The 72,089-nt window shown below is 35.0% G+C and overlaps 1 long non-coding RNA gene across 1 annotated transcript; it reads right to left on the bottom strand.

The window, feature by feature from the left end:
* Positions 1-36,419: 36,419 nt before the first annotated feature.
* Positions 36,420-46,978, bottom strand: LOC145663716 (uncharacterized). Its single transcript, XR_014127245.1, has 2 exons — positions 46,832-46,978; positions 36,420-36,977 (listed from the first exon to the last, which is right to left on the bottom strand). It is a non-coding gene; the product is annotated as an uncharacterized LOC145663716 (long non-coding RNA).
* Between the last annotated feature and the right edge of the window lie 25,111 nt (positions 46,979-72,089).

Here is a 72,089-nt window from a genome sequence, read left to right as displayed (position 1 = left end):
ATAAAACCACCCATATGCTCTTTCTTAATCTTTTTCATTTGTGTCGTAGTTAAAGTTAAATCCATTCCTTTGCCTTCTTTAATTTTCTTAGATTTATCACTAAGTTGTTTCTTTGTTAATACATGATCGATATTTAAATCCTTTAGTTCATTGTAAGGAACACTAAACATACAACCTTTAATAGAACACATCTTCCTATTTATTTAAGAGAAAATCATAGTTTGTAAAAATACAGATGTTGTTGCTCCACCAAAATCAATTAAGGAATCATTCTCATCTGTTATCCTTATCTCAAAATTGTCAACCTTGTCTTTGGATATAGGGAAAAATAATGGATAAGTAGGCTCGTAAATAATACTATGTTTGAACTCAGCATCTGTTTTAAATCATGCAATAATTCCTGTTTCTCTGTGTGTATTCTGTATCTTTAACAAACATACCATCTGCTATATTACAGTGAACATTTATAGTATCGAATGGGTGAAACTTTGGCAACTTACTTAAAATATGTGTTTTGTTTTTTTCTAAAACTTCAAGAACATTAAACCCGAGGACAGTACCTATATCCCCAATTGTAACATCACTACTATCAGTTTCTATTTTCACTCTGTTTTTTAAATGATCTTCTGATAATGTTATGTTGATGGATTGAGATTTTAAATACTCATTAAGACTGTTCAAGCTGTATTGTCCATTTGGTATATGAACAAATTCATCTCCATACTTAAACCACGCATTATGTGTAACGTTTGGTGTTAGATATGTACTGTAAAACCCAACTAGTCCTATACTTAAATACTTGCTAGTGTTGTCTAATTCGTAATGGAGTTTCTTCTTTAAAACAGAAGTATCACTCGTTAACTTAAATACCTTACCCATTTATTATATAATAAATGAATGAGTTTGATTTACCTAGAGATATTCCAAGAGAGAAAGTAATCAAGTTAATAGAAGATGTCATTCAAAAGTTAGAATACAGTTTAAAGAAGAAAAAGAGAAAAGTACGAATTGTTAAATATGCATACTACACTTTGATCACGTTGTCGGTTATACTTTCTGCAACAACTGGGTTTATTAATATTTTTATACCTGTAGCAATTTACTCGATATTAACAACGTCTCTTGCAACTCGAAGTGCTATAATAACAGGTTTGTCTTCTAAGTTAAACATAAGCAAAAGAAAAGATGAATATAAAACAATTGTCACTTGTATTAACTCATTTAAAGAACAGTTAGAAATGATAATAACATTAAATGGTGAAATGGATAACGAATATATAAAAGATACGTTGCTTAAGATCAGAGAACAACTTAAAGATATAAGATCATAGGTGGGCGTTTTGCTCACCTTCAGATTTTCTCTATAATAAATGAGTAAGAAAACTATTAATTGGGATGTACAAGAGATGATAAAAGAAACAACAGTTAAGAAAAGAAATGGAGAACTTATACCTGATGATATTCGATGCCTTATAGTGGGTCCATCTGGGTGTGGTAAAACATTTTTGTTATTTAACTTCTTATTACAGCCAGGTTGGTTAAACAATAATTACTTCTACATATATTCTAAAAGCATGAATCAGGCAAAGTATGAGCAGTTAAAATATCGATTTGAAAAGGCAGAACTAAAGTTTAAGAAGCAAATAGCAACGTTCTTAAGCGGTAATGATTCTATTGTACCTATTGATGAATGTGAAGAATACTCTGTTGTTGTGTTTGACGATTACATTTTAGGGAATCAAGATACTGTTAGAAATTACTTTACGAGAGGTAGGCATAGACATTTAGACTGTTTCTATCTCGCACAAACATATTCGAAACTACCTAAACAGCTTATAAGAGATAACGTCAACTTCCTATGTATATTCAGGCAAGATGATAATAATCTTAAACATGTGTATAATGAGTTTGTTGGAGGAGATATGTCTTATGATAAATTTAAAGAGATATGTTCAAAATGTTGTCAAGAAGATTATGGTTTTATAGTAATTGATATGACAAGGAAGGTAAACAATGGTAAGTATAGGAACAAGATAAAACACTTTATAAACGTTTGATGTTTTTTGATGTTTGACGTTTAAACGTTTGACGTTTTTTGACGTTTATTGACGTTCTTTGACGTTTATTGACGTTTGTTCGTTTTCTATACAATAAATGGATGAGAAAGAAATTGATAAGAATATTAAGTTGAAGGAGTTCTTGATAAAGGGTTTCAAATCTTGGAAGAAAGAAAGAGCAGGTATATATGATAAATTTAAGACACAAGAACAACCTGTAATTGATGCTATTCAAAACTTGGGAAGTGAGATCAAAGAAGTAGCAGAACAAAATAAAAATCTAATAACTGAACTTGTTCCAGTTGTACATAAGACGGCTTCAATAGATCCTAGTCTACTAGAAACACCTAAAAAGATAACTTATGATAGTTCCCCAAGTAGTAGTGATACACCTATAACGGGAGAAATAAAACAAATTAAAGACAAAGTGGAAGGAGTAGAACCTTTAACAACAGCACAGTCATTTGGTAAGATTGCAACGAAATATTATAGTAAAAGAAATGATAGTGTATTTGGAATAAGAACTGTAGAAGAAGATGGAAAAATCATAAATAAGATAGGAAATTCTGAAAGTAAAGTGAATGGTGATGATTTGATAATTAATGGTAAAACTTATAAAGGAACAGAAAGTCTATGGGAATTGTTAACGGCGAATACTAATAAAACCATCGAAGATTATGACGATGATGATTTTGAACAGTACAAGGAAATAATAATAGAATCAGATGCTGCCTTCCAAAAATATAATCAAGATAAAAAAGTAGCATCTAGTAGAGGTTCTAAGTACATTAATATTATCAAGCCTATTTGGGATAATTATATTAAACCATCTTTACCTCCAACACCGCCAAGAAAGAAAACACCAAAGTCTGGGGAAGGAATTAATCAATATACAGAGATACCTAATGAATATGTATGGATGGATGACGTGAGAAAGCTTATAGATAGGTTAATAGTTATAGATGGAGAAGAAAAGGCTGGAAATGATAACTTTTATAATGAGAAAGTAGGTATAGTGAGTATGATTAATAATAAGCTTTCACAATTTATTCCTAATGATCCAAAGGGTGATTCTGGAATGATGACAAGCTTGGAAAAGGGTTAGTAAATGATTTGATTAATAAACTTCCAGTTGAATTACATATACCAGGTTTTAGATTTTGCGGGCCTGGGACTAAGCTTCAAGAAAGGTTAGAAAGAGGTGATGAAGGTATTAACCCATTAGATGAGGCTTGTAAAGAACGCGATATATACTACAGAGACAATAAAGATACAGAGTCAAGACATATTGCAGATAAGGAACTAGAAACTAAAGCATGGAAAAGAGCATTTAGTAGTGATGCGTCAATTGGTGAACAATTAGCTGCTTTTGGGGTTGGTACTACTATGAATGCTAAGGCTAAGTTAGGATGGGGGTTATAAGCTTTTAAATGTTATTATGTATGATTCTTTTATGGGTATGTCCCATAAAAACGTTGTTTCAAGATTTTCTTTATAATAAATGGATAGTGTTGAGAGTTACGAGTTACAGAGTTTTAAAGCTAACACAAGAACATTTAATAAATTGAATGAAGCTAACAAAGATATTGAGTTTGATTTCGATGTGGGGGAAGGTTTCATACATCCACACAAAGCAGATTGTCATATGACTTTTGAAGTTGTTGGTGCATCAGTTGGAGGAACATTTGGTGCAAATGATACTATAAAACTTGTAGATAACTTCTTACCATTCTTCTTTTCTCAAATTGAGGTTAGAAAGCATGGAGTTGTTATAGATAAGATTGAACTACCAGGAATAACATCTACAGCTATTGGAACATTAAAGATTTCCAAACCAGAAGTTGAATATCTAAAACAAGCAGGATTTGAAATAGATGATAAACTTGGTCTAAGAAAGGACTTTAGTGTTTTGTACCCATTAAGATTAATTCCAGGCTTCTTAAGTGATTATAAAGAGGTTATGTGGAAAGGCGGATTGAGAATAACATTTACAAAAGCTAACAAGAATAACGATGTCTTGTACAAATGGACTGGATCAGGAGCAGCTCCTCATGATGGAAAAATAACAATAAAAAGTATGGAGATAAGAATGCCTATTGTTGAATACGAATCTAATTATGAAAACAAGTTATAATTAAATATTCTGAAGGAACCTAAAATCATGTTTTCATTCCATACTTATGAATGTATTCAGAAGACTGTTGCAGGTTCTTTCTTGGAGTTTGATGTTACTACTCAATTTTATTCTAGACAATTTGAATGCCTGATTTCGTAGTTGTAATGTTCCAAACTGAGAGAAGTGGCAAACAAACAGCAGATGCAAGTAAGTTCGATCATTGTAAGGTAAAGAATATCTACCTTAAGAATGGGAGGAATGAGGTATTTCCAAAAGAATCAAGAAACTTAGATATTGCTAACAAGGATTATTTTAAGATGTACGAAGATTATACTGCATTTAAGAGAATAACATGTGGCAATACCGAAATGTACTATGGCCCTAAAGAGTTTATAGATAACACACCAATGTATGTGATTAATTGTAGTAAGAGGAAAAATGTATCGGCAAATGAGAGAACAAACATAAAGATTGTGGTAGACTTTGCAGAAGCTCTGGCTGCTGATATTATATGTTATGCGATTTTAATTGGACGAAAGAACTTTACATATGACCCTAAGAATGAGAAAGTAGTAGAAGAGTTTTAGATAGTTAAAAGCATGTTTGTATTGTTTTATGGAAGTTTTTCCATAAAATGAAATTGATAAAAATGATTAAATATTTTTTGGTGAAGATAAAAATTGAAGAGTGTTAAATACGATGGCGAGCCATATTGAACTTTTAAATAAGCTTGGAAGTCTTGAACAAAAACAGGTTATTGGATTAAGAGAATTAGAATTAAATACAGAATATAAGATTGTGAAAATGGAAAAGATTAAAACTAAGTATGGAAAGAGCATTTTAGTTGAGTGTGAGGAGTTTAAGGCCTTTCTTCCACCTAGATTTACAAAACACTTAACAGATAAAATGATTGATGAGATCGTTAAAGATGGAATAAAAATCAAATACACCGGTTTAAAAGATAATTATCCAACTGTTAAGTTCTGTATGTGAATTTCAAATGAGGATCGGTTTTGTGAATCCAAAAAATAACAAAAATGAACAAAAATATGTTGTCAGAAGTAAAAAATGGAGTGGATAGAATGGATCCTCAAAAGAAATTTATACTTACTAATAATTTCAATGTAATTGTGAAAAATGTGCAAACCGAAGTTCAAGTAGTTTTTGATATTAACGGCTGTCTATTCAGCTTGAATTATGACCAGTGGACAGAGTTTAAGAAGTCATTGTTTCCTATAGAGAACGAGATTAACAGAAGATTCCATTATCAATATCCGAACTTGTAATTTTAAGTATGTTTTAAGTGTATAAGTGTTTTTATAGTATCAAGACTATAAAAACTATGACTTTTTGTAAGTATATCCCTAGAGTTATGCAATTTATAAAACATTCAATAGATAGGAAATTTATTTCTCTATTGAATGTCGTTTGAATTTTGAAAATCGGTTAATATTTGGTGATGTTATAGCAAATTCGAAATTTCGGGAATTTTTTACGGGTTTATTTTTGAGTTTTTGGGAAAATGTTATTCTTTAAAAAAGTCTTAGAGTTTTATTGTAATTATGGTAGTATTTTTTATTTTTCAAAACTAACAATAGTTAGTGAAGTTTAAAAAAAATAAAATCATATCCTTACAGTTAGGCAACCAGTTATACATGAATAAAATAGTACTTTTACGTCTCTATTAATTGTCGTTTGAATTTTGAAAATCATTTAATAAATAAGGATGGTATAAGCATTTTTCGTTTTTGCCCCTGAAATTTCAGAAGTTATGCAATCCCGGAACACTTGCCCCTGTATATATGCAACCAGCAATATATATATGGGCTATCCAAAAATGCAATCAGATTGCCAAAATATTCAATAGGAACCAAGATATAGATAATCTTATTGTTATATATTTTGAATTTACCGCTTCTATACTCATGCTCTCTCTAAAGGATTGTATGTTGGTAAGAGAACCAAGAGATTCAATGACATCATGTATGATGTATTCTCCTTCGAGGAGACTACGTCACATAGAGCGCCATCTCGACTGCTAGCTAGAACTTGTGTTGAATGAAGAGAGTTGCTAAGTGCATATATGTATGTTGGCATGAGGAGAAGGAAAGAGAATCGGATTGGACGGTCCTGTGCTGGTACTGAAATCGTTCAAATGAATCAGTGACAGATCACCTATTCCGGAGTTGTATGTATTCCTTCTCATTGAGTTTTTAAAGCTAATTATTAACGGAGTTTCATGATTCAAGTGTCAAATGAAAGCTTATAAACCGGAGATTAAGATGCAATAAATATATTTTGTGTAGGATTCCATTGTAATATTTTAGATGTAAGTTTTTATGATTTTAAATGTCATAAAAGCATATTCAATCTCATAAAATCACTTGACATTTTGGACCTCCGAATACAGAGGGGCTAAAAATTTTCTGAAATTTAGTACCATCACACAGTATAGAAGTAAATAAGTTAGCTTTAAGTTGTGTGGATGATAAGAGATGTGTTTTAAAGGATGGGGTCAATACCCTACCATGGGGTCATTATAAGTTAGAAGAGTTGTAATGTTAGATGTAAGATTTTAGATTGTAAGTTTTTTAGATGTAATTTTTTATGATTTTAAATGTCATAAAAGCATATTCAATCTCACTTTAACATTGTAGTTATGGGGATATTTTACGCATAACGCTACTTCATTCATTTTTATGTCTAAATAATCTGGTTCGAAAAAAAAGGGCCCAAATTGCGCCAGAAGTTAGGTCCCCATACTACTTATGAAGTAGTGAGAAGCGTTGCATTTTCAATATATTCCATGCTTTAAGAGAGCAACACCCTAATTTAACTGTTGAAGAATTCGCCGGCATGACTGGGAAACAGATAAGTGTAGGAAAGGCAACTGTTTATAAAAGTAGGCGGGAGGCTAAATTTAATGGAAATAAATTAAGTCCCAAAAATACGCGTACAAGTATTTCCCCTCTCGGAAAACTATGACGACTTCACGAAATCGGCAATTCGATCAAAGATACACCAGGTCTTTTCCCGTAATGAATTGTCAACGTTAAATAAAATTCTGATAGCTATAAATACCGATGATGAACTGTCCTGCTTTTCTCACTTAACTCTGCATAGACTGTTGAAAACAATGAAATTCAAGTATGTATAGCGCAATAAAAGGTCTGTTGTAGTTGATAGGGATGGCATAGTATTATGGAGGAGAAAATATCTCCGTTTAATTAAGAAGTACAGAGCAGCGGGTAGGAAAATCTACTATCTTGATGAGACACGGGTAAATGTTTCTCATACCGTGTCAAGGGTAATTGTAGATGAAAATGTGAATTCTAGTAAACAAGCCTTTCTTTCTGGACTCTCCACTGGACTTAAGAACCCAACCAGTAAAGGTAAAATGTTACCTTGGTTTCAAAACATACTTGCACATCTAGAACCGAACTGCGTGATAGTCATGGATAACGCATTTTATCACAGTGTAAAGGTAGATCGGGTTCCCACCATGTCTTGGGCAAAAAATAAAATAAAAGAATGGCTTCAAAATAAAGCATTTCTTATGACGACACGTTCGTTAAAACTGAGTTAATTAGTCTTATACCTTCTGCAGTCAAAATTGAATGCTGAAAGTATAAAGTGGACAAAATGGCGGCCTCTTCAGGTAGGGAAGTTTTCAGAATACCCCCTACTACTGTACATATAATCCAATTGAACTGATTGGAGTCAAGTAAAGGGCCATTTGGCACGAAACAATAAACGTTTTACACTTAGTGAAGTGAATACTCTTTTGGTGGAAGGGTTAGAAATGGTAACAAGTGAAAAGTGGAAAGATTGTGTGCAGGAGTGGAAAGATTGTGTACATGTAGTGGAGATGGAAGAAACGAAATACTGAAAACTCGACAGGATAACTGACGAAGTTACAGAAAAATCGTTATTAACCTTGGAGACAACAGTGACGACTCTGGCGAGAGTGACCAAAGTATGAATACAGAACCTCTGGAGAGCAGCAACTAATACTAATACATTTTACTCAGTATTATTTGTCCTTTCGTGTGTATTTATATATGTTGATTTTATAGAGGATTTGAAGTCAATGCAAGTCAGCACCCATTAATTGCATTGACCTCCAGACAACAGTTCTGTGAGAAGTAAAAACTTTTGTTGGGGTCGTGGTGGCTCCGTGGTAGAGCGTTCACCTCTGGGGCATAAGGCCCTGGTTCGATCCCAGCTCGTGCTTAGTGGGCTCCGTGGTGGACAAGCTTAACTGCGATACGTAGAACTCAAAGATTTAATTTCGTTTCCAAACTTCTGTTACTCTCAATCCCCCTCAATGGTCGTCAGCACTATTGACAACTCTGTTTTTATTAAAATAGTCAAGTAACAATTCAAAAGTCAATTTCCTCCATTATCAATTGGCTAAACTGAAGGCCAACGAAAGGGCCGGGTGAGGATTGCAACCGTACAAGGCGCCAAATTTTAGGGGATTTTAGGGGGGTCAAATTCACTACGATGGTTAACCTCCAGTAATTATAATTTTGCTTGCAAACGGCAGACTCAGACATGGGCCTGTTCAAATTACGTAGCATCTGTAGTTACTACTTCGTGTCAGGCTTCAATCAATCTGGGATTGTTTTTCTAAGTCCACCATAACAAATTTTCCCCCTTAATAAACTCAGAAGACTTCAGTGTTGATGAACCATGTATGTATGATGCTTTACCGTAAATTTATCGCCGCGTATTAATAAACAACAAACGAAAAAAGATACTTTGCCACCATCACATCAGGCTCACGTACGAAGAGAAAAACGTAGGAAAATGATTTCATTGAAATATAATCAATAGAAACCAGGGCATTAGCCTGAGTTGAGGCGCCCGGGGCGAGACGCATTTATTCACTATTATCAGTGTTTATACATATGGTTATTTTTCTTCTGGTTCTTTTTAATGTAAGAACACATGTATATAAGAGAGGACACAAGAAGTGTTTTATTATTATTATTATTATTATTATTATTATTATTATTATTATTATTATTATTATTATTATTATTATTATTATTATTATTATTATTTCAGGTTCTATTGTTATTATCTTAACGCATTGATAATTGACCCATACATATTGTACTTGGTTTCCGATTTTATATTATGAAATTAATGTATGAAAGCAGTAAATGCCAATTCAATTACTAACCCTGACATCCCTTGCCATTTCAACATTATGTTACAACCCTGACTGCCAAAAAAGAAGAAAATAAACAATACAACTGTTCAATAAAATTTCCATTAAAATGACACATGTGCTACTTACTCATTTATGCAGGTAATTGTAATTAAGTGTTTTAAAATACGCAGTGTTATTATGAAAGTTGTAATTTATTATTTAGGTCTAGACATATTTAGATACACTCTATACCTCCGTGTGCGGGGGCTGATCGTGGAAGACGGAACACCAACATTCACCTGTACTTGAGCGTGGTGGGGGAAAAAACTTCTTTTTCCTATCAGCTTATGTGGAACAGAGAATAGTTTCGGCCAAAGCAGTCTTCCACTTCATTGCGCTGGCAACATGCTGCAATCGGAATGGCCAACCTAAAAGCAGCCCTCAAGGTCATACGTCGGTTCACTTTCAAGCTATAGTTTCTCTTTCACGGCAATGAACTTAGTCACAAGATAAATGTGCCAATAGCCTACGCATTACCGTATTACCGTATATAATAAAGTATGGCGCTAACTTCGTTGTACAAAAGCAGAGGAGTGATTCCTGAGAGTAAAACAAACAAAATAGTTCCAATAAACATGGAGCGAAAACCCCATCGTTTACGTATTATAGGCTGCCAAAAACATGCAAAATGAATTTTAAAGGTCCCTCCAAAACTAGGGGACCTACCGTAGTCGGGTCAAGACTTCACTTAGGAACTAGTATGTGCCCTATCCAAAAATGCGTGTTTCAGAATCCTGAGGTACTTCCACAACAACTTTCATGGAGGGAGTTTGACTACGGGCTTATGATATTAAGTACTCTCCAACTACCTCCATGTTTTTGGCAGCCTATAAGACGTAAACGATGGGGTTTTCACCCTATGTTTATTGGAACTTTTTTGTTTGTTTTACTCTCAGAAATCACTCCTCTGCTTTTGTACAACGAATTTGGCGCCATACTGTAGGTAGGCGTAAATAATTCCGTACATAATTCCTTCATGTCTTATAATGTGTCGAATCATCCTATATATATTACTCTTGCCATTTCCGACACTGGTTCATACGATACCTCATCATGCACCCATTCAATTTTCCATACGCTTCTATACCATAACATTTCGAAAGTTTGTATTCTCTGTTATTCCTCTTCGTCTACATCCTATGCCTCACATCCATATTAGAAAGTCGCATTCCATTCGTATGATCTCATCAGCCATTTCTATAGTTACATGTCGATGCTCTTGGTTACGAGCTTTTGCTTTTCTTCGAATGCCTTCTTCGCTAAAACTATTCGGGGTTTTACATGTAGGTTTGCATATAACTAGGTATTATGAACAAAAGAGACAGCTTTTCCAGGAATCCGAGAGTTGTGTAATCAACTTTGGGAGGGGGCATATGTTGAAAAAAATCAACTTTGTAAGTTTTACGTTCCACGCATATGCCGGTTAGGCTAAAGGAGACAGTGATGATCAGAAATGAATGAAATGATGGAATGAAGAAAGTGGAAGGGAACAGAAGAACCCTGAGAAAATCCACGCACACGGTGTTTGTCCACCACAAAGTTCTCTTGGCGCGAGCTGGGATCGAACGAAGGACAAACTGCACATGAGGTGAACGCTCTATCACTGAGCCCCCACGGGTGGGGTCATTAAAAACTAAGGTAGAGTAAAGGTATTGTATTTGGCTCTTGTTCAACATTAATATTTTACATTGAAAATTATAAAAGTTTTAGAACCATTATATATTCACTTTTTGCAATAACGTCTTTCCCTAATTTAAAAGCTGGATTTGCAGAAATTGTCTGAATTGTGTTCAACACTTTTTTTTTTTTTTTTTTTTTTTGGCATTTAGTAGACATATACATAGATTTGCCTTTGAGTACTTTCGTGATCACTTGCAGTTTCAATATCTCTATCTCTTTTCAGCAACTGTTCTCAGAAAAATCAATGTGTCTATTAGAGAAATAGCTTCTAGTTCGAATACCTCCCCTTCTCCACATCCCATTTATATGAACGGGCAACCTGTTCGTCACACAAAAAAGAGAATAAATGGTGAAAGTGAATGGTTCAAGAAAAGAATATAAAAATGGTTTTAAAAAAGGGGAAAAATTGAAATCTATATTTTTGTGCTAAAAGCATTCGAGGAATAGCGATTCTTTTTTCTTTTATGGATGTCTAACACGGGACCTTGTGTTTCTCTTGGGGATGTTCTCAAGGTGAAATATATGTATATATATAGACACGTGTTCTCCGTTCTCGTGACAACAAGTATTTCCGACTCTATTCGCTTTCAAAAGCAAAACATAATGCTCACTACACGCAAACCAAGGCATGGACTGTTTTTTTTTTTTTTTTTTTTTTTAAATTCTAGTTATCGTACCGTCATTTGCAGTATAACTTGATATTTTCATTCATTTGCGTGTTTTAGAATATTCTTCACATACAAAGGAAACTAGTGGCAGTGCATTCATGACGAAACTTTTTTTTTAAAAAAAATGTTATTTTTCACGAAATTAGAAAGAATTGGTAACAACCTTACGAAAGAATTGTATACTTTTCTTTTAGTAGACAATTATTAGGTATTATTTTCTTTTATAAGGACTAATTCTAATTCCTACAATGAACTACATATATGAAAGACGACAACTTCTAAGCTCTAGAATTCCAAACTAAGTTACGCATAAGTAAGGAAAGTCTCAGAAAGCGGCTATGTTCTTCCGTCCGTCTATCTCTGGACATAGACGTGAACAGGTACAGAATTAGGAGCTGCGGATCCAATTGGGAACATTGTTGCGGGGCTCCAGGTACCCAATTAACTTATCAACTTGCGCGCGGGCCCGTTGCACACACATACACACACACACACACAGACATATATATATATATATATATATATATATATATATATATATATATATATATATATATATAGAGAGAGAGAGAGAGAGAGAGAGAGAGAGAAAGAGAGAGAGAGAGAGAGAGAGGAAGAGGTACAAATATGGAATACCTTTAACTTTTTCGAACAAACACTTTCAACAAGCAAAATTAGTGTGCTAAAAAAGTTGAAAATTAAACCAAGTTATAGGAACAAAGTAGAAACGAACACCACTGACATATTACGTCATTGTACAGTTCTCTTACATAACTCACAAACGTAATAACCATGTTCATAACCTACACAAGCAGTGTGAGCCCACTCAGTGCACATCTGGCACATAACCCATTCTTTCCCTTCCTTATCACATGAAAATTTGCCCGAGCAGAAGATGCATTCAGCGTCCTCGCTATAGGGTGTTCCACCTTCACCAATATCAATATCAGAAGAGTCGTCTCTCACACTAAATGAACTATCACTATCACTCGCAGTGTCGGCGTGTCTTGCTGGTCTTCGTTGTTTCTTGTTTCGTTTGGCACATTGCTTCCTCGCTCCAAGAGACATTTCAATGGACGCTTTATATGGTGATGAAGTCAGAATATTGGCAGTTCCTGATTTTCTTCCCCTGCTTCCCCTTTTCTTCCCTACGTTGGGCACAGGCGATATGTCCCATGGAGTAATCACTGTACTGCTGATAGATGCTCCTGCTTCATCGGCACAAGAAACACTCTCACTGCTTGGCCCAATTCCTTTCTGCTCAGCGTCACTGACACTGTCCGTTGTTCCACTAGATGCAATGAAATCTGCATCTGTGAAAACATTCCGATTTACTGGGTAGAGCCCTGTAATTCGAAAGCCATTTACGGCGATCTCACCAGTCTGGCATTTGAGATATTCCTTACCAAAGAGTTCAGCAATGTCCATGTTAGTCTGAGGCCTATCATGAAGCCTTAGCCACATCCGCACTTCCTAGCTACAGTAAGACTTCAGTGGACTCATGAACGTTCTGTCCAGTGGCTGTATTTTGTGAGTAGCATAAGAGGGGATGCACAAAATGCAGACATTATTCTCTCGACCCAAGTTAATGACATCTAAATTTCTGGAGTGGCTATAATGACCATCCAAAATCAAGAGAACAGGTGACTCAGGTGACGGTTTCGCTTTGTCGATAAAGTGAAGGAACCATTGGGTAAAGAGATCGTTCTGAATCCACCCTGAGGGATGACAAGCAGCGACAGACCCAGGCGGGGCACCTCTCATTAGCTGATTGTTCATGTTCTTGCGGAGGGAAATGAACATGGGTGGAACGAATATTCCACTAGCACTCATGCAAGTTACGACTGTCACCAGAGAACCTCTCACAGAAGACTTAGTGCTGCTACCTGCCGCTTACCCTTCATTGCAAGAACTCGTGATACGTTGGTCTGCACCACACTCAATCCAGTTTCGTCAACATTAAATATCCTGTCTGCTGGGTACTTTTTCTTCTCCATTTCTTCAGTTAGGAGGTCAAAAAATATGTTGACAATTTCCTTTGTGAAGCCGGTGGTCCGTTGGAAAGAACTTGCTGTTGGATATCGAAACGAGCATCTATCCTTATGCCTTTTCAAGAAGAGGCGGAGCCATCCTCTACCAGCTCTGTCTCCCAGAAATGGATTTGGAATCCCGTTTCTTTTGGCCATTGTTTGTAAGTCTGAAAGGCCATTGTTTGTAAGTCTCGTCTGGTTAGTCCAAAAAATTTGCTTTCCATTGTTAGAGCATATTGAAGTAGTTGTTCTTCATATTCTTGCGGCAAAACTGTCTTCCTCCCAAGCTTGGTTTTGGTGGCTTCATTCACTGGCCCGTCTGATTTAACCTGTCGGAAAAGAGTTGCGTGTGGAACATTAAATGTCTTGGTTGCCTTCAAGTAGCCCATATTTTTCTGTCGCACCGATTTTATTGCCTCCTGTATAGCAACCTCATCCCACACTTTTCTAGCAGGTGACAATTTCTACCTTTCGATGTTGTCGCCATATCTACAGTTGAAACACAGTTCTAGAATAAGGGTCTAAATATGGAATAATAGGTATTCCATATTCGAGCCACTACTGTCTTGCGAAACAAAACGTCAAAACACTCACAGTTCAAACAATAGAAAAAACTGGATATGTGGTAATGTCACTACAAATGTCCTCTTTCCAAACGAACAGAAGTGTATTTGAATAGACACGTGTATTAGAAATATACGACGAAATGCCTCTTACCCACAAAAAATTCACTTCACCGGGAAAACAATCAAAACAAACCGACGCGTTGCTTTCGGCTTTAAACTCAACAATGACTACTTTTGTTAACAAAGGAAGGAAGGAGGGATTGTTTCACAGTTTGTTCGCTAAAGTACTTACGTTACCTTACGAGATATTATAGTATTCCATATTAGTGCCCCTATTCCATATTTGTACATGTTCCTATATATATATATATATATATATATATATATATATATATATATATATATATATATATATATATATATATATATAATTGTATAAATTGGGGGTCCTCGTCTGGAGACTTGAATTCCATTATGTGGCAACGTCATACATAAAGAACAACGGAGAAGATCTACCAATCTTTCTAATAGTTACATCGATTCTTTCCAGGCTAAAGTTAAAGTAGACATACGTTGACATTAGCACCACTTATTGGCATAACAATCGATGTAACTACCTGAAGGATTTTTAAAGTACTGCTCTGGTTCCAAGTTAATCTCCGACGTTACCATATAATGAAATTTTGATTCCATATTGTGGTTGAACAAGACCCTGGAACATATACCATTATATGGAATTTTCGCTTTATTTTGACTTGTAGTATATCGTTCTGTTGTTCGCGGGCGCGAACCGACTTGAATCGACTATCTCAAGTAAGTTTTGGTCAGTTTCAAGTTAAAAAAAATAAACTTCTTTCTGCAGATATCACTACGATTGTCAAGAAAATCGTATACTGTTATGTGTTCTTGTGTGAATTGGCCAAGCCAAAAATATATTACGCTCCAGCACGGGGCAATTTGGCGCGGGGCCCGATTGAAAGTTTGGCCCTGGATGTCCAGAGTTACAATGGTTAAGATATAGTAAGAAATGGTTTTCCGTAATCAATTCAGTGTAAGAATAATATATTGTAAATGAAATTAAATCTTATTTTAACTTCCCAGGGTTCTGAACTTTAGATTTAAGGAGATGGACTGATATATTTCATCTCCACTAACTCTATATCGAAACAGAACATGACAGAATGAAACATATATATATATATATATATATATATATATATATATATATATATATATATATATATATATATATATATATATATGGACCAAATAACGGTAAGAGATACCAAGATATTGCTTTAGCACCTGAAGAAGAAGTTTTGTACCACCTTTTATCTCTGTATTCAAGCTTGAAGTGGTGGGAACTACAATTTCTGGTTTCAGCACTAACGTAACAGCAGTAATACAAGTTGTGAGAAGCAGTTCTTCTTATTATGATTCAGTACTCAAAGAGCAGGTTTCATTTCCTTATATATATCTTTATTGTGATTAGAGATCTAATATATATTACTATTTCTGGTTCTAATATTAACTCAAATATAATAATAATAATACATGTAAGAGGTAACGAGAAACTGTTTTGTAGGGATTAATCAGGTTTCATCTCTGAACCTACTTCCGTACTGCAAGCGGAAGTTATAGGTTTATTACTTCCGTCTTTTTTTTATTGCATTTGCATAATTTAGAAGTCTATTACTGTTTCACAACGTGTAAGGAAAATCATTAGTTATTTCTTTAACTGCATTTAATTTAGTGACATGAAACTGTAGCTAACTGTAAGGACAAGTCCCTAAATTTCGAGACATTTTTGCTAACCGAAGGGACGTAGGGATGGATTTCGTAAATTGATTGGAAACAGATATTTAAAAAAAAAAACTAATGAATCAAAGTAGAGTGCAATTAACCGACATATTCGTAATTTTAATTGGTCAATCACACCGTGCTTCATATTGGTTTGATAAATTGTAATTGTCGCTGATTTATTGAATTCGATCGATTCTGATTCTTATTTCTGAAAAGAAATAAACATCGTAGAATGTGAGTTGGCGTGGATTTCCTCTATTTTGGGTGACTTTAAAAGAACGAAAAATAAAATTTAGGACCTGAATTTTAAATTCATTTTTAGTTATAAATTTCTCTCTGAAGGTTCAAGAAAGAGACTGCAGAAATCTTGACATGGCGTATCAGCACACAAGCAAAGTATTATTCAAGTTGCTTGTTCTTCACGAGATTCGAACCCAGTGGCAAATGAAAAGAGTTTCATGTAAAAAGAGTTTCGTAGTGGGCATTATCGTGAAGAAGAAACCAGGTCGCTTGTGTCGAATTGTGTTTTCCTGAAGAAGAGTTCAGATTTGACATAAGCGATCTGGTTTCCTGTCCACTTGTGATCAAGCGGACTGTAAGGAGAGTGTTAAATAGGCAGAACCCAGATTTTTTTTACAAAGGGTTTGAACTAACTGGTTCAACGGTGAAACAAATGCCTGAATGTCAATGAGGAATATGTGGAGAGGTAAGGAAAGACCCACTTACACATGTACGTATAGTTAACAAATACATCTTAAAAAATATTTTTTACAGCTTAGGGATATTGAACGACCCACGTATATTTCATGGGTTCTTTAACTCTTCAGGTCGTAATAGATTATGAAATAGAGTAGCGAAACAAGAAACTATACCAACCTTTTTATTTGCGAACAAGAAGCAAACAAAACCTTTTTATTTCTAGATTTCTAACTTTCTTAAGGAATTTGGAACATTCCACTTCAATTAACCAAGTCCAATAGCGGCTCCAGAATCTTTAGATCAAATTTCATAATGCCCTCTAGATTCGAAAGTTTCAAATGTACAATTACGAGAAATCATTTTTTACTCGGACGTGTTATCGTTTGTGGATTCTAAATGTGGTCCGGGCAGGTGTTTAACAAAATGGGAAAGTGTCCTCTTGTTCGTAGTTACAAATAACTATTAGAATTGAAGATCGGTAAATAAAAGTTAATGTTAATGTTAATATTGTTACAATGTTAATTTCCAAGAAGATACAACACATCCAGTTATAAACGCGAAGGAAAAATTAATATTTGCTTAATCAGTGATGTAAACGCTTAGTTGTATAAATTATATTTTTCCGCTGTTGGTAAAAACTTAGGTGTAAGTGCTGATAAAACTAAATACGAGTAAATTTACCTTGACCGTAATACTGCAAATTATGGATACTTTGGAATATCATGCAATACTCTTCATAATCCATTAAGAAATTAAATGTCAACTGAAAGCAGAGAGTCCTTGTTATTATTCAATTCAAACTCTTGTCTTCGCAAATAATGTAGAAGAAGCTGAAAATATATAAAGCGATAATTATGCCTGTTATGTTGTATGATTGCAGAACATGTCACTTATTTTGAAGGAAAAACGCAGACTGGAAATATTTGGAAATAATATTCTGAGGCGAATAATCCGATCCAAGAGAGACGGAATTGGGTAACTGTCCAATACCAGGTACTGAATAATTTATTCCATTTTCATAAAATTGTTCTTGGAGTAGGGGTAAAAGTGGATCTGAAAAGGTAGGGGCACGCACGACGTCACACCGTCCCCTGTGCCAATCTTTGCCCATTATAATTTTGTTAGAAAGAGGGGGACGCCATGGATATTTCCTGGAAGCTGGGAAACGGCGTCTTCCCGCGTTCCAAACACCTTTACTCCTGTCTTGGAGACTAGCAGTCTAGGATGTTGAGGTGTTCAGGTAATGATTCCAGAATGGAAGAAAATAAGACCACTCTCAAAATTTTAACTGGAAACTCAATCTCAAAAATATCATTAAGTAGATGGAATTGCAAATAGGAAGACAATATTCAGACGAATCTCACAGAAGTAGAACTACAAAGTGAAAACTGGATCTAGATAGCTAAGGACAGAAGTCAGCTGAGAGCTTTAATGAATGCGGTATTGATCTTTCGAATTCCATGTACCATGGAGTAAGTGAATTATTTCATTAAAAAGTTTGCCGAATAATGTAAATATTTTTTATAAAATCTAAAAAAGTGTCATCTTTATAAAAGTTTGTCGAACCGTAAAAGCTTTTGATACTCAAATATCATTTTACACCCAAATAGAATGTTTAATTTGTAGGACCTAGGATGAAGGATTTAATCTGTGTAAAAAAAAAATCAATGTAGTCGGTAAATGGTAAAAGAAAAATGTACCACAACATCTAACTTTCAGAAAACGAGAAACAAAACCACTTATCGGAAATATCGCTGTTCATATAAAAATATAGCCTATGAGAAAAGAAAATTATGACGAATGAGATCTCAAAAGATGAGAACTAACTGTTAAGCAAAAAATGGAAAAAGTAACGAAGGGCTATATCGATCGTGTTCTCATGAAAACTGATGGTAAATTCACTTCCTTGCAAGATGCTGATTAAAATTTCGAATTCCTTCTGGATGTCAACTCGCTGTGCCACAGTCCTGATAATAAGACTCAGAAAACAATTTCACAGGTCTTGGCAAAACCTATAGCAATAATACTGATAAATAGCTTCTACATGAAGAAATTTTGAACTTCAGAATATTAGTCTCAATTCGCGCTGAAACAATCTCAAAGTCTGAAGTGCTGAGGGTACATTCCAAATTCTGCTGAACGTAACCAGGAAAATGTTAACCAATGCCGTTTCCCTTAGAAGCTATGGTAGACGATTCTCCTAGTTTAAACTAATTCTTTTATATTAGTTGAATTTATTTATGGAAGTGTGATCTTCCTCTACTAATTTCAAAGAAAATAAGTTGAAAAACGAAGTTCTGAGTACATTAACCAAGTACTCAATAGTTGGCTCAAGAGAAATGACAGTGTAATGTATATAAAACAATATGATAATCACACTGAAAAGTGAGACAATATTAATGTTTTATCTATTATTTTAAAACTTTTGAATCTTGTAAGTATTTGCGGTAAATGAACGAAATATATAGAAGAACATAGTTTCTTGTTTTCTCCAAAATCAGGTTAGAATTATATTTATAAGGAAGAAGAAATTAAAAGACAAAATTAACATAAGAGTTGAAATTAAGTAATTGATATGAATGTTTGGATAGAGGATGGGAAGGGGTAGGAAAAAATTGTCTGCTTGCAGTAGGCGCTGCTAACGCTAGATACTTCACTAGATTATAAATAATTTCTTTACGCTTCTGATCGACAGGTACAGACAACGTCACTCCTTCAGAGACTGGCCAATTTTGAGGAATTAAACCCCTCTTTAAAGCATAGGTTTCGGATAAGCAATAATAAAAGGAATTTACCTAAGTATTTTCCAACAACCGTTTTATTTTGGAGAGCTCGGGGAAAAGGTAAAAATCAAATATTACTGTTTTTTATCCTTTGTTTCATCCAAGGCACAGAAGAAAGAGGGAAAAAAAAACTTTTCTTCCTTTTCTTTCTGGGAATTGGCAAACTAATAACACTTCTGCGTCCTTTTCATGTAGACCTTTCCACAGTTGAAAAGTGATTTTCTTGGAAATCTAAAACTAGTCACGAACTTGAACTTTTCTATTCTGCCAATGCAGGAACTAAAATCACACAACAGCAGGAAAATTCTTATTTTATAATAGCATGCTTTACTTCTCTTATATTCAATTTTATTCTTTTATGTTTTGTTGTATGTACTACATCTGTTTTCCTACATCTTGCTCCATTTGGAAGCACTCCAAACTATTCAAAAAAGAAAAAGTAAGGAAAAACAGAAACAACTTAAAAACAAGAAAAGAAACAATGTTGCATGTGCTGACAAGATCGAAAGAAGGATGAGTGGAATTCGGTCAATGCAACTGCCCAGCCGTCTGGAAAGATTAGAGTCGAATTGAGAGAGGACAGGACGTCTCTAGCTGCAGGCTGCATTCTAAGTAGTGTTCAATAGACTTCAGGCATTTTGCTTTCATTTTCTTCTCTGTTCTTCTTAAAGTATTGACTTTACAGGATGCTCCAAATGTCGGTACACGCAGCCACGTTTCTCTCAATACCGTACTTACGTGGTTGTAAAACTCAGAGGAAAAACTGAAAATGACCTCTTTACTATCCCTCGCAGTGAACACGCTTGCACATCTTCAAAAGTACATGTGCAACATATGACAGGAGTGATTTCAACAATAAGTGACACAATTATTCTCTTTAAGGCTGTACGTTTCTTGGCATGTTACAATATGCTCAGGTCTTTAGAACTTCCAACAGAAAACGCTCACAGGCTGGATCATAAGGCGTTGGAAGACACAGTATCCATCATAATCTTTTATTCTGTCCTTCAAAATGGTAGACAAAGCTTTCATACTTGCAGCGGCAGTAAGCAATGACCTGTTCTACATTATATTGATAAAACGTCAGTCGTCACTATAATGCTGAAAAGATAGTACCTACATTTCGCCTGGACAAGGCACACCACATTCCTGTTTTGTCAGAACAGAATAGAATATCGTGGTTTGTGAGTTGTTGGTTTCCCATCGATTAGTGCAAATGTATCTATGATACATAAAAAAGAAAGTCAAAGAAAGTCGACTATTGCTCCGTCACGTCGTGTGCAATGCCTGAACCAAGCACAGATTTAAAGTTTTCCTGGTTGTCGTTGGTTGCAGTTCTTCACCTTTACTTCACTATCCTTGTTGTCAAACCATATGAGACTGCACCTCCTATTGGTCTCCTTCCTTCCACTTTCTTACAATCTTCCAATCATTGGGCGACTGTATTTTCAACCAGGATGGGGAGTCATACTAATAGAGACAATATAACTTTTAAATATTACTACACTATTATATTCAGCCCTCATCACCTCACATTATCATTAGTATATCGATTTTTGGATCACTCTGTACTTTACAACTTGGCATTAACAGAAAATGTGAAGGCATTTTCTGTTGAGAAATCTAGTTGCTAATTATTTTATAAAATCTGTACTGTTTCGAAATGTATATCAATATCTGAATAATTCTTCTGAAGTACCGGTATCTGCATTAACAGAAAATCAATTAATCACTATTTTTTTTTAAAAAAAACCTTTATTTATGGAGGAAATGAAGACGACTTTCCAAGTGAGCGTTTCAAAATTTGTTAGGCTCCGTCACTTGCCTCCGCGCCTCCGGTGGTTTCACGGTTAAAATATTATTTATATTTTTCTTGACAATTCTTACGAATTCTACTGCATGTGTTAATAATTTTCGGTTCTGATTGCTAATTTATCGTAACATAATTTTATTCTATTGTTGGGTATTTGTGTGTAGCTAAACGTATAATACAAAACCTGCAAATGCCTTAAAAAGAGAAAAGAAAAAGTCTGAAATATGTTCCAAGTGATACGCTTCCAAATGTCTGCGATGAGAGAGTTGAGTTTGACAGTGGCAGCCGAAGTGTAAACTTGTGGTGCTGCGTGGATTAAGGGTGTTAAGTGGGATATTTTACTAATGTCACTGCATACACATATTCTCCTTTTCTCGCAAGTACTTTGTTGTGGACAAACACCGTGTGCGTGGGTTTTCTCGGGGTTCTCCCGTTTCCTCCCACTTTCTTCATTCCACCATTTCATTCATCTATCATCATCACCGTCTCCTTTAGCCTAACCGACATAACATAAAACTCAAAATTTTCATTTTCATTTTTCTCCTTTTCCCGCAAATTCAGGTACACACATTCATATTTTATATGCTTTATCTTTTATTACAAATTTCCCATTTTCCAACAATTTTTATTCCCAGAGCGTCTGGGTACCTGACCCGCTCACTGCCCGAACTCATTTCACGGTTTTGATATTTCCATGATTTTGACAATTTATACAATTCTCGATTATGACATTCTTCTTTCCTGATTACGACTTACTTATACATAACATTTTCTCATTTCATATATAATATCGTAATATATAGTAATGCTTGAGGTAACTCGACATTTTGATCGTACCACTTTATAAAATGCAAATGGCGGCAGACCTTATCTTTCACTCAAAACGATAATTAATGAATTTATACATAATTCAATTAACAGTCATTCTCATATTACATCTGGACTACTATTCATATAATTCATTATTTGCCGCCATACCAGTTACTATTCAATCTTCTTTTAAAACAACTAATTCTAATTTGCACATTTTCAGCACACAGGTACTGGTAGATGTTCGGTGCACTTATTGATAACACCGTTAATGACGAAGAATGCAACACAAATGTCTGCTATACTAGAGGGACAAAATAACAAATCTTGTATATTTTAATTTTAATAAGATTGCAGATTTATAAAACTGGTAAAAATTGTAATTTTGATTGACACTGAATAAGATTTTATAATCAATCTTTACATTTGATCTACATTTCAATGGTTATTGGAACATTTTAATGTCATAATGGTTAAACATTCCAATGTGTTCTATTAGTAGTTTGCTTGAACTATGGAATTATCTCCCTGACATAATGGTACCGATAATAGTATAAATGTACCATATAACCAAACAGGTTTGTATCATCGTTAGGAAATCTAACTCAAGATTTTAAAATTGAATTGAGGGCCAAATATTAGCTAGGCAAGAAAGGATGTTAGTATGTCATTTAAGTATCATATTTATTTTGTAACTAATATTTTACATTCAGTTGGGAAACAATACGACAAAAGTGTATTATGACGTTTTGAAGTAAGATAGAGGATTATGTAACTAGTTGAATATAGAGTTAACACAGTTAATCCACGTTATATTTTGCCGTGTGCTGCGAAAGAGAAGAGAAGTAGATATTTATTACAAGAATAAAATAAAAGTTATTAATGAACAAGTTAAAACTACGTGTAATGTTTTAAATGATATTGATATATAAAATTAAATGAATATAAAATATTAAAGTAAAAGAAGTTAAGTATAAAATAGAATAAAGTGAGAGCACCGAGAAAATCGATATTTATCTCTGTCATGTCGTTGATTGGTTCATTTTCTTCCTGGGACATTCTCACAAACATGAAGAAAACATAAGCTATTTCTAGATCTACAAAATATATTGAATAATTATCATGAACGTCTTATTGTAATCTCAGTCAACGTACTAGTTATTCACCCATCTTCTATACCTACTTGCCTTTATCATCAATTATATGAATCGGATTTAAATTGTCTAAAAACTCTTCCAATTCATGATATTCGAACACGGAATAGTGTCTGCTATTGTAATCTCTGGCACATCGTCAACAGTTTATTACATACTATACTGTTACCAAATTTTTACTTTGTATTGTTGATTGAAATCACATTGCTCCATGGAATATATAATATAAAATATAAATTTACTGTACCTTCTATTTCAAGTCATTTAAATATAATAGAAAATTAATAAGTTATGGTAAGTGTTATAATTATAAAATATTTTCTCTTCATCTTAGAGTTCCGCCTTGTACCCAATTACTTTAACATAATGATGTGGTAAATACATATTCGACACATCTTTTCTATCAGGAATCTAAACTGAACATAACATGCTGTCAACTGTTTTGTTGACTGGCGATCTGTGGACCACTAAGTTCGGTCTTCGAATGTAATATTGAACCATTTCATTGAAGACTGCGTCTAACCATATCTGTTGCGCGTTAGTAAACTGTCGATCTCTAGAGTCACTGGATGGATTGGATTGTGTGATGAAAGAAGAAGAGAACCCAAATCCAAAGGCACGGTAGATAGACTTGATTACTTTGAAGATAAGTAAGGTATAGATTCAGTTAATAGTATAAACATATATTTATGTGTAAATATAGTCTTTTGATTAAGGACATTACAAGTTCTCTGACATTGTTTATGCTCTGAGTAATACATATGTTAATTTCAATGGAAATATCTGTTCTGTAAGGATTATTTGTTGTAACTGCTGTTGTTGTTGGATTAGTGTTTAGCGTTCATTTCAGCAGTGAGGGCGTGAGGTCTGTCGAACGCTTAGCGTGGAAACGGAAACTCATGTGCTTCCGTTGGAAATCGAACCTAGGTCTCCCGCACCGAAGACGCGTACGATAACCATATAGCCATGTGGTGTGTAGCCATGGTGTAACGTATATTAGAAAAATAGATTCTTGTGTAATATGTTTATAAACGTTGGCGCGTTTGGTAAGCTCGACATGGATTTGATCCAGGATGTCAGTACTTACGAATTGAATTTCTGATTAAATTGTTAATATTACACTCAGATGTGATCGATTCTAAGAGCGGTGATATATTACACCCAACTAAGCTTTTACATGTAAATCATTCTAAATTCGTTACTTCAACATTGCAACGCAAATATTCCCCATTATAATGCCACATTCAAATTGACATGAAAGAAAATACACGACACCACTAATGAGAAGGTTATGGAAAAGTAATTTCCAATATACAAAGTGCGCTCAACACGACCATCACGTTTTTGTTTCGGTAGGAACCTCCAATTTTAATCGATCACTGTAATATTGTTTCCGTTAGTTTCTCGCAAAGTTATGTTGTCTCTTCGCTAGTGAAAGTTTAACTTTGTGTAACGTCTTATGAGTGAGAAAAGTTTAAAAACACTGAAGTCCATTAAATTATTAAGTGACAGTCTTCTTCTTTCTCTTCTCAATCATAGATTAGTGAGCAACATGTAAATTTTAAAACATTTCTCTCCCTTGGGAGAGCTGTTTTATAGTTTGATAAGTTCTCTTCTTCGTAATTGCATCTACGTATCTCTGGCATTTCTCTTCTTGGTTTATCTTCTGCTTTTCCCTCTATCAACACAGTGATCCAGTTGGAGTGCCCAATAATATGGCCAAGAATGCTGTTTCCTCTTTCTCCTATTATCTTCATAATCTGTCGTCCTTATTCACTTCTTTTCCTATCGGTCCATGATATGCACCAAAACTACATTTCAAATGCTTCCAGCTAGGTATTTCAGGTTTTCCTAATGCCCACGTCTTTGATAAGTAAAGTGCCACGCTCCATACAAAGGTCTTAATAAATTGCTTATGAACTTCCAACGATATATTTTTTGATATTAGCAGTCTTCTTTACCTATTGAATGCTTGTTTAGCCTGTGCTATTTTTGAACTTACTTCTCTTTCACTTCTTCCGTCCGAGGATATTAAAGTTCCTAAATAGTGGAACGTCTTAACATCTTTATCTTTATCTTGGAGTAATATTTAAAAAAAATATTTCGTAAATATCTCATTCATGCACAAAATGATTATTTCTAATATTCTTAACCGATTAGAAAAAACAGGAAGAGATTCTCAGTTCATCCCGTTTGAATATATATTTTGCAGTTATATTCACTGATAATGTTGATATAGATGTATCAATTTTGACGATTTATCTTTTCTTTGACAGAATGTGCCTTCCTGGTAGTCCCACATAAACTTCACTTTGATCCGATGGCAGTCGTTGGAGCTAGAGTATGGAACACCTTAAAAGATACAAAGTTAATTACAGCAAAGTAACATGCTTATAGGCAACTAAACATACTTTAGCGTGATAATGGTTGCATAAAGATACAGGGGTTATACTGAAAAAAAATGAAATGAAATCTTTGAGTTTAACGTCCCACGGTTATGCCGGTTAGGCTAAAGGAGACGGTGATTATGAGAAATGAATGAAATGGTGGAATGAAGAAAGTGGGAGGAAACGGGAGAACCCCGAGAAAACCCACGCACACGGTGTTCGTCCACCACAAAGTTCACTTGGCGGGAGCAGGGTTTGAACCCGGGACCCCATGCACCAGAGGTGAACGCTCTACCACTGAGCCACCGCGGCCCTTATACTGAAAAGATTCAGGTTACTTTCATACATTATACTCTCTTGTTCGTAACAATTTAAGTTAGTGTGAAGAACTTTTTTAAAAATGTTTTTTTTTAAGTTAGTGTGAAAGGATTGTTTTTTTAATGTTTTATATTTCTAAAGAGACTTCTCCGTGTTAGATCTTTGAACTAAGCTATGCATAAGTGCCAGAAGTCTTATACCTAGGTAGAACGAATATGTTTGTCCGTCTGTCTGATGACAGTCATCATACCAAGAATGATAAGAAATGTCGAGAAGCGTTTTTTTTTTTTTTTTAATCGATTAAAAATAGGTTCCATCTTCGTTAACCTTCTAGACAAATCGAAAGTGGTAGACATCAACCGTTTCCAGTGTTAACGTTTATTGACGTAAAACAAAAGCAGCTAACGAGGACCGTATTTTTCTTTTGAATCGACTCAGCGTCTCAAGAAAACACTATAACCACCTGTAACATTCTTCTGAAAGCGAAAGCTGTCAAAATGTCTTAGTACTTCAGGTTTCGATATTGGTTTATGTATAGCAAAAATGTTAAGATATATCGAAAAAGGGTTTCTTGAAATTGATTCAGTGTTCCAAGGATGGATTCCATCTCCTCCATTAGCCCTCTACTCAAACCAGAAGTAGTAGAAATGACCTATTTCAGGTCTTATCGTTGATTGTCATAGAATAAAAAGCTACAATATACAACGACAAGCACTGTTTCGGAATCGATTCAACATCTCAAAGAAAGATACCGGCTCAACTCAGAAAACTCTACTGTAAACGGAAGTCGTAGAAGTTTCCTAGTATTTCCGGTTTTAATACTGATACTGATAAAGCAAAAACGGTAATAAAAGTCGAAAAGTTTTAAATGGATTCTGTGTGTCAAAAATAGGTATAATCTCCTCGTTAACGTTCTATTTAAACTGGAAATGGCTTAAATAAACCATTTTCGGTTGAAACGTCGATTGTTAAAGAACGAAAACAGCAATAGATAGTGACAAGTGATCTTTCTAATAGAATTCCATGTTTTGCGTGAAAGATGTGAAGCAAATGCACATATTTTCCTAAAAATTCGGTATTAATTCATCGGAAGGTTGTGGTGTCAAATATTCGGAAAGTGATGTGTATTTGAGTAAATACATTGTCGGAACTTGCGTTGTATATAGTTAGCTGTTAGTCTGGAAAATTCCTGAGGGTTCATTATCCTCTAACCAAATAAGACAATTCGCGCAATCATAAAGTAGGAGAGAGAGTGCAGAATTCATTGATTGCAATAATACGAAAGATCGTGCATCCAAGATAATTGAGATATTATTCGTAAGCGTCATACTAGAAAGTAATCAAAAAATATGCGATAACTACACTTGTCTCTCTGTAGATTCATCGGGCCTGTAGCTAGGTGGCGGCTACGGATCTGATCCCTACAACCACCTTCATCTCTCTGAAGCTTTCAGTTGTTAGTTGGAATGAGAGAAGAGTGAACTAAATTCAGATCCCACAGAATGATATCGGCCTCAACATTCTAAGTGTTCTGTATACGGGCCTGTGGAAATTATTTGATTAAATGTAGCTTTATCTGGTATGTAACTATATAATTCAAAGTAGTTTCATTTCTTTTTGGTAGCACAGTTTATAATTATGTTTTCGTAATACCGTTAAGTAAAGTAACGTACAGTAGCATACAAAAGTTCACTATCAGTTGTGTGCGGTTTATAAAAATCATATTTTATACTTTTTTCATCATACCAGATTGTTTCCATGGTATCACCGTCTTGCGCGATCTCACTTATTATACGCACGATCTTCTCTGTCCCTGTTGGAATGATCGCTCAAAATGAAACATGACCACCACTAAGAGCACAATCACTTTTAATAATAATTGCGGTCAAACTATCATTGTATATAAGGGATCCAACAACACACTGTGTCATTCTTAACAATACACTTTCAATATTGGCTATTTTAGGCATGTTCGTTTGTTTGCGCACAAACTGTCCTTACTTTACCTTAGATAAATCAACAGTGTAGTAATATATCCCGCAACAACACATGCCCGTCTAGGAGACCGCTCAAGGTACCACTCACTAGCTATTTTCTTTCTTCCTGTTGTAAAATTAGATGACACTACCACCTAATCGTTCCTTGTGCTGCTACTGTTGTAACCTCACTGTAGTGTGTTTATAGTTCTTATAGGGATCACATGATTAATTTTCCATTCTGGCTTGCCGTCTGAGAGACGGGCGTGTGTTGTAACGTAATGGATGTTGTTCCTAGTCCTTCGCTTGCTGTGAGCTTAAAAGGTCCACCTTTTCGGAATGTTGTTACCCAGTGGCTGGAGGAAGAAGAAGGAAATGATGCAGATTTGACAGTTGATGAAAACTTTGCTTTAGCATCGGATCATGATGCAAATACCATGATCGGACCATGAGTGTTCGGTTAATATTTGTCGCTATTGTACAAACTAAAAAGTAAAAACAAGCAAAACAACGTGGTGTTTTTCTTTTAAGAACATTAATTAATCTTCTTACGGAAATTGGAAAACAACACAACGGAAATGGAAAAGATATTGGTCTTTGGTAGAGTTTATAGTAACTCAAATATTGAACTTTATAGCAGAGTTTAATTTTCTATTGAAAAGCATGACTTTTTAGACATCCTGTCTTTTTCTTAAAATGTTTGCCTTTTTATAAGTTTGTGTATTTTTCATAAAAAGGATCCTTTGATTGTTTTCATGTGGATCATGTTGTTCCTCTGGACTATAGTAAAAGTGTTTTTTTTTAATAGTAATATAATACTATCAAAATAGGCAAAAGTTTTGGACAATGTATTTTGTATTTGTAATAGTTATCACGTAACAAATTTTCTAACGGCTATTTGCACTTATTTTGTTAAGTAAACATTGACAGAGAATAAAAATGCACAATTCTTAGTGTTCAGTACAAACATTGGTTAATAACGATTGTAAATTCAAGAGGAAGTCTCACAGACGGGCCTGTGTTGTTATACCAAAAATTCTGCCGTGTGTTGTTACGAAATATTTATAAAGAATGTGACATTCTGCTTATATCCGTAGTGAATCTTTATCCATTATCTTCCTAAAAGATAATAAAACTTTAACTGATCCTCCTGTTCCTATACTGTTATAGTTAAGTTCCATACAGCAACTAACTTGAATTACTGTAAATATTTACTTTAAAGAATTTGTGACACCTTATAGTTGAAGGAGTGCATTATTCTATCAATTTATACGAAAGGCTTTTATCTTGATTAGGATCATGTTTTATACCTACCCACATAGATTAATCTTGTAGAACGAGAGGATGACCATTTTCCTTACTAGCTTCAGATTCCAAGATAATTAAGTGTATTGGGAATGGGTATGGACAAGAGAAAATCTTTCTAGTAAACTTTGGTCTAAGAACAGTTCATTAACAAAGTTTTGTAGTCAGTATTTCTTTCTTTCACAACTTCATCAAGTAAGGTTCATGGCCATTTTTTATCTTTTCCTAATCCCAAATCATAAAACTAGAGATTGCCTTTAATAATGAAGGTGGAAAACCATAGAAAACAAGACGCAGGAAGTTGCTAAAACACACACCTGAAGAGAGATGAAATCGTCCCTTTCTTCTTCCACTTTGGAGTAGCAAGCAAGAATCCAGAACATGAAATATCAAGTGAGGCTGTAATATCTCATTTTATAATCTAAATTAAGAAGTGTGTGGATTCGTTTTAACGTCTCTAAGTTTATCTAGAAATTAAAATAAATAATAACCACGGATAAAACTATGCTTTCATAAAATGTACTAAAATTATATATATATATATATATATATATATATATATATATATATATATATATATATATATTGGTCTAGGAATTAATTCGTGAGGGTGGACAAGAGGTGGCGCAACGAACGGAGCGTCCCACAGTTCCGTATATCCACACATGTATTGCAAACCCCAGTCATCGCGTATCGTTCGTAGTATAGGGCAGTGGATTAAAGCGTCAACAACACCAGTTTGTAGTTAAGTGAACATGGCGCAATTTGTGCCTGATAAAGTGTTTTTGCGGGGTGTCCTGCTGCATTACTTTAACATGCAGAAAAGTGCGACTGAAAGTCATCGTATTTTGGTGGAAGTGTATGGTGACCATGCTCTAGCTGAGCGAACGTGTCAGAAGTGGTTTGCACGGTTTAGAAGTGGTGATTTCGGCTTGGCAGACCAAGAGCGAGCTGGACAGCCAAAAAAATTTCAAGACGAAGAATTGACAGCATTGCTCGAGCAGGATTCGTGTCAAACGCAGGAACAACTTGCAGCAGCATTAGGCGTTGATCAAACAACAGTCTCCAAACGCTTGAAAGCCATGGGAATGATTCAAAAGATGTCACATTGGGTTCCAGCCAGTGAAGATGGGTGGTCAACAACACATGATACGTTAACTGTTATGCGTTCGAACATGGGCATAACGCTGCAGAAGCAAAACACAATCTCCGCCATGTAAAAGGAAAATGTTAAGTGAACCACAGCATAGCAATTTCTTGGTTTCAGATGTTTTGTGCAGGTTGTAAAAGTGTCAGCCAAGCTAAAGTAGACCCAGGTTAACAGATTCTGACGTTATACGATACGCAATTGAGGAAACTCCGTTCGCCAACACATGGGGATTTTTAAATTAACTCGGCATGTTCTAGTTCATTATAGTCAACTTCACAAACTGAGGATATTCACTGCCGTATTGTGCTACGTGCGTTGACTCGAGCTCAGATACAGCGGAGAGTTAGTATGTGCCAATAACTGCTGCAAAATTTACGTGATGTGTGTGTCTAGAAACTGATTGTCACATACAACGAGAAGTGGGTCGTTTTACTAAATCCGAATATAAAAAGAACAGTGTTTGAAGAATGGACAAATTCCTGAACCAGTCATTAAACACGGCCATTTCAAGCATATAGTAACACTGTGTTTATGCTGAAATTACCAATGTGTAAATCACTTCGAGTTCCTTCCTAACGGTTGTAACTTCTATGTAGACCTTTCCTGCGAATGATTTGAGAATATATATCCTATACTACGCTAAAAATATAATGCAATTGTGAATTAAAAGCGTGTCCTGCTACAACAGTATAAAGCAATGACACAGTCAGATTGAAAAATACAACGAAAATTTCAGGCAATTGATGGCATTGAACAGATGTTAAAGCCGGTATATAGTCCTGACTTCTCTCCTTCGAATTACTACTTGTTTCAGTTTGTTTCAGTTTATAACGTCACTTACCGATATCACGATGCATTTCCCAGCAGTAGGAGATGGAAACACCGGTGACTGAGATCTTTGTCTCTAAGGACAGGATGGTATCAACGAGGAATTGAGGAAGTGGCAGGAAGTTGATTGCAGACAGTCTAAGATGAGGGGCTACACTTTGAATGGTAATGTTTTCATTGTACTGTAATAAATACAAACACAGATTTGTGTACCAGAAAATTGCAAGGCTTTTGATTCATATTTGTGTGTTTAGTGCTTTGGTCAGTGTAATTTTATTATTACCTTTCTTCGTTTTCTCTTACAATAAATAAATAAATAAATGCCCTCTTTTCAGTATATTTTATAAAAACACTGTTTTTGTTAGTGAAAGTTTTCTTTTTTTAGTTTTTTATTGTTATTTAATATTCTGCAGTCAAGTAACTACACATAACGTCTCTGCTATCTATTGAAGTAATGCTTACTTTCCCTGACGTTTCCATCAGGCTTGCCACCAATACGATCCCTTATCGTAATACACAATAATTTACGACAATGCCCTTGCAATAATACGTAGGTGAATATACGATCATTTTAGAACCACACAACTTTATGCAGTTTTGGGAATGTGGAAATAAATTGCAGATGTGCATTAAGTAATTATAAAGCACACACGCAGAGGCTTTTAACAGTAATTCCCGCTAAAATAAATCAATAACAATTTGACAATTGCCATATGGCAACACTGCATACATTTTTTAGATTCAATTACATTTACGAAAGGGTGGAAATGTTTTTCAGAATAGTGTTAATAAGGATTTTAAAAATGGCGAGTATAGTGACGCTGATTTGGAGTTCGAAACAGAAGATTAGTAGGTACGTTTATCACATATTATTGCTACTATTAATAGTATTATACTTGTTTTTTTTTATAATTATCTCCCATAACGAATATACGATAATTTTAAAGTCAAAAGACGAAATTTTAATTAAAATTAAAGATGACAATTTTATTCTTTGAGGTTAACAGCTCTGGTTCCCATCCATAATAAAATTTATCATAACAGTGATTTATCTGCTTTGAAGACGTTGTATTTAAAGAGAAACTTAACATTATTAACTTCCGTATTATTAGGTTTCAATTTTTATTAATTTTAAAATGTGACAGATACTCTATTACAGCGTTTCCCAAGCGGTGTGCCGCGGCACACTGGTGTGCCGCGAATTGGCCGCTAGTGTGCCGCGAGAAAATCGAAACAAAATTATTAGTTCTATAGCAATCAAATTGCAAGACATTGGAAAAATGTATATTTGTATTTACCATTAACACGAACCTCTACTATGAATCTACAATTTTGAGTTTCACACTGTTACTTTTCTGTACATTTTTAATGTTGAAAATAGTATTTGTTATCATTGTTATGGCCATTATTTCTTCTTTATTGTTGCAGACTATTTCGTAACTTGAAATTTTAAAATGCATTCAGTCCTTTCGACAAAGCAAACATGCATACAAATTACCTACATTTGTGGTTTAAAAGTAAAAGAGATTTGTTTGTTCATTCGTTATTTAGTGATCTTCCTTCTTAGTGAAAGGTTGGATACAGTTTTCAGGAAAAAGTGTATTTTTAAAAGCCTTGGTCTCATATCTCATTGCAGTTGTTTTCTATTTTAAAATTAGAATGAAAAAATAAGCATAATGATTTACCACGGGGGGAAATCAGTGATCGAGCTTTCTTCTCTGTAAGAAGGAGATCAGTAATCAAAGAAAAAATTACCACTATATTTTATATTTACAAATAATAATAATTTCTATATGAGTGTGCCGCGAGAATTCAAGTTACACCTGTAGTGTGCCGCAAGTTGAAAAAGGTTGGGAAACGCTGCTCTATTACTTAATAAAAGAAAGAAAAGAAGAAAAATTAGGCAAAAAAGTAAAGTTTGATATTTTTGGGAGGGGGGGGGGTAAAAGAGAGGTTGGGATTCGTAAATTGTAACATTAAGAATAACACTTCTAAAATGTTATGCCATCCCAACATCTAACACGACGGCAACATCACATCAACGGCACGTTCTAACAGCTATGCTAACACTTCTAAAATCAGCTTCTGTATTTTACCATACATTCAGGGTTTCTAATCTCAACAGAAGGATTTCTGTTTGTTTCTATATTTGTGTAAAATATTTCGATTACAGAAGCCAATATATGCTTGCCAGAAAATATAGACAGTAGATATAATACAAGAACGTGCTACATTCTACTCTACTTTGTTCCTTGGTCCAGTTCTTTTCCTGGAAACTACATCAATTTCCTGTTTAAACAGCTACAAAAACACAAACAAAATCCCTTTAAAACACCATTTCCAGGATATTCCCAATCGAGTTATATTTCGTTTTTTGCTTATATTTTTATTTTGTAATATTTTGGAGAACATTTGCATGCATTCAATGCTTCCTACTATCTCTACGTACTGATCACTTACTTTAACAGAGTAAAGAAACCTAAAAAATACAATGTAATAAATAACTAAGATAACATAGTAACAGACCTTTGCTTTTCCTTTTTTTTTTTACAAATAATATTCCATTATTTGTGTCTCTTAGGCCTATCTACGAATAGAATGCTAACTATGTGCTTCAGACTCTAAATGACTTCGGTAATTCTAAATTTGGGTATTGGTCTATTTTTGGTACGAATATATTTACTCAAAATTTTCTCAATTTATATCTTACTTCATTTGACAATACTAATGTTAAAATAATGAATATATATTGGGTTCTTACCTCTAACACGTTCTATAAGTTAGAAAGAAGATACTCAAAGTAGATGCTCTGTAACACGTAATACTCCATAACGACTTCATGCTGAACTCAACTCACAGTGCAAAATGATGATCCACAACCAAGAAATGTCACAAAATTGTGCAAAACGTAAGGCGTGTATTTTATGAGGTGTAAAAGTTTTTGCATTATCTTCGCTTATGGACGTTTACCCACCTGTTTCCTATAATCGCGTCTCTGTGCTATGGAGCGGAACCCTCTGCTGCGCTTCTGCTTTGACTTGGTTTGATAATTCTTGGTTTTTAGTGGTTCGTGTTTTTAGAGTGGTCTGTGTTTTTCATAGCATTTGTTCCAATTCTTGTTTTGCCTTAAATGTATGTTAGTTTTTTTGTTTGTTTCTTTTTACTTTTTCGTTCCATATACAAGGAGTGGGCAATTAAGATTATGTGTTATTTCGGCTTTCTGTGATCAAAAAAGAATTTTGTGGAATACTACATACTACATTTTTCGAGCATATATACATTTTTTTAGAAATAAGAATTGTTTGATTTTTCACTTTATGTAACTTTTTTCATGAGACTTCTGTTAGAAAGAAAGTTTATAGCACAGCAATAACTTAAGAGAAAAGTGAGATGACTTTTCGTGAAAAGAAAAGTTTTCTGCTCAAAAAAAAAAAAAATCCAGGGAATTATCATCACTAATATAACTGTAGTAGTGCAGTATTATTTTTACCAGCTTTTTCTTAATGAAACCGCAGTTCTTACTGAATAGTTATTTTGTGTAAATATGATATTTGATTTAACGATTTTCTGTTACAATATTCGTAATATAGAATTTTAAGATAAATAACTGTAAGAAACAGGGTACTTAAATAGCTGTATACAATCTTGACTACTTGTTATTCAGTTAGAGTAATTCGGGGGGAAGTGAACATAGTAAGCATGAAAGTTGAAAAAAATCTTACACAGAAATGATAGCATGGCTGATTGAGAATTACATATGAATAGGGCAAACTTTCTGCATTCTGAAAATACCAATATGGTTTATGTCGTGTCTGAAGTAATGTGTACAGAAATAAATAAATAATATAAGGTAAATTATTCACTTCACCCCACACGTGAGGGTGAAGTGAATATACACATGGGATGAAGTGGTGAGAAGACATGTCTTCTACATAATGTAAATAACAAGATATAGACTGCTATATAATGAGTATACAGCTAATGAAGAACACCTACATGATGTAAAGATACATTAGCTGTTGTCGTAGAAATGCTTAAGAAGCAAATACACGTACCAACCCGAGACCGTGTCCAAAGTACCGTCTCAGGGGCATTAAGTTGAGTTGAGTTGAGTTGATTTTAGTTTAGCGTCCCTTTCAGCAGCGAGGCTATATGAGACGTGGACCTACTGATTAACGTGGAACCCGAACCACATGAGCTCCCGCCGGAAATCAAACCCGGGTCTCCCACGCCCAAGGCGCGTACGCTAACCACTTAGCCACGGAGGAGCTCTAGGGGCATTGAGTTGTTTGACCTTAGCAGAAAGAGCACAATACTTGAGTTCCCAATAGGCCTTGAACCCAGATTTCTCCTAAATGAGACTGTGGTTTGCAGCTGTGTTTCTTTCAGGAAAAATGGTCCGGAGAGGCAGTGTTCGGTATGTGTAAGTATTTGGAAGAGCATACATACACACAATATGAAATGATTAACAGGACTATTCACATCACCCCACCTCATGATCTTTTTTCAAATCATATTTTGTAGCTTTATGTTCGCAATATATTAAGGCACATCTATATACATGCATACCTAATTATCGCCTCGTGCTGATGGGCAAGTATTGGGTAAAACACAATTACTTCAGAAGAGAATTGACCTTGTTTCTTACTGTTTTATATTACAATAGCAACAATAAAGCTACCAATTTACTTACCTTCCCTGTTGTACGTGCTCGTTGCATTCAGTAGTTTGCTTCTTTCCTCTGTACACTACATTCTTCGTCAGCCTCAAACTCAATACTACACACTCAGGAGTTTTGTAAGGTCAGCGCCGATCATCCTTTGTTGCCACGTATCATTAACATTAACTCTATTCACATCACCCCTATGCTCACTTTCCCCCGAATTACTCTATTTATTATTTAAATGCAGCTTTTATGCTTTTAAATACTTTCAGCAACATCGATAACCCTTGGCAACAATAAAAATTTCAATGCTATTGTTAAGAGAAGATTAAAAGGAAATTATTATAGGCATCATTGAAAGAGGGAAGTATTTAACAGTTAAACACGTAGTATTTACAAAATTTCTTAGTGTTTAATTGTAAATGTTTATTACAAAATGGACCTTTATTCACAATTTCACGGTTTATTTCTGTCAATAGCTTGTGTTCTCCAGTTTGGAAACCGTGGTATTTTTTACAAACGTTAATACACACATTCAGAATATGAATTATATAAGTACATTCACTGAATTCTTGCCTCTAGGAACCGTGGAGACGACGGAAATTCCACATATGCAAGTTATCTCTATATGTAAGGACTTGACAATATTGAGGTTAATGATGAATTATGGTCTACTAAATCTGTGCATTGATTCTCTCGTTTCCTGATTGCGAACGAATTTTTAAAAGTAAACGGAAAAGGAAAAAAAAACATATTCTAGCGGCCATTTGTGTGAGAGCGTGTCTGTTCCCTGCAGGACCAATTAATCCTCCCTCTTTCTAATTAACTTCAAGCTGTGTTCTTCGAAAGTCTGCAGCTGAGCTTTTGAGTTCGGAACAAAGCGTTGTGGTTCACCGATTGCACTACTCCTTTTACGCCTTCTTTCTCGCACACACATTGCTAAAGACAGCCTGTGAATGAATGAAAGAAGCAAGAAAAAAAGGATAAGTTAATCGAGTTTGCATTACTTGCACATACCACACGTAACGTCATTACGAGAAAGAAGAAAAAAGACTTTGTTACATGCAATGTTAACAAACTTGCATAAAGATCGAAAAATAACTATAATTTATTAGATAACAATGTATGTGTTTTACATTGCATTCATCAAAACACTTTTCTATTTCTCAATTAAGCTTATTGCGCTAGAAACAATCAGATACAAACTACAAAGTAATTTTAATAGGAAGATAAGCAGATACTGTGTTCAAAGGTGCAATCTTAAATATTTTCAGTCAGAACTAGCTGAACCTGTGCTATTTACACAGCACACAACACTAATATAAGCATGAATCTCCTTCCCGCTTCTCACTACATCTGTGCATGTCCCTTTACGAACGTAAGTAAAGGACAGGAAGATTCTCAAAGACAGTGAATTGCTATAGAAAAACATATGAATGTAGTATTTTAATATATAGAATGTTCTGGTGAGTTTGTGGCAAACTCCGATAAGTAAGAGATTATATATCAATGGCAAATATTATTTTCTTATAATTCCATATCCGAGTACATCTCATTGTAGGTCCACAAGCCTTCGAAGTTGCCAGGTTGCCATATTTTTTCTCATTCAGATTAAAACAAAGCGCCTGAAATGTTCATGAACTCATGAAGCATGTTCATGAACTATGTAAATATTTTACATTTTGCCGTTCATAAGGGACAATAGGGCCAAAACGACACCTAAAATTTTGAACAGAAAAATAAGGACAAGTTTTTCTTTCTTTTTTTCTTTTTTTCTTTTTTTCTTTTCTTTTCTTTCTTTCTTTTTTTTTGGAAATTTGAATGAGAATTGGCAAACCTACACAAAATTTGGTATCAATCAGGTAAAACGGCACGTTTCTAGCACTTGTCATTTTCCAGATCTCATTGTCGAAAGGATTGGCCACAAACATATAAACTTTTCAAGCATTCTAATAAATGGTCACGAGAGACGAACCTATGAACTTTCTATCGAGAAAAGAGACTGAAAATGTTCTTGTACACATTGAAATAACTGTTAAATCTCTGCAGTATATATTTGTATTCTTCTGTTACTACCACGCATTTTGTTACGACAAACATTGGGTTTAACCACATTTTATTGAAACAAAATGAGTTTTTAAGCTAAATATATGAGAGTATTGTAATCAATGAATATAAGTGGGATTTGATGCAAGTACAGTTTCATTATTTATTTAGTAACGCAGTCAACTAATGCGATATTATAATTGAGATTTTAGAAACATAGTAGATCCTGGCAGCTTTGAGAAACGTGGCTCAGTGATAGAGCAGTTATAACTCTGGTGTGGGGATCCCCTGGTTCTATCTTCAGCCAACTATGTTTGTGGTGAAAACCATCGTTTCCACCGGTTTTTCTTGGGATCCTCCTGTCTCCTCCCGCATTCTTATTCCACCAATTCTTCCATCATCATCATCATCACCACTTCCTTCAGTCATCGTCTCGGTTAATCTAAAGATCATAATAGTTGGACATTAAACTGAAAGATTATATTTCATTTCATTTCACAGTTTGGCAGTTTGCATTCTCCTGCTTGCTCGGACAGATTTATAGGAAACTCTATCATGAACCCAGCTTGGAGGGGCCTTTGACTACGCTATGAATACTCCTGTTTCAATATGCAACATGAGTCCTTTTTACGTTACTTAAAAGTTCCTAGTTGTAATACTCTTTGGCGTAGATTGGCTATCCTACGCTCAATATAGCAAGGTTAAGATAATCTTAGGAACAGTAAAATTTATGGTTAACGAACATACAAATATATTCCTTCTGTTTCTACATATACAGCATATTTATGGTGGGTGTGAGGGTGGGTGGATACAAGGCTCTCTCCATAGTCCGTGGTATCCGAATGGCTAATGCGTGTGCTCTCTGTGTGCGTGATAACACGTTCAACTTCTGGGAGCGATATTCGCGTCAGATAGAAACTTGAATATCAGTTCTAATCCCATTTAAAACTGTGTATTCTGTTTCATATGTCTTCATGCTGAAAAAAGTTAAACTTGATTCAATGACTCATTTTTGTTCGAATAGTTTCTGTTTAATTGCAGGAACGTTATGTGAACGTCATTGTGCCCAAGAACTCTGTCGGGGCTCTCCCATCTCTCCAACATTCTCATTCTACAAACTTTACATATTTATCATTTATATCTATATTTAGTCTAAAGGGTACCGTGATGGGACGTTAAATTAAGATTTTTTTTTATCTAGGAAGTACATACAGAATAGACTGTATTCAATGACAAATTCTATTTATAAAAGAAGAGCCTATCCGTGCGTCTTGCTACTTTCTAATATTAAACATGCGCGTTGATGGATGTCAGTGCTAGGTCTGTCTATATGATGCAAATAGATATTACTAGTTCGTAACCTATTTACAGAATTAAACTTATCATGACAGTTTAATTATGTCAGTAGTTCTTACCCTATTTACAGAATTAAACTCATCGTGACAGTTTAATTTCAAATTACAAGCTTCATTCATTCAATTTAATTCTTTCAAAATAAAATAAGTGTTACGGGACCAGAAACTAAGGTTACAATGACGGTATGTCTGGAGTTTCGTCTGTCATAGAGGAATGAGGAATGTACGGTAACTTTAATACATGGAGTTGGAAATTGTACAGAGCTTCAGCCACACGGCACATACTGCGCAAGTTGTATGCAAACAGAAATGGAAATTCGTTTGGATAACTGGTCTCGCGAAGAAGTCCGCTCAGTTATTCGATTTCTGTGGGCGAAACATGAAGCCACGGCTGAAATTCACTCGCAGCTGCTAGAGGTTTGCGGAGAGACTGTAATGTCTCGTCAACATGTTGCAGAATGATATCGAAAGATTGCGACTGGTAGAGAAACCGTCAACGACGAGGAACGCAATGGCCGACACAATACGGCATCAACATATTTGCACGCAGCTCGCATGGAGTACCTGATTCAGGGCAACAGAAGGATGACGTTACGGCATCTGATGGTAGAATTGGGAATGTTGTTCGGAAGCGTTCGTTACATTGCGCATTTTGTCGTACCAGAAAGTTTGTTCCCGACGGGTTCCACGCAAATATAAGATTTTTATTAGAAGGGAATCTTCAAACTGATCCCACGATGCGACGCCTGCCTTAAAGGATATAGAGATTATATATATGCATAAACAATATATGTTTGCTGTATTGGTTGTATGAAATAATATATACATGTTTCATTGCAGGCTATGTAACCTTACTTTCGGATCACTTCTCGTATATAACCATATTTAGATTTGAGCCTTAATGTGTGTATATATATCCACAGTAACGTATTATGACGATGTAACCGCTGCTTAAACTCTATTATTTCAATCTAATTATTTGAAAATGTACCATGATGGTACTTAACATGATCGTGCATTGCTGATTGTTATTAGCACAAGGCCATAACTATTTTACGATTTGATCATTGTAAATTGTGTGACCACAAGTTAGTTGATGGAGAAACTAAAAAGAAGTTATTAGAGCTCTTAATTAAGGGCAATGTTAATCTATAATATACAGTGGGCTGGAGGCTTGGGCAGAACAATTATTTTATAGAGAATGCTCAGGGTTAACTAACTTTTTTTTTATTCGCTTAGCAGTCACAGGTTGTAATCCTCTTGTTCGATGACCTTATTTCTTTTAGAAAAAGTGAAACAGCTTTTATTACTAGAAAAGTAATTTTTAGTTTTGACTATTTTTATGTTTGATTTATTCAAATTTTCTAACTGTTCTATTCGAAAACCTTATCAATGTGTTTCAAAGATAGAAGAAAATTCCTCTAGGACATTTAAACCTTATATAATATTTCAAATCGCATGCAGTGAGGAATTGTTTAAGAAAATGTTAAATCTGTTTATCAGTATTACTTGAAACAATGATTCATCATAGTTTATGAAACATGCTAACATTATTTATGACAATCATACTTGTTCTGCAGAGAATAGTAATAGGGAGTACCGTAAATACTACAGTTATATAATAACTTTCTACTTCTGTTCACAAAAAGAAAAATGTCACCTATCTATAACGAGATCAACCCTACAAAAGCTTAACGACGAGTCTGTTCTAATACTCGCTTTATGTCTAACACCCTTATCCCTTTCTCCCCTAACAAGCAAATTGCATGCTTTTTAAGATTGACCTTTTATTTTCTTAAAACAACTCTCTTAATGTTCAGTATGTATTAATATCGGTATATCAATTTAGCGATATTTGTATTCAATGCAAGTAAAGTACGTATAGTGTAAAACGTATTAGCCAATATAAAGATTGTTACAGAATATTTTCTTTATCCCGATGTGAACATTAGCATACTTAATCTCTCATTCTCCTTTAAAATATAAGAATCTATCTATACTTCATATACAGTGCAATTACTGAAATTAAAAGTACTTTTGTTGTTTTCATGGAAGGCTTCCATCGACTGAAATTAGATGTCAGAAAATGATAAGTAAATTTCCAATGAGTTCATTTCCTACATAACAAATTAGTACTCTTTCTACGCTTTCATTCATCGTGCGACTTTACAAGCCAGGCACAAATTCAGTATTCTTTCTCAGTTGAGTATTAAGAGTATCTAATATATGGTGAGTGAACTCAGGTTTCTCTCTCAGTATGACATCTGCCTCAGGTTACTTGCGCTATACTTCCTTTAATGTGCGGCTATTCATTTGCTTCTTGGACCCACCTTGGGAACTGATTTGATTGAATGAGCTGATGGGTAAATGTAACTTTTCAAATATTACTTTTACTTAGTTGTTATGAGCTCTTGGCTAAGCAGTTAGTGTAGCGTCGAAGATCCGGGTTCGATTCCCGGGGGGATTTGATGTGGTTCGTATCCCACGTTCAACTGTAGGCCCCTGTCTCATATAGCCTCACTGCTGAAAGGAATGCTAAACTCAAAATCAATCAATCAATCTCTAGTTGTCTTCATGATTTATACCTGTGCTAACATTGCTGACTATTAAAACTCAAAATCTTTGTTATTGATGGCAACAGTTAATAACAGTGAGGTTATATAGAACGAAAATTTACTACTTGGATGGCTAACGGAATGTTGACTAGAGGATAGCACAGGCAAAGTGAGGCAGAGGTAGGCTGCAGAAGATATGGTGAGAGGCCTCAGGTATCCACCAAGTGTCTGAATCGTCGCGTTGGAGAGGCATTTATCTAGCATGTACTGGAGTAAATTTGCAGTACAAAGCTTAGTTCCACTGTTCACAGTACGCTGCCTTTACTGGACTTGGCTTTACTGCCCTCCTCTGGTGAATATGCGGGTAGCTTTAGAATAGTATCCGAAGCACTGCTCCAATCTCTGTTGGATAGACCGTGTTGTTTGTAACCTGCAAACGCATAGACACCGCACTTTAGCTCTGCGTTACGTTCAAAGGTTTGTTTTGTCTAGAAGTAATGGTTATTCTTAGAAATTACAATTTTAAGATTAATAATTGCAATCTCTTGAAATATTTCCATGGTTATTCTTAAGGATTTTAAAAGATAATAATGCGACAAAATTATATTTTTCATTGCGTCTTTTTTTTTGGGGGGGGGGGGAACTAAAGGCTTCACACTTTCAATACTTCAGCACTCATAGATATGGTGTAGTCAGCGCCTGGGTTATGTGCTTCCCCAAGTTCCTCCAGATACAAATTGGACTCCATGGGTCAGTGGTAGAGCGTTCAACTCTGGTGCATTCGGTCCCTAGTTCTATCCCATCTCGCGCCAAGTGAGCATTGTGGTGGACAAACACCGTGTGCGTGGGTTTACTCGGGATTCTCCCGTTTCCTCCCACTTCCTTCATTCCACCATTTCATTCATTTGTCATCATCATCATCTCTTTTAGCCTAGCCGGCATAACTGTAGGACGTAAAACTCAAAGGAAGTCATTGAACAACGTTTTCACATTTTGACCAGGTTTTTTGGGATTTCAGCCCACTGTCCGGCTTCAATGAACTTCTGCATAACTTGGCATCATTGTACAAATGTGAAACATTTTGGATATTGAATAGCACAAGAACTATAGTATCATGCGTCATGCATAATATCAATCTCTATATTAATTAGTCAAGACGTCAAGTAATTAAATGTACAATTAGGTCAAAATAACTTATATGTTTAGGAATGTTCGGAAATGACCTTTAAATTATTATTATTATTATTGTTGTTATTATTAGGCAATCCATGCCTTATGTGGACAATGAATAGATATAGTAACTGTAGCTTTATTCCAGAATTGGGTTCCCAAATATGGATTAAATCATGCCGGGATTTGTATTTGGCAATATGCCTGTGCATTTCTGGGGAGAGGGGCTATTACTAAAGAGATTTGTATAAAAAATAACACTATATTACAATAATAAAGCTACATTTCTAACATTAGGAATATTCTTACTGATATTTTTGTAACTTCAAGATCTGTGATTTATATTTTCACAGAATTGGTTCAAGAAATGTACACATTTATGAAAAATTACATTTCGCATCATTACATCCCAAACACAAAAAGAAATGCATTGCGTTCTGGATTATTCGACTCAAAAAAGTGTAAAATGTAATGTTTAATGGGATACAGAAAACAGGTATACCAACTGTTTCTCTTAGTTACAAACACAACTGCTCGTGATAGGAAGATCAGTAAGCGCAGTTGAATTTTTAAGTTTCTTTCCTGAGATTTGCGATTGCGATAAGCGGTGTACGTCCTTATAGTTTCATCAAATATTTAAGGTCGCTGATAACGATTATAAAATCAGAATTTCAACATTTAAAATGGTTATGAAGTAAACTGCAATATAACAAAATAACATATCTTTGAATATTCATTGTTCAAGGGACGAAAGATTGAATTCTGGAATTTCAACCGTCCCGGTGAACAAAAATATTCCTCCAGAAAAAGCCGTAGAATTTCTGGTTAATTCGACGAAAATCTGTACAGCTGGAAATTCTGGCCTACCTCGAAAGGTCCAGTGGTTGCAGTGCTTGAAGCGGATTCCTTATAATAACCTTAACATTTACTAGGTGCGATTATTAGAATGTTGTACTTTTACTCTTAGATATTATTGGCTACAAGGGCTTACTATTGGCTACTAGAGGTTTCTTTTGTTTACATAGTTAATTTCTTTCAATAACCAGAGAATATGTTGGTAACGGATATGCTCCAAGTCAACAGGCACAGTATTGCAAGATGCAACACATTTCCGCCTATTGTACCACAATTTGCAAATTGAATTCATTTTCAGCGTTGTTTGCTAATGTTAAGCTAACATGAAGTGAATACATCCTCTGAAAAAAAAATCTAATTTGTCTTTTGGGCAAACAATTGATTTCGTGGATATACGGGAGTAGTATATAAATTAAGAAACACACCATACATAGTTCATTTCTCTCGGTGATGAGCTTTTCATTTTGTTTCAATGCTCTCTAACGACAAGTTCATTAGAACCGCATATACACTTGTTCTACCGGTGATGTATGATGCTTCGGAGCTTAAACTCTCCCCATTGAACAAAATATTATAAAAAATAAACATGTACTATATTAAGACGTATATAGTAATACGTTTGTATTAAAACTAAATGAAATTGAGTGGTTGGACCTTTTCCATTTGACGAAATTCTACTTACGCCACTGAAGTCTTCAAACAATTTTTAATCTATGTGGACGTTTATGGATGGTATGCTGGAGAACTATTGTGATTCAACGCTGAACTTGCCAACAGCTTTTAATTTAGAAATTTACATTAATTATGTTAACCGTTGCGTAATTAGAAAATTGTAGAAGCGATTAATTAACTATACTGTGGTAACACACGACTAAATAGTAAGGTTCTCCCTTTTATGCTAGAAGCACAAGTTTTATTCATGATTTGATTGATTTGTTAAAATTTAACACCTCTTGTCTGCAGTGAAACTTGAGACAAAACCTAATACTCAAAGTTCAATTCGAATCGTACATGGACTTGTGTTCGTGACAAACGCTCTCACTGGGGATCAACTCAAGGATGGTGGGCACAGAAAGCTAAGACGTTAGAGTCATTCGCGAAAGGGCACTGAATTCCGAATGAAAGTTGATGTCGTTCGGGTCTCAAGCCGTGGATGTCTAGGTTCAAATAACATGTATTACGTGCTGAGAAAGGTGATTAAAATATTAACAACAAACGTTATCTAACTTTTCTATACAAAAGGTTAATTTCGCTTACGAAAGAATATGAGACATGAATAAAAACATTTATTTATCCGTTAAAACACGTGAAAGAGAATCACTGTGGCTACCCGTCCCCCATAATTAGACATGATAATACACAGATTTTTAAAATATTTACCTAACATGACATTTTAATAAAAGAAAATACTGTTACTTCTAGCAAACTAATTATTACGAAAATTCAGTTAGACCACAAATACTTAAGTTAATCTTACAAAGTAATATATGTGTTTACCATGTCTGATTATGTATTACCTACTCACTGGTAGGGGTATCACGCTTGCCAAAGGCGCTCGTTGTTGTGGGCTTCTTTGGGAAACGTTCATACTGTACTGATTTCGTAAATTACTCCGGGGAGTTTGAATACGTGGGGGATGAACGAGTACACTGAAAATACTTTCGACGTCGAACAGTATCGGAAAAATGCTCAAGATGGGGAATCTGAAAACTCCGCGGTTGAATTTCCCATCAAACCAACCACTGCAATCACCACTGCGGCTATACATTTTGAAGTAATAACTAGTTAAAACGTATACTAGTAAAACTCCTTATATTTTATTTATGCTGGTGAGGATGGTGAATGCTTCCTCAAAGAAATTGCAACAATAGAAATAAGATAGGAAAGTGGAGTGCAGCAATATTAACTAATTTCTGTTGGGGTATTAGAAAGGAAGGTAGAGAAGTAAACTACAAACGGAAATCTAAAAAGCCAAGACGTTGAAAAGTATAAGTCGAGGAATGTAGCAGTCTTAATTTTAGTTTTTGTTTTTTACGTTTAAGGGATCTATTTCAATAAAAAGCTACTTTCTTCTATACAACGAACCAATACTCATCACTAAAGTCAGTAACCCCATGCTAGATGCAACGTTTAAAGTGGGGAGGCAAAAGGATGTCAGAAGATACCCGACGCAACCAGATTCCTAGGCTTTTTCGATGAATAACAGTAATTTTAGGTAGGGCCATGGATACATTAGAAGGATTTGACGTCCCGTAGGTCCTTCTGGTCATAAGATCCAGTCGAACATTTTTAACGGTTTTTTTTTTTTTTTTTTTTTGTATTTGACACCTAGAAATTAGTTTAAGCTGAGACCTTTCATCTATGTAATATAACGCGTGTAGAACAATGTAATTGTAGGGAGGAGTAATTAATAAATTTCCATTATTCTATAATAGAATTTTCTGTCACAAAACTATAGTTAAAACACGGAGACAAATATTAGTTGAAAGTACTGGAGAAGAATAGTATCTAAGCACTTCTTTCTATGAATTCTTGTGGTCTTATCCTCCGAAAAGAAACATAGTTGAAGAAATGTTAATTTCCTTACTTATTTAAGATATGTACTTGTTGGAAACCACTCAGTTGTCATTTGTATAGTTGTGAGAATAGTCTTTTAAACAGAGGAGGTAGGCTAATTATTTCTAACGCTACTATGCATTCCAATGGCCATCGCTTTTGATATAAAAATTACAAGTTTCCAATGAGTAATTAAACTATTGAAATGTTAAGAGCCTATCGGACAAAAGAATACTACTATAAACTAAATTTATGATTGTGAAATACCTTATTATATTATCAGTTAGAGCAGAAAATTGTATTTCATCCATATTTCATCAGCAGAAAATTTCATTTCCCCGGTTAGCAGAAAATTGTTTTTCGACGCAATACCTGAACAAAAAATTCATTCTCGTTTACATTTACCTAACAACAAAATCATTATTTTAAAACTCAAACAATATGCATAAAAATGATTGAATTTTGACTTATTGTTAAAGTGGATTAGGTATATAGTCTATATTACGTTGTAGAAGTTTTTCTATCTTTAAATACCAACGTATGTTTTAGATTAGATAGGATACATACTTCAATTGAAGGAAAGACGAAGAGAAAACAATTTTAGAACACCACAAGGAACATTCAAAGATACGGTGAGATCTCTGGTATTAGTTGGGACAGTTCCACATTTCAGAGTGGTACCGATTCAACTTTACTTGGGACAACCCTGCATTTCAGAGTCGTGTCACGCTGTAAAAGATATGATTAGTGAGACTCATTAATATCCAGATTTGAACCTGTAAACCTTAAACACTGCCGAAAGATCTGTGCATCCTTATGCCTGATATGAACCTATATAGTCTTTTGTTGCACGCTCCCAGTTATAAAGCTGGCGTGAGCAACTTTTAGTTGGTAGCCATATTTTGTCATTTTCATAATATATTAATGGTGTTCAATGGTGTTATGTATGGCTTATAACTAGTAACGTTTTGCGTTTTGAATTTTACTTAAGCAGAGGTAAGGTGACAGAAACTAGTATCAAGTTAAGACACTTGATTCTACCGCAAGCCTTAAAGCTTTTATCGTATGGGATATCAATACAACAACTTTTATTTTTAGATTTTACTTCGGGGTTGGGGGAGAGGCCAAGACTCTTAGACATAAGTAGAAATTCATGTATCCCATTACTATCTTATTATAATATATACAGGGTGGGACATCATTCACGGAGAGGTTGCAACACGTAGTATTTTCCATGAGAATAAAATTAATGTGAATATGTTTTCCTATCGCCGTAGTAGAAGTATAGGGAAATGTTTTGTTCACCATTTTCCTCTTATTTTGCAGATTGCCTGAAGTAGATGTCTATGAAGTACAAGATAGGAAACTTCACATTTGCACAGAGAACGAAACTTGTTAGTTTTTTAAATAACAGATCAACTGTCTTAACTCAAAAAAAAAAGTTTCACTGCTACTTTTGTGTCAGGGATGCATCTTCTGAATTAATAATTCGTATTTTGGTCGGACATTTTAAAGAGCACGATTCGGTTGCTCATTGACCACGGTCGGAAAGACCCCGGACAGCAAGAATACATACAGGATTTGAGCGGATTCAGACAAATGCTGAAGAAGCACCAGAGATTTTCAGAATAAGACAGGCTGGCCAAGTAAACAAACAGAAATGCAGATTTTGTGTTACCCAGAATCGGCAGCTTATCCTCCAATGACCAACACATCCTGTAAAGTGTACGGTGTTTGATGATACCTCCCAGAGTCAATGAGTCTTACTTCTTTTGAAGATAGCGATGGCAATGCAGGGACCGTCATCGGTGAAGATACAAGGCGATGATTCAATAAATTTTGTACCCTGCAGTTGAGAACATGCCGGAACTTTGCGAATTGCATAATGGTGGACATATGTATGAAATTATCTTTCACAGGTAGATGGCAGATATTTATCATATGTCATATTTGTTATAACAGCATTTCAAGTCACATTGCTAAGAAACGCTAGCAATTGTGCTGTTTTGAAACGCTTCGTAAATTATGGTCTACACTGGTTATGTGTGCATTGTGTGTTCCAGCAATCTTTGCAATGTCTGTAGTAATTTTAACCAAGTGTGGTGCATATGACTAATAATCTGGAAAACAGTACTGAGGTGGTAAGATCCCTCTGGCACATCTAGAGAGTATTGGAAGAAAAAGACCGAAAATACCGACATTATGGTTGACTCATGGTTTTTGGTGTTGTTGAGATGAATCGTGACAATTTCGATGCCGTTTAAGTCCAAAATGAAATGAAACCTTTCAGTTTAACTTCCCACGATTATGTTCTGTAGGCTAAGAGAGACGATGATTAAAACAAGTGAATGGTAATGGAAGAGTTGGTGGAATGAGAAAGTGGGAGGAAACGGAAGTACCCCGAGAAATCCTACTGACACGATGTTGTCCGCCACAAACGTACTTGGCAGTAGATCAAACCAGAGACCCCATCCACCCACCAGTGGTAAGCGCTCTACCACTGAGCCACCGTACCATACCGTTTAAGACCAACTTCAGATCCATTAACACCTGGAAGGCTGAAATGATTTATATAAAAATAATCGAAACGACCGATATTGTGTCAAACCAATAGTTTCGAGCAACCCTAAGTTAATTGGTAGCAGTCCAGATGCCGTTTGAATCCACGTTCAGTCTCCAGTGAGAACAACACCCCCTAGCACTCCTAAGAGAAGTGGTAGGAGAAAATATAAGGAAAGATGTAAAATTTTTGGTATTAGTGTTCAATCTATAGTTTTCGGAGTCACGGAGATAAATAGTAATACTCTAGATGCCGATTAATTCCAAATTCAGCAAACCATTACCACTCTTGAAGGGTTAGATAATGGCATGCAAAAATAATAGAAAATAACTGACACTAGTGTCGAATTCATATTTTCCGTTGTACCTAAGTTGATGGGTGACAATTCAATTGTTATTTAAGTCAATGCTCATTTTCCAGTGTGCTAAGATCCTAGCACTCCTAGGGATTAATGGGAGAGGTAACTTATAACAATAATCAAAAACGATTGATACTAATGTCGTATTCATAGTTTTCGTATTCGTTTAGAAGAATCATGATACTCCTTATAACCGTGATGCTGGTAATATTGAAGTTCAGCCTCTATTAACCCGCTTAGTGGGAAGGGTGACATATAAAAGAATCGAAAGGCTCTTATATTAATATCGAATCTATCATTTTTGTAATCGATGAGTTAATTGGTAGCAGTACTGATGCCGTTCAAGTTCAGCTCCCAATGTCGGTAAAAACCCTAGCGCCTCATGGTGTAGGGAAAGAAATGTGTAAAAATGATTTTAAAAAATGACTTATATTAGTGTTTAATGATTGGTTTTTGGGTCGCTGAGATGAATAATGACACTTCCGATGCTGTATAAGTTTACGTGCATCCCACATTAGCACCACTAATAATGGAAAGGGAGTAATATGTGGCAATAATTAAAAACTATTGATACTTGAATCAAATCCATAGACTTTGGGGTCGCTGAGATGAATAGCACAAACACACAACGTCTAAAGTGACTGAATACTGTCAACTCCATCGTCGTTTACTGTTATTTTCGGTCATCGCTCTGCTGTTAGTTGGCAATTTTGACAGCATTTAAGCCCAACCTTAGTCAAGAACGGTCATGCCAGCTGGCTCGGGAATTTACAGGGGTAACTCACTACACCAATGAATTTCCGAGAAATTTTACATGCATTTCCATTTCATTTTGCCAGATACACATTTCAAAGTGACTGGATGAACGAAGAACGAGGCTTAGACCGAGAAAAAATTCCTCTTCCATAGTGAATTAAACTTGATCCGTATTTAAATTTTATAAAGTTGTCTAAATTTAGGTAAATCATACGCAACGAAGTGAATGACTAAATTTCACTGATTCATATAAAACTAAGAAACATATTAGGTATTTCTACTAATTAGGTCAAAAATATATATAACATTTTAAATATTGCTTATCTATATAGCTACTGTTACGGGATATGAACCAAGGACCGACAAACTTTAATCATGTTGAAAATCAGGTGTTCATCAATGGAGAGCCAAGCAGTCTTCTAAGTTAGAGTTCATCGTCTAATGGTTATTAACTCCTGCCATTCGTTTGACGTCGCTAGCAGACAACAAAAGTTTAAAACAAGGAAATAAATACTTATTGTTTTGCTTTTAATAAGGAAGTCCTTGTACGCGCATAAACTTTTGTAATAAACAGCGGTAGCAACCTATAGTACCCTTACTCCTTGCTTTGTCACAGCCTCACACACGACGCTTTAGAGTTTAATTGTGTTGATATCTTTTGCTTTCTCAATAAGTTTCCTCTTACTAGCCCTCTTGATCATAAAACAAACAACCTGGAATTGTCCGCTTCGTTCGTTTACCTGTCTCAAGACGTAACGACAAGGAAGGAATGGATATTGAAGTAAGTACTTTGACTCTTTTGAGTCTCTCTTTTCCTGCTTTTTCGTATGTGTAATTCTGGCTCCATTAGCAGCCCAGTAGGAAGTTTAACTACTTTGCGTTTATTCAACTACATGAGGAAATACGGACTTTCTCATAGTCAATTTGGGTAATTGACTACATTCATGTGATCTTGTGAGTGTCTCATTCATGACGTCAGAAGGATAGTCAGATCAAATGTAACTGAGAAAACTCGATCTTGGTCACTCTTGGTCATTTGATGGTGATTCACGGCCAATCATTCTTGGCCATCATATTGGACACTTCTTAATTATCATCCAACGTTCCGTCCTTCGATGCCATGATCGATTGACGTTTAAATCTTTACCAATGGAAACCTACGAGACGCACTGAACTCACTCTCCGGAGCTTCGAGGACGATGCCCAACATCATCTATGAGAAAGAATGGCGAAAATGGAACGTCATCGAATTTGGGTGAGACTTCGAAATTAGTTACTTCCTTTGCTCTACCATCTTTTCCCTTTTACTTCCTAATTGCTAATATTCATTTTATTATTAGAATTATGTTTTTTGTTTCTATCACATTGTCGAACTCTACACATGTACGTCTAAATATAAGCGAGTACAGTTCAAAAGTTTGAAATATAGTCAATGATACACCTAGAGTTCGAGTCCCGCCAATCACAATGATAATTCTCTTAACTAAAGTCTTCCCAACTTATTACAAAAGTTTAGTGAATAACTTTAAGACAACGATGAATATAAAGAGTGAAGGAAGTGAGGAAGATAGTTACTACAAAACTATATTATTATGAACTAATAGTTGTTTCCAAGATAATCCATATAGCGCATATAATCGGGAGGCTAACAATTATGATGTCATAAACCGCGCACCCCAACTTACGGTTCATAAGAAAAGTTTTAGAAACTGTTATTAGTTTCATAATAACATTTTGTAGATATTACTTGTCCCATTTTCCGTATTTTTTAATATTCTTCATTGTCTTTGAGTTACAAAATTTCAAAAAAAAAGTTGGAGTGAGTTTAGCAAAGAGGCTTAAATATTATTTCATTAAAAATATCCACTGTGCTCCCAAACAGTTTTTCTCATATTTTTGTAATGAAGTTAATACTAATAATAAATACCTCATTTTTTGAACGTAACTCTTCTCCCTGATTTTGTAGCTAGAGCGCATGAATTTTCAACAATGCGTTTAGTGAAATAATAAAGTAAGTCAAGTGATCATGTAAAATTAGCTCACGGAGATAGTATTTTACTCATTTAAGTTCGAGAAACACAACTTCAATCTTAGGCTATGTGAGGTTTTGGTGGACACATCGTGACATTGGTTTTTCTTACGAGTTCTTCTGTTTCCTTCCATTTTCTTATTTCACGAATAATTTCATAATAATTCACTTTCTATTAATAATTTGTCTCCTTCAGCGTCCAAGGCATAATTGTAAGATTAGAATAACAAATAAAACACAGTTCTGACCAGAGCAGAATGAAATATATTAAAAACTATACTTACAATGTGTTACAGTTTCAAGGACCTAACGTCCTCTTCATCAGTGTTGGTGTCTGATGAAGAGGACGTTAGGTCCTTGAAACTGTAACACATTGTAAGTATAGTTTCTAATATATTTCATTCTGCTCTGGTCAGATTTGTGTTTTATTTGTTAAGCTACTTATCCAGAGCCATTAAGAGTTTGTTCATTAAGATTAGAAATGCCATTTTATTTTATTCCAAATTAAAATTTTCCAGTGGTGGACTTAGCCAATGGGACCTAAACCGCTCAAATTATTGGAGTAACATACATTATCGATACTATTATTTATATATTTTTGAAAGTGTATAGTAAACGTTGCCTCTTGTTCCTTATTGAAAATATTTAGAAACATTGGATATAGCCCCAGTTGCCGTATTTCTATTATGAAATGTGTAAAACAATACATGATTTCCACAATGTCAATGTCTAACTTAGTTATAACATCCATCGAGAAAGAGTTAAGTTGGAAATTTCTGCAGAACCAACGAAAAATTGAAAATCAACTTGCAAACACAAAGTGTGTCATTTGTTAATAAGTAATTTGTTAATGAAGTACCTAAACGGACTTCAAATTAGAATGAACTCATGGGTAAACTCATGGGTTCTGGCTCCCTTCTTCAGTTTTTATCCTCTGTCACTCAAACTTCTACTGATTTTATTCAGATTGTTCCCTACATTTGGTTAATTTGAAGTTGCATGTAAGTAATTTGAAAGTCAACTCATGTTCGTAAATAATTACTTTGAAGCCAATTCCGTGTGAACACTTGAAACAAGTATATCTTAATTTCAAACATTAAAAAATCTTCTTCTACAGATTATGTGTAGTAGATGAGCAACGCATTTTTAATAGCACGTACATGGATTTATTTTCAGGTATGATATGACATCTTAGGACTTACGGTATTATGGCGAAGGTATGATGCATCTGAAATAATATAAATTGAATTAATAAGTATGGGACTGTGTTCTAACAAACTGATTAACATGACGCTTAAAGTCAATGTAATGGTCACAAGTAGTCATACTGAAATCATTCGGTCAACCAAAGCCCTTTTGTAGACTGAAAAAGCTTAGTGTTATACTGTGTTTAACTTTATTTCATAAATAATATAATTCCGTTTAGTAAAAGGCTGTTGGGTGTGCTTATTTCCTTGTGTTTCTCTCTTGTCTACGGAACGGATTAATGAATAGGATTTTCGTTTTTACTTTGCAATTCTTTTATTATCTTTGAGTTTGCGTATTAAATACAACTTCTCCGAAATCTTTATTTGTACGTTAGAGTTTGAAATAATAAAAAGTAATTCGTACTTCTCAAAATCAAATTAATTTTCTTCCAGGAAGTTTGCACAATTGGTTAAAGGAAAGATGATACTAGAGAAAGAGAGAGAGAGAGAGAGAGAGAGAGAGAAAGAATAATATTGAAGTGTTTAATCCATAGACGGTAAAGAAGAAAGTAATCAAGAAATACGTAGATAGACCGAAGAAAGCATATATTTGTTATCCATTTGCTTTCTCTTTCATGTTGGATTTTTCATCTTATTCCATTATGATGAGGATGCACTCTTTTTCTTCTTAATTTATCGCTCTCCTGTTTCTGGTACTTGTGACGGATAAGAAGCAGAAGTGTATATAAGTTTCTTCTATCTTTATATATGTATTAGGAGATCTTTCTTGTTACAACAACTTCTTTTCCCTCCGAAGGAAAGTTATAAGATGGATGAAACTCTTGAGTACAAAGTTTATGGTCTGCCTCGCTGATTGCCTTCGTCTACAAACATTGTTTAAGGAAGTAAGTACAAAGAATAGGCGCTTAGGGTGGGCTGGGAAGCTTGAGAGGCAGGCGAAAAAATGCGTAGGTAGATGAGAGAAAAAGAGAAGCGTTCTTGTAAATTGAGACACATTAGGAAGACTGCTGTTCATAGTTCGTTGATAAAATATACACAGATCCATGGATCAACATAACAAAACTAAAAATGAGATTGTGCTAAGTAGTAAATATGAATAGATATGGTTGCTTTCTATGATGCAAAAGCAAAAGTTTTTATGTACTTTGGCAAATATTGCAGTGACAGCTCTTGAGGGATAGCACATCAGTAAACATTCAAATTTTCCCGTTACAATCTAGGGGGGAAAGCATACCTAAAGTACCAATTCTTATATTCAGGTTTCTGAAGCTATCTGAACCTTACTTCCCTCTACCTTGTAGCGTTTATTGATGTGATATCCCTCAAAAGACGGTACTGAAATATAGTAATCCATTTTCATTACAACTCAGGTTTAACCCAATGTAATTATTATTTAATTTCTCCCAATGTTATTGTAGTGGCCGCGCGTAGTGTAGTCGCTAACACTCTCTCCTTCGGTGTGAGCGATCCCAGGTTCGATTCACGGTGGGAGCACTAGGTCGAAAAAGTGTAAAAAGCTTTTTCAGGCCAGCCATCCTGAATAAGGTTTTCCTGGGTTTTCCTCATTCACACAAGGCAAATGCCGGGTCGGTACCTAACGTATAGATCCAGACCGCTTCCTTCCTTCCCCAATCCTTTCTTCCGTCCCCTTCTCCGGATAATGTGCTCGCCGAGGGAAGTTATCCCTCAAACGTGACAGGCTAAATGACCTTAGATGCCGGAAGGCCAGAAATCTAAAATTCTAAAATCCCAATTTTTACTGTGTTAGTGTCACTTATGCTTTATGTATAGCCTAATGCATTTACTTATAAAGAGTGGGAATGGCGCAACCTTCACAATGAGGAACTCCATAATTTATACCGTTTACCATCGTTAGGGTCACCAAGTCTAGGACGTTCAGATGGGCAGATCATGTAGCCAGAATGGAAGTAAGGAGGAACGTTTTCAAAGTTTTAACTGGAAGTCCAATTGGAAAACTACCATTATTAATACCTAGATGCAAGTGGGAAGGAAATATTAAGACGGATCTTGCAGAAATAGGAATACAAAGCAGACTTCGGATCCAGTTGACTAACAAGTAAGGGACCATATGGTTGTCGCGCAAATCAGATGCAGACTTAATCCATCTGATTGAGCATGAAAAGGTATGGAGAACACAGAAATTTAAGGTGCTAAGGGCCATAGGGGGCGGAGCGAGGAAAGAGGAAACATTGAATGTCGGCAAAATTGGAGAAAGTCAGGAATGACGGGAAAAGTTAATTTCGTGCAAACAGGGAAAGGAAGTCAAGCAAAAGAAAGAAACTAAACATAACAAGGGCATCAAAGACGAAGAAAGATCATAATCAGGGTTGCCATCCGGACCGCAGTGTTGCCAGCGCTGCATAACATTGATATGGAAGGTATAGCACAATATAGCAATTCATGCACAAGGAAAAATATTAGTAACACAAAAGACTATTGAAAAGACTCTGTACACGTGCGTAAAAAGGTTTAACGATAGTCGTGAGTGAATAATGTACATGAGGGAGGATAAATATAGACATGAAAGTGAAGGGGGTACACATGATAACACAGAAACGAAAGTGTTTGGGAGCATCGTTCCATGATGATGATGATGATGATCGGTGTTCTGCCCGAAGGCAGGTTTTGACCTGAAGGTCCCTAGGCTGGATGAACCCATGGTGGTTTGCTATTGCCTTCCATGGGATGGTAATGACGTATAAAGGATGGGAGCTACAGTTTAACGAGGAATCCGAACCTTTTGTGTTCGATCCGGGAATTGCAAATCTTCCTGGAAGAAGTTTTGTGGCCCGATCTTCAGGGTAAGGATCGTGTTTTGCTTTTGGTTGACTCCTGGACCCCAAACAAGGATGACATTCTTTACAACATGACAGTTCCTAATGGTGTTCAATTCTACAAAAAGCTGATTCCTCCGAAATATACAGGCCTTATTCAACCTGCTGATGTGTTCTTCTTTCATCCATTCAAAAACATGGTGAAGTTAATCACAGATAGGTTAGTGTTCTCCAGTATTAACGTGTGGCAACGTGAGAACTTTCTCCGCCTTCAGTCATTTGTTCATTACCAGTTTTCCTCTAGGCGATTCCAAAAGATGATACGCTTTGCGTTTTTCAAATGTGGCTACTCCAATGAACATCCTGGACAGTTTGAAACACCTTCCGCATATTGCTTTGAAAAAGGACTCACAGAGGAACGCTGCAGAGACGCGTGTGACCAGCTTGCTTTCATCCGCTGTGCTCACTGCGAGAAATGTTTGTGTGTGTTGACCACGCATTCATTCGTGATCTAACGTCAACTGCAATTAAACTACAAATGGTGCGTACTGTTCTCTATTTTCCTCCATTTATATATTCACTCACGACTACGGTAAACCTTTTTACGCACGTGTACAGAGTCTTTTCAATTGTGTTTTGTGTTACTAATATTTTTCCTTGTGCATGAATTGCTATACTGTGCTATATCTTCCATATCAATGTTATGCAGCGCTGGCAACACTGCGGTCCGGATGGCAACCCTGATTATGATCTTTCTTCGTCCTTGATGCCCTTGTTATGTTTAGTTTCTTTCTTTTGCTTGACTTTCGTTCCCTGTTTGCACGAAATTAACTTTTCCCGTCATTCCTGACTTTCTCCAATTTTGCCGACATTCAATATTTCCTCTTTTCTTGCTCCGCTCCCTATGGCCCTTAGCACCTTAAATTTCAGTGTTCTCCATATCTTTTCATGCTCAATCAGATGGCGTATGTCTGCATTTGATTTGCGCGACAACCATATGGTCCCTTACTTGTAAGGATAGTTGTCGATGGAAAGGTTTTGTGAACGCGTTATTTAACCTCCGTGTTCCATAGGCTATAGAATTAGTTAGTTAGTTGGAATGATAAATATGTGGGAAAGTAATTTCAATTTTAACCCTTTATCGCGCAGCTTTGCATATATGCAAAATTTACTTTGAAATTGTATTGCACCATGTAGTTTCTAGTTCCGACATGGCAAAGCAGCTTTGCGTATTAGTTAAGATGCCCTTTCACTAATGAAGTTCTGAATTTCCCGCTAGATGTCATAGTAAACCAGCGTTGGATTCCTTTGTCCTACTTCCTATACCCGGAGTTGTCATCTTTGAGCTTTCTTTGCTCGTTTAGGTGGACAGGTTTTGAACTGATGATTTTTTTTCTGTGTTGAGTGAAATGAATGTAATGAGTGCAAAATTCCAAATACGCTGACATTGGTCGCGTTTTATTGGTTCTATCTGATTTTAGTGGACTTGGCAGGTATCAACGCATAACTTTGCATATACTCTAGATGCAAACACTATAAAATGTCCCATAGACCACATATTATTTGCATTAATTGCTTTTTTAAAATCCCTTGTTTCCTGTACAAAAACCACTCCAAATTAAAAAAAAAAAAAAAAAACAATTTGATCGGGAAAATGGTGCGTTAAGGGTTAAGCGTTAAACAATGTAGTAGAGTATATTTGTCGTTGCACATATGTATAGTATGTACTTAAGTATGCGACGAAAAAATGCGGGAAAGAGGTAAAATTTTACATTAAACTTAGTACAAGATTAGTTCATTCATAAAGAGAAGCAATTTCATGTTTTAGATGAGAGTGTTATAATAATTTACGATCCCTTTTTGCTAGTACAGTGGCTAGTGAACACACTTTTGATGCACAGCGTCGTGGGTTCAATTTTTGGTAGAGTATAATTCAAACCATTACAGAGACTCAGATTCCACTTTAATCTGTAGGTCGAAGTCTCATATAGCCTCATATCTAAGAAGAAACGGTAAACCTAAAAAAACATATTGTACTACGTTTTACATACTAAATATTAATTGCGTAACCTGTCTTCACTCTGACATAGAACATTTCAGAGAAGTGAATGATTCTGTTACCAGTGATGATATGAGGGGCCTAGGAGAAATTTGCCCGAGCAATGAACTTCCCCCCAGTGGCAGTATTACCTATCATGCTGAATGCAAATTACCGATATTTTTTGCAATACTCTTTCTAATCTCTAGTACATTGAAAATACCCCGGAAAAAATGAAATTTATATTTGCTTGTTATTATAATGTTTAATTACACAATATGATTTCTGTAAACGATACAGTATTTTTTTAATCGAGGAAAACTATATACTGTTTCCCAACTACAATTCCATAGTTCATTGCCCAGTAAGGAAAGATATTAGAACAAGTTGATCATATTTCATTACGACATATAATAACTTCTTTCATGTTTGGAAGAACTAACTAGTGGTTACACAATTATGCCTGTTAGTTCTTATTAATCAGTTTATACGAAGAGGAAAAACATATCAACTTCTCCACGATGAGAGAATAATTATTTCAAACACCCTACAAAGAGAAAAACATATTTTGTGCAAAATTAACGTAATTTAATCCTGGAGTATGTTTCCGACATCGACTTCTATCGAATGACATTCAAGAAATAATCTTACTTTTGTTATCATAATTTTATATGTGGACCTTCCTTAACAGATAGTTCTATATTGCTAAAATCAGAAAACAACAACAACAACAACAACAATAATAATAATAATAATAATAATAATAATAATAATAATAATAATAATAATAAAGCACTAAAAACAAAAAAACATTATTATTATCTTCAAAACAATTGAAATTTGTACAAAGTCAAACACATCTATCTATATTATATTATAAAATTGAAGGTGACTGTTTGTGACGGGTGACATCCAGAAGTCCTAAAGTGCAGAAGTCCTAAAGTGCAGAAGTCCTAAAAGACAGAAGTCCTAAAAATATGGGCACTAGACCTAAATTTTAGGACTTCTGCACTTTAGGACTTCTGCAGTTTAGGACTTCTGCCTCGGTATGATTTTTAGGACTTCTGCCGTTTAGGACTTCTGCCGCGATATGATTTTTAGGACTTGTGCCTTTTAGGACTTGTGCCTTTTTCATTCACTTGCTATAGTCCTAAAATTCGCCACCACCACACGAAATTGGGACGATGCAGCAACTAGTTGGCAATAATGTTACGAACGTATCTAATTCCAACAGTAACAGCTATATTTGTACTACTAAGATTATTATTATCACTATCTGTTCTGCATTTATACACGAATTACATAATACAACCTATTTCATTCTAAGAATTAATTACATAATTAGTTAAGTCCTAAAAGGCAGAAGTCCTAAAAATATGGGCACTAGACCTAAATTTTAGGACTTCTGCACTTTAGGACTTCTGCACTTTAGGACTTCTGCACTTTAGGACTTCTGCAGTTTAGGACTTCTGCCTCGGTATGATTTTTAGGACTTCTGCCATTTAGGACTTCTGCCGTTTAGGACTTCCGCCGCGATATGATTTTTAGGACTTGTGCCTTTTTCATTCACTTGCTTTAGTTCTGAAATTCGCCACCACCACACGAAATTGGGACGATGCAGCAACTAGTTGGCAATAATGTTACGAACGTATCTAATTCCAACAGTAACAGCAATATTTGTACTACTAAGATTATTATTATCACTATCTGTTCTGCACTTATACACGAATTACATAATACAACCTATTTCATTCTAAGAATTAGTTACATAATTAGTTAAGAAATTCATTTCTTTCGAATGGAGATACGAGAATCCCAAGACAAATTCCTAAAACAAAAATTAATAAATAAATAATAAAAAATGTTTAAAAAGCATATTTTAAAAGACTTCTGAAACCAAGCAAACATTCAGAATTGCAATATATACTGTGCGGAGCGTATTGTATTAAGAGTAGGACAAAAATCAACCGAAGTTTACTTAATTAGGACAAAAGCTCACTAGACATTTCACGAGTGAACATTAAATACTAACTGTATACATAAAGAACGCAGTTAATTTAAAACTGAGCAAAGAACATTTATTATGCAATACAGTGGGTGACATTCATAAGTCTTAAACGGCACAAGTCCTAAAAATATAGGCACTAGACCTAAATTTTTAGGTCCTGTGCCATTTTTGCAGAAATTACTACATAGTCATTTAGGGGTGTAGCCTGCAAATTTTTCTAGGGGAGCATGATTTTTATATATTAAAAGCAAATCAAAAGTTTATTTCCAGATTACGAAAGCTTCAATAAGACAATAAATTTATACATATTACACATGTACACAAATACATAATATTATTATATTTCCAGTTAGTTCCTTTCTGAAACCTGGACCTTGACAGAGAGTAAATTTAAAATCACAGCTTGTGGGAAATGTACGAATCAGGTAGTTATAAGAAATCGGAAACTGTTCATGGAAATCCATTTGTTTGACTGTATTTATCTTCTGTACTCTTATATAAAACAGTAAAGATGAGTAATTTTTTGGGCATACTACTACAAGTAGAGTCGTTAAAGTTTAATTATAAAATATATTTTTCTTATGAAAGCAGGACATAAGAAAGAATTTTTGGAAATAAGTATCGTAAAAAGGGTGGGGCAAGATTTTTTTTAAAGAGTAGTGTATCTCGCAAGTTTCTGAAGCTAGTAAAATGAAACTTGGCATATAAACTTTCCTGTTAAAAAAACTGAAAAGTGAACACATAAAAAGGAAAGAGCAAAGGGAGCACTTTTATATGTTCGAATTCCCCATTACTTACTCAGAAAATATGTAAATAAATTAAGGAAGGATTTGTTTAAGCTAGATGCGTGAAACTCGGTCTTTGAACTTTTAACTAAAAGTAATAAAATACTATATGTTTCAGCATCTTGAAAATTACACTTCTAAGGGGAAGGAGGGTCAATTTCTATAATATTAAAATATCCCACTGCTTATAAGATTTGGGCAGAAAACTCTTTTCCTTTAGGCCTCGGTTCATCCAGTTAAGCAAACGAGAGTACAAAGTGGCTAATTAATTAGGTTCTTTTAATTATTTTAACATGTTGACGTAGTTTAATTCTTTTAAAACTGTATTCTTTCACATTCTATTATAAACATCCTTCATTTGCTGTAATTATTAAACACATTTAGTAAACATAAAACAGACTAACCCCCGGTCCCGGCCAGGAATGTGTTTTTGGTGTTAAGCCATCATTTGCCGTCCGTAACATAACCTTTAATTTTAACTTCACGTACTCTCAAGACTCAAGTCTCAGAAATGTAGCATATATGAAATATACGACTACTACTTCTACTACTACTACTACCATTACTACTACTATTACTATATTAATACTAATACAAATACTACTACTACTACTACTACTACTACTACTACTATTACTACTACTACTACTGCTACTACTACTACTACTACTACTACTACTACTACTAATACTAATAATAATAATAATAATAATAATAATAATAATATGCACTTCTGAAATACGTATGTATCTATGCGTTATTAATTCTTTCATAATCTTGAAAGAAACTTTGGATTTGTTTTTAGTTTGTAAAAATCAAGGCCCTCTAGAATAACTTGCTGGCTACTCCCTGAATGTCTATGTATTGGTTTCTGTACACGTATTGTGTTATCACTTGCTAGTCTAGTGTTATTTGTAGAACAAGACAATAGTTCTTGTCTTGGAATATTACTAGTTTGGTGTGGTAGTACAGTGATAGAGTTTGACCTATAATTTAATTTCCTTGTAGGGTATGCTATCTGCAATGCAATAAACTGTATATGCTTCTTCTTCCTAACAAGGATGGGCGATAAGCCCCTGCAATTCCATTACAAATAAGGACGAAATTATTTTATAAACTACTTGGTGAACCTTTGTTAATATAACGCTATTAGTTCTTACAAACTTTTGTTAATGTTATTTAACTATTGCAAAATGGAATAAGAGAGAAAATATATAATGATGATGATTGTTTATTTACATAAGATATACATACAACAAAAGGGAATCTGTTGGTCACTACTGCGTATCTGCTAAACCAGGGTCAAACTCTGTGTGTCATAAAAGTTAGTTTAACAGAGTTTAAAATAATATATATTTTGTTCCAAAGCAAAATAGGCTTTGGAACAGTGGGTGAGATCCAAAGCTATTGCTAAGAGGTATCAAAAAACTAAAAAAGATTGGCTCTGAGAAACAGAAACGCAACTTCTAGAGACTTAAACATTAAAATGGCTGAGTATGGTGTAGACATTTCGCCTGAAAATGTTCGAAGGGTTCTTTGTGTTAAGGGAATAAAAGCACTCAGGCCAAGAAAGAAAGCAAAAATTACTCCAATCATTACAAAGAAGCGCCTCGAATGGGCACGTGGCAAAGAACATTGGACTGCTGATGATTGGAGAATAGGAGTTTCAGTGATGAATCATATCTTCGTGTCTGATGAATGTTCACAATATGTGCGACTAGTGTTGCAAAGGTCTAGAAAAAACAAAAAGGAAATTTTGGGTAAAAAAACAGTTTTCTACCGTTTTTCCCGAACCTGAAAAAAACGAAAAGATTGGGAAAAAATGAAATATTCGAATGTTTCACACATTATGCTTTTAAAATGAAAACTACACTATATTATATTTACTGCTTTACAGTTAAGATCATTGAGTAGTTATGTTTCTTGGCAATTACGTTTATGCAATTATGCAATTATGTTTCTTGGCAAATTTAATGGCAATAAATATATTTACACCATTCCTTTAAAGTTAGCACCGTGATAGAATGGAGTTATGGCTACAAATAATTTTGAAATATAATCGAAGTTAGATTAAATAATATAGAAGCATTTAAATTATCTTAAGTAATCTTATAAAGTTACCGTTTCATGGCAGGGAAGTGTTAAAATAACAGGGCCAGAATCATTTTAGTTAATACCAGTATGTTAAAATCAAATGTCTATTATAAGGATACACGTATCTTCCTTGTGCTGCGTAAATTTTTGTAAATTTTGAACCCATTAGAGAAAATCTTTTGTTCGGAAATATTGGCAAAACCCGGATAATGTAATTTAAAAACTATTTATTCGCCTGATGCTAATCTTATTTGCTGTACCGTGTCTGCAGCATCTATACATAAAACGTATTTCGCTAGCAGGAAAAATAGTGAAAGCAACATCTTTTAATTTTACTTATTAGTTTTCTGATAAAAAATACCTCTTTATTATTTGTATACTTTTCGAAGAACTCAAAAAGAGAAAGGATTTTCTTTGCATATACACACATACACCGCATAAGTGCGTAAATTTGAGCAGCGACAAATATATTAAAGAATTTAACATGTGAAACTTCCGTTCGTTATTCTTAAAGACTAGCAGAATACCCGTTCTTCATACGGGAAGAATAGTTTCATTTTCGGTATAAGGAGCATCAAAACTGTCACCAGTGAACTTAGGGACCCCAAAGCTATGAGTTTGACACTAGTATCAGTCATTTTCACTTCCTATTACATGCCATCCTCTCCCTTTAAGAGTAATAATGGGGGCTGAATTTGGATTTAAACGGCATCGGATGTGTCACTGTTCATCTCAGCCACCCAGAAAAGTATGGATTCGACACTGATATCGACAATTTTCGACCATTTTTATATACACACATCTTCTCCCCCCACAAGTTGCGGTGCTGAATTTGGATTTAAATGTCATCGGAAGTGTCACTGTTCATCTCAGAACCCCAAAAACCATGAATTCAACACAAGTATCGATCATTTTGGATCATATATACACCATATATCCGCCTCCAAGTTGCGGGCATGCATTTGGATTTAAAGTGCATCGGAAGTGTTACTGATCATTTCACCGACTCTAAAAACTATGGATTCGACACTAATATCGGTCATTTTCGATCATTTTTATATATCTCTCCGCCTCGAAGTTGCGGAGATGAATTTGGATGTAAACGGCATCGGAAGTGTTACTGTTCATCAAAGCAACCCCAAAAACGATGTATTCGACTATAATATCGGTCACACACACACACATTATATATATATATATATATATATATACACTATTTCATATATATACATACATATATATACCCCTCTCCTCTGTCCCCAGGTCTCGGCGCTTAATTTGGGTTTAAACGGCATTAGAAGCGTCACTGCTCATCTCAGCAACCCCAAAAACTATAGATTCAACACTAATATCAGTCATTTTCGATCATTTTTTTATATATCACCCCCTTCCCCCTCCCTAAAGTTTCGGCGTTGAATTTGGATTTAAACTGCATCGGAAATGTTACTGTTCATCTCAGTGGCCCTGAAAACTATGGATTCACACTAATATCGATTATTTTCCAACATTTTAATATACCTCCCCCTCCCTCAATTTGCGGGGACAAATTTAAATTTTTTAAACAGCATCGAAAGTGTCACTGTTCACCTCAGCGACCTCCAAAACTATGGATTCACACTAATATGGATTATTTTTCATCATTTTTATATACCTCCCTCAATTTGCGGGAGTAAATTTGAATTTAAACGGCATCGAAAGTGTAACTGTTCACCTCAGCGACCCCAAAAACTATGGATTTACACTAATATCAATTATTTTTCATCATTTTTATGTACATCCCTCAATTTGCGGGAGTAAATTAGAATTTAAACTGCATCGAAAGTGTAGCTGTTCATCTCAGCGACCGCAAAAACTATGGATTCGACACTTATAGCGGTCATTTTCGATCATTTTATACATCTTCCTCTCCTTACCCCAAGTTGCAGTGCTGAATTAGAATTTAAGCTTCATCGGATATGTCAGTGTTCATCTCAGCAACCCCGAAAACTATGGGTTCGACACTAAGATCGATAATTTTTAATATATATCCGCACTTCCTTCCTCCAAGTTGCACCTTCAAAGTGAAATGATAAAACCATCTCAGGCCCGAACCTCATCTATGTTGAAAATTTTTTCGAGATCAGTCTGGTGTTTCAAGTGTTGTTAAGTTAGAAATATAGTTACTTTCATTATATATATATATATATATATATATATATATATATATATATATATATATATATATATATATATATATATATATATATATATATATATATATATATAGTTTTTTTTTAACTATATTTTATTTTATATAAAGATCAATATAATTATAAAATTGCATTGACAATTAACATGTATTAACAATGTAATTTTTACTATTATAATGTCATGTATACACCACGAGAAGGAATTTGGTTACATTCCTATATATAGTTACATTCTTTCATTTCTAGTCTAGTTAGTTAAATTCTAGTATACTTTCATTTATATATATGTTTATAAAAAACTCAGCTATTGCTTCTGCACTATTTCAATGGTTCGTACTTTAATACATCTCTTCCTCAACCATGGTTGCGGAATTGATTAAAGGTAATATTCTTGTATTAAATAAATGTATATTAAATACATATTTCTCATTAATTTCAATTAAGTTGCTTTTCAAAGATCCTCTAAAATTTCAGTGACGCACTATGGGCTATAAGCCATTAACTTCTATGGCCACCCTGCTTCAAACTACAGACTTAAATATTCGGTAAAGCATTTCAGTACGAAGTAGTTGCCACAATACCAATATGAACGTATTCAATTCCAACGGTAACAACTATGTTAGTAACACTAAAATTATTATTAATAATGATAACGAGTAAGGGCTTAGGATGTTTCGGTGTAGGACGTTTCGGTGTAGGATGTTTCGCTGTAGGATGTTTTGGTGTAGGACGTTTCGGTGTACGGACGTTACGGTGTAAGGACGGTTCGGTGTAAGGACGCTTGCTGTAAAGGACGTTTCGGTGTATAGCCTAATATTTGATTGCATTAATCATATGCTTGTAATGAACAGGCATGAAGTGTCATAGTGTAGCCACTCTGGAATAGTGTAAACTGATTAACATTGTTATTGAGTCTCATTGTTATTGAGACAGGATGATAATACAACACCAATCCATTCGCAACAATAATTTCTATTCAGAGATGTCCATAGGCGAGTTTTATAGAATAATAATCAAATCTACTGCAAAATATTCAGCATTATTTCTAAATTGAAATAAATATATTGTACAAAGTTCCTGAGACACAGTAATAATAGTTACAAACTGAATAATACCTCAAAGGAATTTTTGGCGTGGGAGACCCGGGTTCGATTTCCGGTGAGAGCCATGTAGTTCGGATTCCAGGTTAATCAGTACGTGGATGTCTCATATAGCCTGGCTGCTGAACGGGACGTTAAACTCAGAATCAACTTATCTCAACTCAAAGGAATTTTGTTGAAAAAAATATAATTACATAGAATCACTTAACTAAGAATCTGAATTGTACACAATTCCTTTTAAGACTTTAACGACATCGTCAGATTTGTAATTTTTACAAACGTTGTTCAGTCTCTTCGTAACATCGGCGTATTTTTTCTTTGTTCTGATTTCATATCCGCCAATTAACTTATTTTTTCCATTTGAACAGCACTAACAAGGAGACTTACGGAAGTGTAATTTACTGATTTGAATGAAACTTTGCATACTTGTAGAATATCAAAAAATAATCGTCACTTTTTTTAAAATTTTATTTTTGGCAATGGTGCGGGTTTAAGGGTAGAAACCACTCTTTGAACGTTAGAGGTGGCCTCCAAGCATAAACAGAAAGCAATCATTAAAATAGAAGATTAAATGATACGATAAGCTTACTGTCAAGGAGGTTTTAGGACAGGTGATTCAGAACCTGACGTTGAAATTACAAAATTCAAATTGGCGGATCCAATATGATGATTACAATTACAAATAGTCTTCTGGTTTGAAATGTTCTGCAGTTAGCCAAGAACAATTATAATTGACAGGGGCTACTGAGAGAAGGTGCAGACTGATTTGAAACCCCTTTTTGTACTTATTTTAACAGGACGTTTGATTAAATCTATAGCCAAAAAGTTAGAAGCCAATGCCAATGCATTTGTCGCGAATGTGAAGCAACACATATTGGAAAATTAAATATTTATAACTCTGATCAATTGGTTTAATTTTTAAATGCAGACGGGACGTACTCTAGTGTTTTCAGGAACACAAACAGTAGAAAGTGTGGTAGAGTCAGTAAATTCTATGACTCGTAGGTACATCATACAGCCTTTAATTTCTGCAAATAGTGTTTTGTTATCACCACTTTTAATTGTTTTGTAGGAAAACAATGGAACATTTGGTCTTATAGTCCAACACAACCTCTTTAAATTTGAAGATATCCTTGTAAAAGCATCAAATCCGGAAAAATTAACATCAAGTCTTGTGAGATCATGGTTCCAAGAGATTTTTCTTCAAGCATCTAATGCAAAGTCCATTTTGTTATTAGTTTCGTGGAGTGGTCACAATTCAACTTTGACCTATTTTAAGAACAAAAGAGTAACTCATATTAGAAACAGTTTCTGCAGAAACAACTGGTAGGATTCAGCCTCTTGTTGTGTTCTTTAGGCCGTTAAAAATTTTCTTGAGACATTTTTCTGACACTGTCCTTCTCTACAACTATAACATGAATTTACATCTCCGTAATAATATAATTAAGATCTCATCACTGATTCATAATCAGTTTTCTTTTCCTAGATTTTCTAATCTTATTGGGTATGCATGATATAAAAGCGGTTATTGGAAGAAAAACCACCTGTGTTTGAAAATTTTCTTTCAAAGATTGTGCAGCATTTTGCGATTTGTGCACAGTTATTGCCGTAATAAGGTGTGTGTGGTGTACACAATGTTTATGCATCACACACTTTTTTACTATATATCATTACCGTAAAACGTTTTCCCAATCAATTAATAATTATAACATTTGAGGATATAAGAAGTTCTGACATAGAGTGAAGCAAGAGGACTTACTATAAATAAGTAACCCTTGCCAATTACAGAAACATTTAATTTTTATTTTATTTATTAATTTACATATTCTACGTCGTGAATTTATTTCTCCCTAACGAATAATTTTCATTTTGAAGAGTGGACGTTTCGGTGTAAACATTAGAACTTCTACACCGAACCAGCCTCACACCTAAACGTCCTTACACCGAGCAATCCGTACACCGAAACGCCCTGCATCAAAACGTCCTACACCGAAACAGCCGTATCCCAGGAGTAGTTAATTACGAGTATGACAATTATTTGCTACAGAAAGACTTCTGTACAAGAAATATATGTGTAAAAATAATTTACTTCAAAACAACACAAGGAAAGCAAAATTTATGACGTACATAACTAAAACACAATATTATGTTACTATTATGAAGTCAATGGTGTGGAAATAGAGAAAAACAGACATTATGAAAGATCTGGGAATCATATTTGGTAGAAAGTTAAAATTTTGTCAACATAGAAATATATCATGGAAAGAGTAAGAAAGGACAATAGGCTTTATTTATTTATTTATTTATTTATTATTTCAGAACGATACAATATGTATTTATACAAATAACTTGTAAGAACTAAGACTCTGTAATATGAAACAGTATATCTAAAACTTTGACTAACAGATTGACAATATTCTTCTTACGGACGCGATGGTAGCGCCACAAGAGATTTTTAGGACTTCTGCACTTTAGGACTTCTGCCGTTTAGGACTTTTGCCTTTTAGGACTTCTGCCGTTTAGGACTTCTGCCGCGATATGATTTTTAGGACTTGTGCCTTTTAGGACTTCTGCCTTTTAGGACTTCTGCCATTTAGGACTTGTGCCGCGAAATAATTTTTAGGACTTGTGCATTTTAGGTCTAATGCCGTTTAGGACTTCTGCCTTTTAGGACTTCTGCCGTTTAGGACTTCTGCCTCGTCCCCGTTTGTGACTTTCAGCCTCTTGAATCGCCCGACCGATATTGGCCAAAGTTTTTATGTAGAAGAAGTTTTGGCCTGGGAGTGTTTTCTGCTATTCAGTTTGACGCTGAACTTAGGGCAGGGGAAGGAGGGGGAATTATAAAGAAAATAAATAAAACTTAATAACTATTGAACCAAACGACCACTCTCGATCAAATTTTCATCATAGATGAGGTTTGTGTTGTTTTTTATCATTTCACTTTGACAGAGGAAAGTAGGGATGGGGAAGTAGGGGAGATATATTTGGTCTAGGAATTAATTCGTGCGGGTGGACAAGAGATGGCGCAACGAACGGAGCGTCCCACAGTTCCGTGTATCCACACATGTGTTGCAAACCCCTGTCATCGCGTATCGTTCGTAGTATAGGGCAGTGAATTAAAGCGTCAACAACACCAGTTTGTAGTTAAGTGAACATGGCGCAATTTGTGCCTGATAAAGTGTTTTTGCGGGGTGTCCTGCTGGATTACTTTAACATGCAGAAAAGTGCGACTGAAAGTCATCGTATTTTGGTGGAAGTGTATGGTGACCATGCTCTAGCTGAGCGAACGTGTCACAAGTGGTTTGCACGGTTTAGAAGTGGTGATTTCGGCTTGGCAGACCAAGAGCGAGCTGGACAGCCAAAAAAATTTTAAGACGAAGAATTGACAGCATTGCTCGAGCAGGATTCGTGTCAAACGCAGGAACAACTTGCAGCAGCATTAGGCGTTGATGAAACAACAGTCTCCAAACGCTTGAAAGCCATGGGAATGATTCAAAAGATGTCACATTGGGTTCCACATGAATTGAAAGACAGAGACGTTGAAAGACGAAAAACCATTTGCGAATTGCTGCTTCAACGACAGAGCAGAAAGGGGTTTATGCATCGAATTATTACGGGTGATGAGAAGTGGATCCATTACGAGAACCCTAAACGAAAAAAGGCCTGGGTGAAACCAGGTGAACCAGGTCCATCACAACCAAACGAGATATTCACTGTGCAAAGGTTATGCTGTGCATATGGTGGGATATGAAAGGTGTGGTGTACTATGAGCTGCTGCAACCGGGTGAAACTATGAATCGAGAACGTTATCGACGACAATTAATGCGTTTGAAGCAAGCTCTTCCCAGAACACGACCAGAATGGGAGAACAGACATGATAAACTTATTGTTCAACATGATAACGCTCGCCCACATGTCGCAAAACCGGTCAAAACCTATTTAGAAAATGTCGGATGGGAAGTTTTACCCCACCCGCCGTATTCACCAGACGTTGCTCCTTCGGACTACTACTTGTTCGATTGCATGAACAACGATTTGATTGGACAGCGGTTTACTTCTTCAGAAGATATCGAAACATGGGTCTCTGACTGGATCGCTTTCAACGATGAGGACTTCTTTCGCCACGGAATCCGTACATTGCCTGACAGATGGGCGAAAGTGGTGGCTAGCGATTGACAATATTTTTCTTAAGGTATTTATGTATTTTGTGTTTGTACTACAGCTTCAATGTGTGCGTACCAACCGCACGAATTAATTCCTAGACCAAATAATAAAATCAATATATAAAAAAATAAAAGTGACTAGGTTCGTGAGTTAATAACTCTTGAACCACCCAATTGATGTCAATCAAATTTTCAAATATATTAGATTCGAGCCTGGGAATTTTTTCATAATTTCACTTTAAAGGTAGATCTTATGGCTGGAGAATTGGAAATATATAAAAGTGAATAAAACTTAATAACTCTTGAGCCATCCAACCGATCTCGATCAAACTTTCAACATAGCTAAATTTCAACCCTGGGATGTTTTCGTCATTTCACTTTTCCGGTGCAACTAAGGGAATGGAATGGGGAGATATATACTAAAAAATAAAAATAAAAGTGACTGTCTTTGTGACTTCATCATTGTTGAAACACACGACCAATTTCGATCAAATTTTTAAAATAGATAAGGTTCGAACCAGAGATGTTCTTTTTATAATTTCACTTTGACGGTAGAACTTAAGGGAGGGGATTGGAGGGAGATATATATAAAAATAAAGAAAACTTAATAATTCTTGGACCTCCGGACCGATCTCGATCACATTTACAACCTAGATGAAGTTCAAACCTGAGATGGTTTTGTCATATCACTTTGACGTTTCAACTTAAAGGTGGGGGAGGGGGAGACATTTAAAATGATTAGAAATGATCGATATTAGTGTCGAATCCATAGTTTTCAGGTCGCTGAGATGAACAGTGACACTTCTGATGATGTTTAAATAAAAACGCAGCCCTGTACATTGGGGTAGTGGTGGAGATATGTATATATATATAGATCGATAGATAGATAGATGGATAGATAGATAGATATACATGAACGAAATGACCAATATCAGTGTCAAATTCATAGTTTTCGGGGTCGCTAAGATGAACAATTATACTTCCGATGCCGTGCCCCGCAAAATAGGGAAGGAAGGAGGATATATAAAAATAATTGAAAATTACCGATATCAAAGAACGCTTTAGTAACAGTAAAAATTGACTAGCTAACGGAACATATTAGTATTGTTTTTAAAATTTAACCCCGCGAAGCGGGTAATTAATGCTACTTCTTAACATAAAATTAGTTTTATGAGACATTATTCTGTTTGACTTTTTACAGACCTCAACTTTTTCACAGATATTAGCAATAAATTATTTTCTTCATTTAGGTGCTTCACTACGTTTGTTATTATTTCCTTCTTTTTAATGCTTTTATTATTTTCTACATTTTGGGACTTTTTGAAATCGGTTAATATTGTTTTATTTTAAAATTATTTAATAGTTTATAGTTTTTGAAGACTATTATTTTTCTTTTAATTTCAATTAAATAACCACCTTTTCGTCACCCTAGTACTTTCGTA

This window comes from Thermobia domestica, chromosome 11 (genome assembly GCF_964235325.1).
Source record: "Thermobia domestica chromosome 11, izTheDome1.hap1.1, whole genome shotgun sequence".
Classification (NCBI taxonomy): domain Eukaryota; kingdom Metazoa; phylum Arthropoda; class Insecta; order Zygentoma; family Lepismatidae; genus Thermobia; species Thermobia domestica.
The sequence above is the reverse complement of the archived record's forward strand: the minus strand, read 5'-3'. Positions and strand labels throughout refer to the sequence as shown.